The 72,089-nt window shown below is 40.9% G+C and overlaps 10 non-coding genes across 10 annotated transcripts; 2 read left to right on the plus strand and 8 right to left on the minus strand.

Moving 5' to 3' along the window:
* Positions 1-3,873: 3,873 nt before the first annotated feature.
* trnal-caa (transfer RNA leucine (anticodon CAA)) lies at positions 3,874-3,986 on the minus strand. The gene is made up of 2 exons: positions 3,949-3,986; positions 3,874-3,919 (listed from the first exon to the last, which is right to left on the minus strand). It is a non-coding gene; the product is annotated as a tRNA-Leu (tRNA).
* A 22,086-nt stretch (positions 3,987-26,072) lies between these two features.
* Positions 26,073-26,154, minus strand: trnas-gcu (transfer RNA serine (anticodon GCU)). Its single transcript has one exon. It is a non-coding gene; the product is annotated as a tRNA-Ser (tRNA).
* Positions 26,155-33,743: 7,589 nt separating this feature from the next.
* Positions 33,744-33,815, minus strand: trnaw-cca (transfer RNA tryptophan (anticodon CCA)). The gene has a single exon. It is a non-coding gene; the product is annotated as a tRNA-Trp (tRNA).
* Positions 33,816-36,277: 2,462 nt separating this feature from the next.
* trnal-uaa (transfer RNA leucine (anticodon UAA)) lies at positions 36,278-36,360 on the minus strand. The gene has a single exon. It is a non-coding gene; the product is annotated as a tRNA-Leu (tRNA).
* Positions 36,361-39,856: 3,496 nt separating this feature from the next.
* Positions 39,857-39,944, minus strand: trnay-gua (transfer RNA tyrosine (anticodon GUA)). The gene is given in 2 exon segments: positions 39,857-39,892; positions 39,908-39,944. It is a non-coding gene; the product is annotated as a tRNA-Tyr (tRNA).
* A 10,478-nt stretch (positions 39,945-50,422) lies between these two features.
* trnat-agu (transfer RNA threonine (anticodon AGU)) lies at positions 50,423-50,496 on the plus strand. The gene has a single exon. It is a non-coding gene; the product is annotated as a tRNA-Thr (tRNA).
* Positions 50,497-54,260: 3,764 nt separating this feature from the next.
* Positions 54,261-54,371, minus strand: trnal-caa (transfer RNA leucine (anticodon CAA)). The gene is made up of 2 exons: positions 54,334-54,371; positions 54,261-54,306 (listed from the first exon to the last, which is right to left on the minus strand). It is a non-coding gene; the product is annotated as a tRNA-Leu (tRNA).
* Positions 54,372-55,666: 1,295 nt separating this feature from the next.
* trnal-uaa (transfer RNA leucine (anticodon UAA)) lies at positions 55,667-55,749 on the plus strand. The gene has a single exon. It is a non-coding gene; the product is annotated as a tRNA-Leu (tRNA).
* A 5,765-nt stretch (positions 55,750-61,514) lies between these two features.
* trnan-guu (transfer RNA asparagine (anticodon GUU)) lies at positions 61,515-61,588 on the minus strand. Its single transcript has one exon. It is a non-coding gene; the product is annotated as a tRNA-Asn (tRNA).
* Positions 61,589-65,776: 4,188 nt separating this feature from the next.
* trnaa-cgc (transfer RNA alanine (anticodon CGC)) lies at positions 65,777-65,848 on the minus strand. The gene has a single exon. It is a non-coding gene; the product is annotated as a tRNA-Ala (tRNA).
* Positions 65,849-72,089: the final 6,241 nt, after the last annotated feature.

The following is a 72,089-nucleotide window of genomic DNA, read 5'->3' on the forward strand; positions in this document are numbered from 1 at the left end:
GAGAATAATGTTTCGTATGCGATCAATAACAGCACCAGAAAAAAATACCGGAAAGAAATTATCTGTCACTAAGGAAATTCATTAAATGAAGCCAAGACATAATCAGAAAATCGATATCAAGGAAATGTTAATCACTTTACATGTTCTTTAGCGTTTTTATATATACATACTGATAGACATTCAAGGCGTTCTAGTCGCTGTACTCTAAATGAAATCACAGTACAGTACAGGACATGCAGTGAGGAGCTCACGCAACGAATACTCTTGAACGCAACAAAAGTAATGGCACACGGCACACGGCACATCACGTCCTAGTTTAGTGACAACTACCTCAGAGATTGAAAGTTGGGTAGTTTCAGATCACTTTCGATCTTAGTATCGAAGTGCCGTCTCCCACATAACCGATCCACAGAAGAACTGTATCCAGAGGTGTTAAAGAAGTCGAGATCTCACCATGAGAGGGGAAGCATCTCAGAAAAAGCAGGTGCAGTCGGTTCCATAGTCATAACGCCACTGTCGGACAAGAGCAAAAGCCACCCGGCTTCCTCCGGGAAAGTAATGAGACAAAGAGACAGGGCATAGTGGGTAGTGTGGCTGAGTGGTCTAAGGTGCTGGATTAAGGCTCCAGTCTCATTGGAGGTGTGGGTTTGAATTCCACTGCTGCTAGGAGTTTCTGTGTTACAACCACCAAGTGGAGCAATGTGTTAAAAGCTACTTTATCAGCTTAACATCAAAGCAGGGAGAAAAAAGTGTTTCTTCTTCTCAACACAAATTCTTGTTTCCACCTTCAGCAGGGAAGTTTGTCTACCAAGATCACTTTTGAGTCAGTGCAAATCACAGTGCGCCCTCAATTTTAATGTCGGTTGTGCTCCTTTTATCTGTGAAACGTTAATGTTCTGCATTTTCAAGTCGAGTCATCCTCAGGGGTAGAGCTGATTAAGTCTTTCCGCATAGCGCTCCATCAGAAATAACTTGTCTAAGTTCCAAAGAGATTGTGGGTTTCACTTCAAGCAATCACAAAGCATACCTCACATGTCAGATCTAAATGGGGAATTTGTTGGTTACAAAGCTGAACGTTTTTCCATGTTCTGCTAGAGTATCCACTGGCTTGCCTTTATCAGCTGTCTTGGAAAGATAAGCTGTGCTTCGTCTCAGGAAAAATCATTAGTACTGTCATTTTATTCTGTGCATATGGCCGATATTTAAAGTATATAAAAATCACGAGTTCATAGATTTATCCAAATATCAACGGCACCTTGTAAACCTGTGATAAGAATTCCTTCAATCCAATGGTTTCACTCCAGGGAAAAGGCAGGGAAACATAGAGAATTCTTATTTAAAGACAACATCCGTATTGGATTGCATGTCAGCAGGCATCACTCAGAATTCCTAATATGATTTTGAATTCAGTTTTGCAGTTCTTTAGTGTTTAACTACTTTCAGAGAGTCCTTTATTGACCTTGCTGAAGCAGAGAAGCGACATAATCACAAATGTGACCAGTGTTTCTGCTGTTTCTGGTTAATAATGATTATTATTTTGTATTTTGATTAGTATTTTTCGTAGCGTTCTTCCTCAGCTTTTAAGTTATTTGGTGAGCAAGAACCACTGAGAACGAGTCTGAATCAATCAAGAACACATACGGTACTGCTGTCCTGTGTACAACTGCTTCTTCCTAATTGAGCTTTTCAGTGTTGAAGAAGACGTTTCCAATTTCGATTGCTGGTTTCAGAGGATGTGCTACAAGATCACAGATTCATTTGAAAAGATTTGGAGATACATTGGCTGGGATTCAAACCTGGCTCAATTGCATGAAGGCACCTATACTCAGCAACGAGAGGAAAGGAGAAGGGGCCAGAGGTAGTGTGGCTGAATGGTCTAATATGCTGGATTTTAGGCTCCACTCTCTCAGGGGCGTGGGTTTAAATCCCACTACTGCCCAATGTTTTAAGACCTTACTTCCTGTGATTTGTAATGTGGTCAGTAAAAGCACTTTATGTAAGTATCTCTTATGTCAGCGCTACAAGTCACTTACTGCTCCACAGGTCCGGGGTTCAATCCCTGGCATCTTCAGGTGTTTTATATTACTGTACTCACATCGCAATCTTCTGTTGAGTGAGAACTCTTTGCTCGTGTTCATAGAGAGCCAGGTTTACCTTTTGAATCTCACCCGGGATTTCCTGAGAGATCATTCAGCGAGCGAGTCCTCCCTCTGGACTCGGCACTGAGCTGAAAGCTGCACGAATTCCTCACTGTGTGTCCTGTACTGTTACAGGTGGTCCAGCATAAATGTGCAGCACAGTGACATGAACACCTTCAACTTTTTCTGTATGTGAAGGAAAATGCAAAAGAGTATGAAAAGTATTGATTGTATAAAATATCCATGGTATAACTCGAGAAAAAACTGAAGCCCAAAACAACGACTTTTGATGATTACAAGAAATTCAAGAAACACAACCGTCCGCAGATGGATTTGGACCCTGAACTCTTAAGTTAAAAGAACAAAAGCGAAGTAAACTCTCTTCATTGTCTTATAGTTTGTGAAACAAAACAATTTCTTACTTTCTTAATAATTTCTTACGATTTATATAATTTTAACAGAATCACAATTACAAACATTTGGGGTTAAACTGTTATTCACATACTCTAACGAAGAGAAACGTTATTGTCTTCCGGTGTGTGAGCCCATTTCTCAAAAAATAAAAAAATAAGTTATATAAATTTAATTTTTCTATTTTTTAGGCTTGCATAGTCTTATTCATATTTCAGTTAAACCTTTTCTTCTGTAGTAATTTCATTTAATATTAAAATTAGTCCTGATTTACAATTTTTGGACATGGTTCATCTTAAAGAATTTTGTAATAAGTTTCAGTTTAGGAAAATCGTGCCCAGAAGCTACCAAAACTGGTAATGTTCACATAATGTGTAATGCAATAGCAGCAGTTGGGGTGGGACAAAAAAGGCATTTCTTGGTATGAATCCTAAAATTTCATAGATGGCGTTCTAGGACTTCCAGCTTCAGATGAAGCTGTCAATACATCATAGATTTGTACTCAATCAATATCAGCAGTGTTATCACTACCGAATGCTAAATATAGATCCTGGCAATACTTCATGAGTTGTTCGTTAGAAAATTGTTTATATTTTTTTAACATATTTTCCATACCAGACAAAAAGTCGAAAGTTTCAATTTCATGCAACTGATGAAATCTCTCTTCGATGGAAGTTATAAGTACAGTACATCCAAAATACTGCGGAATCAATCAAATTTACATGTTTCTTGTGGATCCAGAAGATCATTATGAGACTCAAAACATGCCTGTCTTTTCTTTTTTCGAGGACGAAGGAGTAGCAGCAGGAGTAGCAGTAATGGCAAGAACGTGTTTAGAGTTCAGCACTTCTCATTTTTAAAGCAGAGCCTCGACTCAGAAAGCAACGCCCGCGATAACAGAAATTGCAGAATTGGTCTGTTCATGCTGCCTACACGCTTTGAATTGCTGGCATTTTCTGCAAGTTCCTTTTTGAGGGTTCATGAAATTCCTCACATTTGAGCCAACACTAAAATATTTCATTCGGGGTCGCCTAATTCATAGTGCAAACTGAATCTACAGGGGAATGCTGTGGCACATGAAGCCGTTTGTTATTCTGTTGTGAGGTGTGAGGGGCGGAATGCAAATCGAGTTGGTGAATAGAAAATGAAACAGGAGTCACTTCTTGAGCTACGAATTCCAAAAAGTATGAAAACCTGTGCATTTTAACAGTGCAGAATACTCACAAATTGCACTGAGTTGCTTGCTTTCTTCTGCTGCTTTTATATTTCAGTCATTCACTGTCAGCTAGCACTGGAACAATTCAAGAGAGGTAAAAACAGAAGCGGTCAGGAGTGGGATTTGAACCCACGCCTCCATTTGGAGACCAGAACACCCAAGCCAGCTGGAAAGACACACATCCTTGAGTCTGGCGCCTTAGACCACTCGGCCACCCTGACAAGCGAAAGCAAGTTGTGTGCTGAATGCACCAGTAGTTGACTAAACTGAGTTTCTTCCCTGAAATTATTTGCTTGCGAAGAGCCAAGTTGCCTTGAATGGATCTTGGAAATCAAATATACGGATGGATTGTTATTCGGTTGTGAGTTTTGAGGGGCGTATTATAAATTGAGTTGGTGAAAAGGCGCTTTTTGTTAGTCTGTCGGGAGGCTGCACAAGGTGTTTAGAGGGAGAACTTCTATAAGGCAGGCTCTCTATGTTTAACATCAAGGCAGATTTTTTTTTTCTCAATGGAAATGCTCTTTGGCGCTTTCAGCTTTACGTAGGGAACAACGTCTGCCGAGATCACTTTTGAGCCAGTGCAAATGGTAATGTGCCACCAAGTACATTTAATATTGGCTGTGGTAGCGAGCTGCTTTTGTTTGTGAAGCTTTTACTTCTTTAAGCTGAATCATCAGCAGGAGTAGCTTATTAAAACTTTGCTCATAGCGCTCCATCAGAAATACCTTATCCATGTTCAAAAGAGATCAGGGGATTTACTTCATGCTTTCACATAGCATACCTTACACGAAAGATTTAAATGGGGAATTGATTGTGCTTCTTGATGTTGTTCCTGTGGTTGCCTTGGTTACAATGGTGAACGTTCTTCCACGTTCTGCTAGAGTATCCTCTGGGTGGGCTTTATCAATTGGCTCGGATAGGTCATCAGTGCTCCGTCTCCAGAAAAATACTCAGCACTGTCTTTTTTCTGTGCACATGACCATCTTTTAAAACATATAAAATCAAGAGTTCATTGATTTCTCCAAATAAAAACAATACATTTTAACCCAGTGGTTAGTATTCCTCCAATCCAATAGTTTTACTCCAAGTAAAAAGCAGCGCAATATATAGAGAGATGATATTCAAACATTTCAACGTTCTTATTGGATTGCCTGTACAGATGCAGCCATTCAAAGTGCGCGTTACAGACACGTACCGCAGGTGACGTCGCTCAGTATGACGCAAGATGACGCGTGGCACCGCAGTACGTGATTGGTTGACCGACAGGGGCACTCGTGGTCCGTTGGTCTGTCGTAGAAAGACTTACAGTAAACGTCTTTGCTGTGCCCGTTGTAGGTATTGAATTTTACCACTGAAGGGAAATCTTAGTAGCTGAGCATAAAAAGAATAGGAGCATACTGTAACGCGTGTGAAGGCCATACACGATATTAATTTTGGAACATAAACATACAGTGTATAGCTGGTCTTGGTACTTTAAAGAAAAAAATACACACCAGTATTCCATTTCTCCCTAAACATTTTAAGCTTCGAAGTCTTTAACTAACGCGATACCGGAGTCAACAAGCATACTTTTAGAATTTGATTAAAAGGGAATATAATATGGAATCGCGTATCTAAAGAATTTAATAACGGTATTCGTGTGCTGCGACAGGGCTGTGTAGGGCTGTTTCGCCTGCCTGTTCATGTGAGCTGTCTTGTAGCCGACTGGTCTAGGTGCGTGACTACTAGCTGATAGGTTGTGTGTTCGAATCCAGCTGGTGCCGGGCTTCCCTTTTAACAAACATTTCTTCGAAAAAATAGAATAGCGATATTATGGACAATCAATTGACTTTTATATTTCAAAATATCGCAACATGATCGATATTTGCGATATTTTGAACATACCTTCCCTTTTGACAGCGGTGCCTGCTTCTATTGTGTGTGTGTGTGCAACAGAGTAAATTTTTAATAGCGTTTTAAGCGAATAGGTAATTAGATTGCTCATAAACCTAATCGCTTTTTCTACATAAACACAGCATGATTGCTCTCTGAAAATGCTTTTCCTTTATTTTTAAAGTAGGGTCAGATTTCAACTATAGATCGTATTATTATAAACTTTCTTGGAAAAATGTATTTTATGTAAACCATGTTTGCTATTAATTCATTTAGGGCTAAAATACGTTCATTGTCTTCCAATCGAGTCGAGTTGACATTGGAAGCCTGCCACACCCGGACTGTTAAACCAACGCATTAGCACGTCAAAGCCCATTGAGGGTATTGAGCCAGTATTGGCTTTAGTATTCCCCCCCTCTCCCCTCAATTCAATTCAATTCAAGGTGTTTTATTTGCATGACAGATGGGTACAAGCAGTGTTGGGTATGTATATTGTAACGCTTACGGCAGACAGGCACTGTGTAAGAGCCGGCGCACCAGAGCAGCGCACCGAGGGAGCGTCTGCATTTATAACTTGGTTTTTAAAATTAGTCAAGCAATATGAAGCATCTTCTTTTACTTTTAAGTCCCTTAAATACATTGAACACAGCTTTCTCACCACTTAAGATTGCTCTTGATACCATCCTTACACAAAGCAGAAGGGAGATCTTAGTGCCTGAGCATAAAAAGAATAGGAGCATACTGCAACGCGTGTGAAGTCCATAAACGATATTAATTTTGGAACTTAAACATACAGTATATGGCTGGTCTCGGTACTTTAAAGAAAACATACACACCAGTATTCCATTTCTCCCTAAACATTTTAAGCATCGAAGTCTTTAACTAACGCGATACCGGAGTCAACAAGCATACTTTTAGAATTTGATTAAAAGGGAATATAATATGGAATCGCGTATCTCAAGAAATTAATATGCAATAACTGAGTCAAGGGACTCAGAGGATCCAAGGCTAGACTGAGTATAATAGGCTTCGGGCTTCTATTGTGACATCTACTGTAAATTACAGAAATGTTTAAAGTAAACAAAATAAAGTAACTAAAATGTGGTCTGAAATCACCCCTTTAGACACCCCTTTTACTTCACTGGTGTCAGATATGAAAGGCAATAGTCTCCCGTTCTGTCTGCTGTGTGTTGCAGCAGAGGGACTCCCTGCAGCTGAAAGGGGCAGAGTAACTTGCATGCCCTCTTACTAGAGTGTACAGTTTACACATGCACGACTTTAAAAGCTAGCAAGACAGGTTTCGATTCACATTAGCTGGCGAGCCTTGTTAAAAAAACGAATGATAATGTAACATGCCACTGTTCATGAACAAAGTTATACTGAGATTTCCTAAGATACGCGATTAAAAAATAAATAAATAAAAATTTGAATCTCCTGCGGAACACATTCCATAAGAATCAGTGGTTTTACAGTATATATCGCCTTTAAAGGTGGCTTCTCAAAACGCTTTACGGGATAAAAACAACCAGAACAGCAGCAACAACAATATTGTATTTCGTTGCACTTTGAAAACCAAGTAATAACTTAACTATACAGTACGTGCAAACGTTTCGTATGTTGCTGTCGTGAATGCCTGCGTACCCATAAGTATCTTATTTGCCTTGAGTCTGTCTACAGTATCTCTGTCCCACTACCCCCATCTCTCCCTCAATTCAATTCAAGGTGTTTTATTTGCATGACAGATGGGTACAATTCTTGTTGGGAATGTATACTTTGATATTTACACCCGGCGCGGCACCGAGGGAGCGTCTGCATTTATAACTTGGTTTTTAAAATTAGTCAAGCAATATGAAGCATCTTCTTTTACTTTTGAGTCCCTTAAATACATTGAACACAGCTTTCTCACCATCCTTACACAAAGCAGAAACTGTCCGATGACTCACAGTACAAGTGGAAAGATTACAGATTTTAATCGTCTTTAATTTTGTCTTTAATTTTGCCTGTGGAGTGTATCTTATTAAGCTCTAAATTGCATTTTAAGCGCGGTTTTTTACTTTTTTTTCAATTGCAATTTGGGCGCGGACAGCACATACAAGGGTTAATGAACTGCGCCAAGAAATTTAAAATAGTATTCTTTAGGTGTGAGGGTAGGAGTGGACCGCAGCAGGCATAATCAGCAAACCAGGAAAACAAAGAACAGGACAGGTGAGATGTGTATCCAGAAAGCGAGTGATCAGAAAAAGGAAATGGAAAACGCAGAAAAAGGAAACGCTTTACAGGATAAAAACAACAGTAGTGGCTGGGCAAACGATTTTTTTGATCGAAATACAAATTGAGATACTGTACTGTATAATGATGTGCATGAACAAAGGTATACTGCAATTTTCCTTAGATACGCGATTAATGCTTCGTAGGAGGAGGCGGTCTAACAGTCTGTCCACAAACAAAACATTCCTGTTAGACAAGAGGAATTGAAAAAAAACAATTTTGTCAATGAAAACCGGTGTGTGTGTCTCTCCCTGCTGGATGTTCCTCTCACAAACTGCTGAATGAATAAAATAATTTTATTGAAAATGCCTTTGCGATTGTCTGGTATTTAATTTGGTCCCTTTTAACTGTTTTTCGATCTACTGTATTGCTTTGAGATGCCACTTTTAAAGGCGATATGTAAAATAAAGTTTTTTTTATTATTGTTATAGAGAAACATGATCAGATTTTCCCTGGTTCAGAAAAAAGATCTAAAGTGCTACACATAACTTTCTTAATTCGATGTATTTAAAGCAGTGAACTACTGTAGGTGTCACATAACATTCAGAAATACAATCACGTATTTGACAAATAAAAACGATTATAATCTAATCTTTCCACGTTTGATCCCAAAATCCCAAGAAATATAAATCTTGACGGGTAGAAAGCTATGCTGAAAGTTTATTAAGATACTTAGAAGACAAAGATACTGTATCAACTTATGTTGCATTAGCCTGATTATGATTAAAAAACACATATAATTAAACACGTGTTTGCGATTTAAATCAGAACACGATTTAAATCAATATAAATGTTTATATTGTAACGCATACTGTCCAGCCTCCATTTCTCTATAAAAATTTACTCTGTTGCACACACACACACAATAGAAGCAGGCACCGCTGTCAGAAGGGAAGATATGTTCAAAATATCGCAAATATCGATCATGTTGCGATATTTTGAAATATAAAAGTCAATTGATTGTCCATAATATTGCTATTCTATTTTTTCGAAGAAATGTTTGTTAAAAGAAAAGTCCAGCACCAGCTGGATTTGAACACACAACCTGCCAGCTGGTAGTCACGCATCTAGACCAGTCGGCTACAAGACAGCTCACGTGAACAGGCAGGCGAAACAGCCCTGTCGCAGCACACGAATACCGTTATTAAATTCTTTAGATACGCGATTCCATATTATATTAGCAGAAAAGCTTAAAACTACCACTTTTTCACACGCTATTTCACATGCTAGTTAAATACTTCGATGCTTAAAATCGTTAGGGAGAAATGGAATACCGGTGTGTATTTTTCCTTTAAAGTGCCGATTCCTGGAATCTGACTGGCTGACACCCCTCTGAAGTGGTTCCATAAAATCTGGTATACGGAAAAGAAAGCGTTGATAAATACAAGTGTCTTTTAATACACTCTTTGCTGTGCTCTTGAGGATCCTTGTGATACTTTAAGCTCTAGTTGAATGATAAGTGTCGCATTTTAAATCATTTTCGTAGTTAGAAATTATGAAACGCCCTGTTAAAAGCAAGGAAGTTTTTATGCCCGTTGAAGTAAAACAAAATGCCTGACAAAGTGTGGCTTGGACAGATTCCAAGTGCTTGTACAAATGTGCTAAAGAAATTATACTTTGAGTATACAGCTTGTCTAAAGTCATCCATTATTAATACTATTAGTAATATCTTCAGTAAAGGCTTTGATGCATAAATATTTCTGATAAAGGTAGGTTGTGTACTTTTGTCCAACTGAGCAATCTTGCTTTCATAAAATATACCAACATTTTAATGACTGATGATTAACATGCTGTAATACACAGTTCAAAATTAAAGGCTCAAATGCTGTACATGAGAGGTTAAGCTCCCCCTGGCGGTTTTACAAGGCGACGGCGGATAGTTAACCACGTGACACCACGTTAACTGCGTCATACCGCGTGATACTGTGACACGCCCACCGGGGTATGCCGCGAAATACCTCACGCATTTTGAATGGCTGCATCTGTATGCAGATATCGCTCAGAATTGCTAATATGATTTTAATTCGGTTTTTCTCTACTACTTTTAGAGTCTTTTATTGACCTTGCTGAAGCAGAGAAGTGACATAATCACAAATGCGACCAGTTGTGCAGCTGTTTCTGGTTAATAATGATTAATGCGAAAAAAAAAACAGCTCCTTGCATTCAGAGCAAGAGCAACCAATGCGCTTGCTTGTTGAGTTGGGTATTTTCCGAGCTACTCTTCCTTAGCTGTAAAGTTATTTGGTAAGCAAGGACTTCTGAGAAGGAGTCTGAATCCATCAAGAAGACAGGAATTCTAATATTCTAATATTGAGATGCATTGACAAGGCATCTCAAAAGGACGTATTAAATAAGAAAATGATCCTTTCTGTTACCATTCCTGTGGTTGGAGCGTTGTTTCACCCTTTTACGTTCTACAATATTTACAGACAAGGTTTTATCACTGGAGTTGTACAGAACAAGTGTGCATCAGTCCATGAAAATCATCAGTACTGCTGTTTTTCTATGCATAGTTTAATCAAGAGCACTTAAAAGATGCAAAAGATGGATTGTGTTCTGTGAGCATCTGCACATCTCTAAGTCACTTCCACAACCTTCTATGTTGGGGATGTAGCTCAGTGGTAGAGTGCATGCTTTGCATGTATGAGGTACTCTTTGCTCGTGTTCATAGAGAGCCAGGTTTACACAATTAAACTTGAAGTGCTACAGTGCTCTCTGCAGTTTTAAATGTACCTCCAAAGCATTTAGTTCTGTTAACTACCAAAGAATGTGAACTAATTTAAAGTCACTTTCTGGAAATTTAGAGAACGTCTTCACACTTGTCGTGGCTGTTGCAGAAAAACCTCACCCGGGATGTTGAATCTCACCCGGGATTTCCTGAGAGATCATTCACCGAGCGAGTCCTCCCCCTGGATTCCGCACTGAGCTGAAAGCTGCACGAATTCCTCACTGCGTGTCCTGTACTGTGTAGCACAGTGACAAGAACGCCTTGAGTTTTTTTCCGTATGTGAAGGAAAATGCAAAAGAGCATGAAAAGTATTGATGGTATAAAATATCCATGGTACAACTCGAGAAAGAACTGACGGACAAAACAATGCCATTTGATGATTACAAGAGAAACACAACCGTCCGAACATGGGCTTGGATCCTGAACGCTTGCGTTAAAAGACAAAGCAAAGGATAGTCTTACAGTTTATGAAATAACACAATTTCTTCCTTTCTTAATAATTTCTTACTATTGATAGATGCTTTTTTGAATTTTAACAGAACCACAATTACAGACATTTGGGGTTAAACTGTTATTCACATACTCTAACGAAGAGAAACGTTAGTGTCTTCCGGTGTGTGAGCCCATTTCTCAAAAAATAAAAAAAATAAGTTATAAATATTGAATTGCTCTATTTTGTAGGCTTGCATAGTCTTATTCATATTTCAGTTAAACATTTTCTTCTGTAGTAATTTCATTTGGTATTATATTAATCCTGATTTACAATTTTTGGACATGGTTCATCTTAAATAATTTGTAATTAGTTTCAGTTTTGGAAAATCACGCCCAGAAGCTACTAAAACTGGTAATGTTTGCATAATGTGTAATGTAATAGTAGCATTTTGGGTGGGAAAACAAAAGGCATTTCTTGGTATGAATCCCAACACTTCATAAGCGGCGTTCGAGGATTTCTTGCTTCAGATAAAGCTGTCAATACATCATAGATTTTTACTCAATCAATATCAGCAGTGTTATCGCTACCGAACGCTAAATATAGATCCTGGCAATACTTCGTTAGATCTTCGTAAGAAAATCCAAAAAAGTACAGAAGTAATCAACGTTTCTTTTGGATCGAGAAGAGGATAATTATGAGACTCAAAATATGCCTGTCTTTTCTTTTTTCGAGGACAAATGGATTATTGAAGTGTAAAGATGGGTTCGAAACCAAAATCATCTGCTATTGCTGCTGTTTCTTTGATAGTTTCTTCAAATCCTTCAATTGATCATTCATATCGAGGAATAATATTATACAAATTGTGGTTTTCTGTTAATTGCCAATTTTATTGTAATTACATCTTCGTTTACAGATGTCTTGCATGTATCACAAGGTATAATAGTCGCCGTGTGTCCTCAGCTAAAATGTTTTAAAAAGTACGACAAAAGTTCAATATGCTTAACATCATTTATGGTCATATCTATATTAAAATGAAGGTAAATATACCAAGATATTAAAAAACAATTTTACAGTCCTAACCTAATAATTCTTGTGAAGTTTTCCAATAAATCCGAACTGTAATTTTGAAATATTATTGCTCATTACTTGCCCGGAGGAAGCCGGGTGGGTTTTGCTCTTGTCGCCCGACTTAGTGGCGTTATGACCGTGGAACCGACTGCACCTGCTTTTCTGAGATGCTTCCCCTCTCATGGCGAGATCTCGACTTCTTTAACACCTCTGGATACAGTTCTTCTGTAGAGCAGGTTTCAGACCTCTGCGTACAGCACCCTTGATGTCATTTTATTTTTACAGCAGCCGCATCCGGAAAGTTGTGTTTTTTACTTTTTATTTGAACAACAAAAATACATACAATACAAAAGAGCACATAAAACGTATCAAGAAAATCGTCAGGGGTTCATGCTATAATACTGTACTGTTTTCAGGTTCCCTCAGGAAAGGACAAGTGGCGACGTGATAGTAAACCAAGCGACAGCTTTATTCTTTTATCGAAGCCACACAAAACCAAACACAGGACATACACACACATGAGGAGACTGATGGAACACATTCACATCTCGGTGGTAATTACTTAACAACAGGCTATACACTTATAAGGCTACACAGGACACTAAAACTACTATAACACTATTTACATATGCAGGGTCAGTTGCTGGTCATCGAGCTGACCCTCAGACTCTCCCCGGCTACAACTCCCAGCCTGCTCCGCGGTACCATGAGTGCCTAGGTGCGCTTCCTCCTCACCACCGGGCCAGGGGGGTTACACTGTCCCCACCTGAAGCGTCTGGCGTCCCGCCGACATCGAACACCCCCTCAGGCTCTACTCATACTAGGCTAAAGGCTGTGGAACTCTGCGTGAGCAGCTGTTACGAAGCGGTGGTGGCCGGCGGCCCACGTTCACCCCACTGTAGGCCGGCTCTGGCCCTGGCTGCTCCTTCGGAGCCTCCCCGCGGGGCTCCTTCTCCCGGTCCCAATAGGGGGCCAGGCAGTCTCGGTGCAGAACCACCACTCTCCCCCGGTGGCAGACCTTGCCTACCACCCCGAGGACCTCAGCGGCCCCCTCCCACAAAGGCGCCAGCTTAGGGCTGAGGCCTTTGCGGCGGTGCGGGCTGTACACCCAGACCAAGTCCCAGGGCAGGAAGGCAGGCCCCCTGCAGCGCAGGTCGTAGTACCGCTTCTGCCAGACTCCCGCCTGAGTCAGATGGGTCCGGGTAAAGCTGTGCACCCGCCACATCCACTGCTACAGGTCCTATTCGTAGTCCGGTCCAGCTGGTGGTGCCGACTCGTCTCCGGGCGGCAGGCCGAAGACCAGGTCCACCAGGGTTTGCATTTCCCGGCCCAGCATGAGTGAGGCCAGGGTACACCCGGTAGATTCCTGGACTGCGGTCCGATAAGCCCAGAGCTCGAGGGGGAGGTGGCGGTCCCAGTCCCGTTGGTGACAGGACACCAGGGAGGCCAGCTGGGTGGGGAGCATCCGATTAAACCGCTCCACAGTCCCGTCGCTCTGGGGATGCAGCGGGGTGGTCTGAGTCATAGAGATCCCCAGGCGCTGGCACACTCTGGCGAAGACCTGGGACTTGAAGTTATGCCCCTGGTCACTGTGTAACTCCTCCGGCACCCCCAGCCTGGCAAACATCCCCTCCAGTAGTGCATTGGCCACCGTGGGGGCACTCTGGTCCGGGAGGGCATAGGCCTCCGGCCACTTCGTGAAATAGTCCATTGCTACCAGGATATAGTGGTTTCTGGCCTCGGTGCGCGGAAACGGGTCCAAAACATCTACCCCCACCCGCTCCATAGGAGCCCCCACCTGGTGTTGTTGGAGGGGGGCCCGAGAGCACTCGAGGGGACCTTTCTGCGCCACGCACACTGCACATGTTCGGCAATACCGCTCCACGTCCCGGTGGCAAAGACCCCAATAAAAATGGCCTCGGAGACGCTGCAGGGTTTTTTTACAGCCGAAATGCCCCACGCCCGGCTGGCCATGCACCACTCTGAGCACAGCCGCGCGGAGCGACTGTGGCACCACCTGCTGCCACCGTATCTTGCCACTGGAGGGTACCTGCCACCCCCGGCGCAGCACCCCGTCCTTTACCTCCAAGGCCTCCTACAGGACGCAGAGGGCCTTGACGGACTTTGGGTGCTGGGGGTGCTCCTCTCGCGCAGGCCGCGCTCCTGCTGCCTTCCAGCGGAGCACCGGCCCCACGTCAGGATCAGCTGCCTGTTGCTGTGCCAGGTCTGACATGCCCACCCCCAGCGGCCCCTCCAGGGCTGTGGCCGAGGTGCTCGCCTCCGTCACTGTGCAGACGGCTCCCTCACACTGCTCCCACCGGGCGCAGTAGTGGCAGTCCACAACCTCACAGGGGTGCCGCGAGAGAATGCCGGCATTGAGATGGCTAGATCCAGCACGGTGCACAACAGTGAAGTCATACTCCTGCAGGACCTCTATCCATCGCACCATCTGCCCCTCCGGCTCCTTAAAGTGGAGCAGCCAGGTGAGGGACGCATGGTCGGTCCTCAACAGGAATCGGGTCCCGAATAGGTATGGCCTGAAGCTCGCGACGGGTCACGCAGTAGTTCCGTTCAGCCTTATTCAAAGCCCGACTGTAGTAGGCAACTACCCGCTCCCATCTGGCCCCTCCTGTGCCAGCACCACGCCCACCCCCAAGTCACTTGCGTCGGTATCCAGGATATACGGTAACCACGGATCGGGATAGGCTAGCACGGAGGCCCCCACCAGAGCTTCACGTAACCGACCGAAAGCCGTCTCGCAGCCCATGTCCAAGTCAAAACGGCGGCCCTTGTCGGTGAGGCAGTGCAGTGGGGGAGAGATGCTGGCAAAGTCCCGGACGAACCTCAGATAATACAAAGCCAACCCCAGAAAGCTGCACAGCTCTGCGAAGGTGCGGGGAGTCGGCCATCCCCTCACTGCAGCAACCTTACCTGGGTCTGTAGCCACCCCTCGCGGTCCAACAACATGTCCGAGGAAGGTCCCCTCCCGCCGCAGGAGCTCTCAATTGTTGTGGTTGAGCCTCAGGCCAGCACAGCGGATGCAGGCCAGCACTGCCTGGAGGTTCGTCAAGGCCTGGTCGAAACCCTGGGCATGAACCAGCAGATCGTCCAGATACAGCACACACTGGTTCCGCGGGACCGATGCCAGCACCCTCTCCATCAGCCTCTCGAACGTCGCCGGGGCATTGCACAGGCCAAAGGGAATGACAGTAAAGTGCCAGAGGCCCTGGCCGATGGAAAAGGCCGTCTTCGAGCGAGCATCGGGAGCGAGCGGTACCTGCCATTACCTGCTTAGTGAGCCCAAGATCTCATCAAGAATTGTATCCAGCAACAGCGTTCGGCGCATTGTTCCATACTCCGACCACTCTCGGTGTAAACAGGTCCCTCCTTGAAATGCACTGGTCTCTGCTTGAAATGCACTTTCCTGCATTTGCTTTGGTGTAACTGGCTTCCCCTGCATGGGCGAATGTGAAGAAGATCCTTAGTAAGTCATTGAAGAAAACCGAGAAGAGGTCGGAGTGGCCTCTGTCGTTCATCAACGATCCAGTCAGGCAGTACTCCTCTGTAAAGCTTCGTTAGTTCACATCGATTGGCTTTTTTATTGCCTTCTGCATGCAAGTAGTAAAAGCAGACACCCCTATTCTGCCGTGACCTGGATTCAAACCGGGGTTGTTGAGGCCACAACGCAAAGTACTGACCACTATACAATCACGGCGAGATACCGAGACACACGCGGTGGGGCAGAAAAGTCTGTGCCCTCTTCGTGTGACAGGAGTCGGAAAAGTCCTGATGTTGCATTTCAACTGAGCCCCAGTATACATCGACCCTTCGACACTCTAAGTGCAAACAGCAATTACAGTTTGCTTGCATGACACACGGAAGAAGGCTGCGTGCTCCCATATGGGCTAGTGGTTAGGATTCCTGGTTTTCACCCAGGTGGGCCAGGTTCATTTCCCGGTATGGGAACGTGTCAGTTTTGCCTCCTGCTTTCCAAAAGATCAGCACCGTGTACGAAGGAGCCACACTAAAACCACTCGATCATGTGCAAAACGTACAAGAAGAAGGGGCGCCTGTTTCCAACCGAGGACCTCTCGCTTGTGAGCCGAAGTGATCATCACTGCAGCTCGGAAACCTGCAGGAGGTGGGTGGGGTGACTCTGGTAGATAGTGTTGACCTTCGGCAATAGAATTTATACTCTCCAAGATGATATTTGCACTTTCTGGAGAGGAGATTTTCTCCACTTCAGTAGCCCGATTGCGTCGATTGCGTGGAGAGGGCTGTAGAATGTGGCGCCGCCTTTCCTGCTCCGTCCATGACAGGCGTGCTGGTCTCTGGTGAGCACGGTCAATCAGCGCACTCCAACGAAGGCACTGGAAGCAGCTGAATAGCATTGGCGAAGTTCAGCACTGGGTCACTGTGCATGGTTTCCCATCGTTTCCGTTGTGTAGTGGTTCTCACGTTTGCCTCACACGCGAAAGGTCCCTGGTTCAAAACCGGGTGGAAACACAGTGGCCACGCTCACTGTTTGGGGATTCCTAGTGTGGGGATCTACGGGATCTGCACAGTGCATGTCGCAAAGCTTCCTGCTGTCACTTCAATGCGCATCCTGATGTCGAGTCGTGTGCTGTGCACAGGCTCTGAAAGTGAGAGCAATGAAAAGGTGCATGACGCTGTGAAAGAAAATGCAGAGAAGTGAAAGGCAGTCCTTTCTCTAAGGAGGTAGAAGGAGAGCAACTCGCTGTCGGGGAATCAAACCACGGTCTCTAACGAGGAAGACATCGCTCTCTCTGTCTCCCGGTATTTCACGTCTGAACGGAAAACACAAACGACCAACTCGGAATGACATGCTTTTGATGCTTTTCAAAGCCTTCTTTGTGCACGACGACTGCGCCGCCCAGCAGATACAGCTTCGGCTGTGGAGACTTGTTCGGGTGGCGTTCTGGGAGTCGCGTTTTTCAGAATTGTATTGAGATCGTTTTCCACAGAGCTCAGATGTCAAAGCACAGCAGCAGCTCTCCACAGCGATCCTCTATAGCGCCCTTTCTCCCGCAGCTCCGTCCTTATTGGAAGGAAGCAAGAGTGAAATAGTGCAGGGAAATAGACTGTGTGTAGTGTCTATGTGAGTATTAATGATCATGGCATTACTGATAGTTTCAGTATTAATGCTAGTATTCATGTTAATATTAGTGAGAGTATATCTGGTAGTTTTACTAATAATACAAGTATACATGTGACTTTGTGATGATAGATACTTTTAAATTTAGTTTTAATGCTAGTTTTCATGTTAAATTTAGTGATAATTATACTGTTAGTGTCAGAGTATTAACACTCATCATCATGTTAGGTTTCATGACAGTATTACTGTTATTATACATATTATTAGTCTAGTAGTTGTTTTTGTCAGTGTTAGTAACAATGATAGGGTTTGATGATTGTGTTAGTGTTGTAATATTGGCAGTATCTGCATTAGTGTTAGTTATAGTGTATCTGTACCTAAGAGTGGATGCGGTGTCTATGTGTGTATATAGTGTCTATTTGTGTGTCTGTGAATGTGTGTGAGTAAGTGTGTGGGTGTGTATCTGTGAGTGTCTGATTTTGTGTATATTGTGTGTTGTGTCTGTGGGTGTAAATGTATGTGAGAGTGTAGGTGTATATCTATCAGTGTGTGTGAATGTGTGTGTAAGTGGGCTTGGGCTCCACTGGTGTGTCTGACAGAAGTGACCCATCAACAGGTGTTGGGGTCCAGAGTCGCCTATGAATTTAAACACTTTCTAGAGTCCAGACCAACATCCAGAGATCTGTGAATGCTCTTTTTTTATCACTATTAGTAGTAATGACAGTAGTAATTCCAACGCGAATCATTATTACCGGAACAGCCATCAGAAAATATCGCCTTTGCAATGATGTCACTTAACATCATTAACACTGAAGTATTTAAAAGGCAAGAAATACTATCACTATGCAATTAATTGATGCAATTAAGCTCCTTTAAATGTAGGCTGATAAAATGTATAGAATTAGGTGACAATATCAGAATTAATTCAAATGCACAAGATCAATTTTCAGCAACAAAAATGCACTCAAGATGCACAAATATTTTACAAGAAAGAAACCTTACATTTGCCTAGAACACTGCGACACAGAGGCCAATCTCTTCTCCCTCATTATGCCGGATTACACGCTCATGATGAACAGTCCTTCAGCGATAGTCAGCTGCCATCACCCACTCAGACATGACATTCATGTACATATTATACCTTAATATGGCACCACGTTACAATAATTTGATCAAAACAACTGGTGAAAAATTAATAATCAAATATTTCTTTCCTTCTTTTAGTAGATAAAGACTTTGTCCAAAAAAGAAGCATTTATTACTTTCCTCTCCTACCAGCCCTTACAAGTCACCCAGTTTTTAGTTTAAAGCTGGATTAAAGCTCCAGTCTCTTTGGGGGTGTGAGTTGGAATCCCACTGCTGCCAACTATCTCCAACTATCTCAGTGTTAAGAAGCAAAAAAAACACACATTTGCTGCAGAAGGAACAGGAGAATTTGTGCCATTCAGCCTTATAGCGTGATGTCATTTTCTCATGCTCATTTTTAGATGCTTGTGATCGAATCTATGATTCTTATGAGTGTGCTCACCCTCCATAAAGGTAGCACAGATATAACGTGCCACATTTTCAGAGAATCGCATTAAATACAGGTCAGAAGAAGGCAACAAAATGTCCGCTAGGCAGTCCAGCGATTTCAACAGTGTTCTCTGTTGTTTAGGTCAAGAGTGACAGCCGTTACAACACACAGTGTCAGGCATCAAAAAGACTTCCCAAAACCCTGATCCTCTCCTTGATCCAGTGATGGCATCCAGACATTTCCTGCAACAAAGCCAGGATACGGTCTTTAACAAAACGAGTGAAAAGCTAATTCCCAACTTTTGCAATCCTTTGCAAAGAAGGACTGCATGTGCTCAGTGTTAAATGCACTGTTCATTATTAATAATAATAATAATCTTTACATTATATAGTGCCTTTAAAGGTGGCTTTTCAAAGTGCTTTACAGAATGACAACAATAAAGTTAACAAAAAGCACAAGATAAACAGGATGAGAATACACAGTTAGAGGAGACAATAGATGGTGGTATTAAATACAGTAGGAACAGAGGGGTAAATAATAGTTCATTAAAGGCTCTTCTAAAGAAGAGGGTTTTGAGTCTGGATTTGAAGGAGTTTAGAAAAGACTCCAGCACAGGAGTAATGTGATCACAGTCCAGTGCTAATTTCTTTCTTGTGGCTGCTGGTTCATTTCCAACTGTGGACTCTTAAGAAGTCCTTTATTTGACTTGATCAACACCAATCCCTAGAGGATTTCGAAAGGTTGAATCAAAATGGTATGTGACTCTGGTGGGACTCAAACCCACAACCTTTGAATGACTTAATTCTACCAAGGAATAAAAGTCCAACATGCTCGCCATTGCGTCACAGAGCCAACAGATACAAAGTTACATAAAACAGCTGCAGAAAGCTGTAACTCATGCTTCTCCCGTTGTCTCTAAATTGAGCTCCATAAATATTGACAATGAGTGGCCTGTTGTCTACAAATAGATACCGCTGGGATTCATACCCAGGGTCTTCTGGTTTTTAGTGAGGCGTCTTAACCAGCTAAGCCAGGGCACCAAACCTGCTAAAAGTTATCCACAACTTCAAACACCTGTGAGAAACGGGCAACTGCAGTGTTATGCCTGCTGGCTCAACAGATAATCCTTTTCGAAGTTTAAGGAGAGGATTTCTTTGTCAATTCAATTAAACATTTCAGAAATGCTGAACGATTGATGTGTTTCACGCGCAGCGCGGGCTCTCCTTTGCTTACAAATATTTTTTTTACACCAATTTACTCAACTACGATTTTTTCTGAGCATTTTGTTTGATTGCTTCCTATTTTATACTGCGCTGATTTCTGTATTGTTCAATTTCCCTGTTGATATAAATTTCTTGTTTTGTAAGACAAGAAGACCGGCTGTTCTGACCTTACCTTGCACTGGAGCCGCTCTTTTCTTTCCAAAGGCGCAGAGAAAGATACTACCGCAGGTAACACCCCGTGAGAAACATCATGAGCATCTGTAAAAGCTCTCTACCTGCCCGCTCCCCACACCGACGTGTGTGAGCAGGGATTTATAGGGACATTCTGAAGTGTAGAAACATTTTATCGTTACGTACTTTTCTGTGCAGTTAGTTCTCCTTCAACTCCGACCGACAACGGAGGTCGTTTTTAATACAGGAGTAAAGGCACACTGCACATCTGCAAAACATCACGTACAGGTATAGGGAGAGCGACATCAGTGATTGGAAGGTAGGAAGTTTCAGGTAACTTTTTTATTATAGATTCAAGCAACCCTAAATACCTTTTCAAGAAACATTTCAGAATCCGTGTCACATCCAGTACGATTGCTACAGAGGTCTACAGAATACAAACAGAACACTGTTTGTGTGTTATATAAAACACACCGCCCAAAACATTTCTAAAACAGGAATTACACGTTTAGGAATGCGCCCCATTTATACATTAAATAAAAGGTCTGAAGCCTGCTCCAAAAAAGAGCTATATTCAGAGCTGACAAAGAAGTGATAGGAAACATCTCGGAAAATGAAGGTGCAGTCGTTTTCACGCGTCGCACACCAAGAGCTGAACCCGGCGTTCTCTGAAAAAAGTAAGGTGTTGGGAGTGTGGCTGGGTGGTCTAAGTTGCTGGGTTTGTACAAAAATTTCTTCGCAGGGGTAGGTTTGAATTTCGCTGCTGCTAAGTGTTTGTGGGTTAAGACCGTCCTTCTATTGCGAGTTCAATGGGTAAAAACTTTGCTTGACAGTCTGTCGAGAAACTGAACTAGGTGTTTCAAGATAGTATTTGTCAGCTTAACATCAAGGCAGAAAAAAGCCTCATTTTGTCTTCCCAACAGCAATGCTCTTTGGTCCCTTCAGCGTTATGCAGGGAACAACATCTGCCGTGATCACTTTTGAGTCGGTGCGAATCGTAGTGTGCCGTAGTTGTTTTTAAAATTGGTTTTGTCGGCATGCTGCATTTGTCTGTGAAACTTTAATGCTGTGCTTTTTCACGCCGAATCGTTGGCAGGAGCAAAGCTTATTCAACCTTTGCACTCAGCGCTCAATCAGAAATACAGTATGTATTACTATTAGTGGCACTGAGGTCACTATGGTGCAATTGAGCGATGTAAGACCAATGGCATAATGCATAACGCGTCTGACTTCAGATCAGGAAATTGTATGTTTGACTCCTGCCTGGCTTTTGTTGCGTTAAAACGATTTACCTTCCTTTATATAAATTAACTGCACCTGAAAGCTATAGAAAACACTTTGGGTAAATTGTCGAAATTCGCATGAGGCTGCAGACAACTTAACACTACTGTCTGGAGATCAGCTCCTTCTCTGAGCTCCATTGCAACGAAAACCCGTGGGTAGCAAAGTTGGAGAGCAGCTCAACTTGTGCTCAGTACGGTGCTGAGGGTTCAGTACTGGTGTTGTTCTAATTAGCACGAACTGCACAGGCTCTGAATAAGACCATTTCAATTAGTTTGGTCAGTGTAGGACACTTAATGTAGAATTATTACTTTGCCTGTCTCTTGTTTGTATATAATTTAATGTCTCTGATAACTTAATGTTAGTTTTTAATTTAGTTTTAGTTTTACGATGTAGGTCATGCATTGACATATGCACGAACACGCGAAATGTCTCACTCCTGATTCAGCTCATGCTCCATAGGAGAGAAGCGATTCCTCTTGCTTCTCGTACAACCATATCAGAACAGAAGCCTGTGTCACCCAGCTCTGATTCAAGAGCGACTCGCATCTTCAGCCCTTTTTTTTGTTCGTGATCATTAATTTCTTTAGTTATGATCAATATTGAACTTTTTTTAAATAAAAATAATCAAACACACAGACAGGTTTTTGAAAAGTAGGGTAGGGTTACCGATGAACCGGTGTCGAGCAGGGCCAGGCAGGGTTGGTCCTCGATTTGGCAGTGGAGGTACAGGCCCCGGCTACAGCCGACTCGCCCCACGGTGGCGTGAGGGGCGCCGGTCTTAACAGCGCTCTCCGGAGTGGGGGTTGAGGTGTTCAAGGGCGGGCAGCCATTCCCGCGCTGTGCCGCCCTGTTCCCGTTTCCCGATGCCGATCGAGGAGTGCGAGGTTCGGGTGCCCGGCAGTACCGGGCTCGGTGTCCCCTCTTCCCGCAGCGGTCGCAAAACAGCGTGCGGGGCTGTTCCGCGGTGGTTGCTGCATGGGCTGGCTCCTCTTCCCCCTCGCTGGACTCCTCCGTCGCCGCCTCCGTCAGCCGGCAGGGCGCACTGCATCTGCTGGCACTTCCAGCCACCCCGAACACGGCCTCAGCCCGTGTAGCAAGGGCCAAGGCCTGCTCCAGCGATGCCAGCGCTGCCAGCTGTACATGGCGCTGCAGCTCCTCGGGTGAGAGGGCCTTGAGAAAGGCCTGGAGAGCCATCTCCCGCTGCGCCTCCCGGGGAAAAGCTGGGTATCCTCGGCGGGCGAGGAACATGACATCAGCGGCAACCGGGCCCAGTCGCTCTCCTGGTCGGCGCCGCCGCAGGGCCAGCCTCTCCCGCATCAGGTCCGGCACCTCCTCCACGCCTAAGCGCAGCCGAAGAGCTGCTGCCAGTGCCGCATATTCTCCTCAGTCCTCCTCCGGGAAATCCAGGAGCACCAGGCAGGCTGCTCCTTCCAGCGCCACAGCCAGGTGGCTGGCCATCTCTGCCCGGTTCCAGCCATTCGTTCGGGCCGTGAGCTGGAACTGCGCCTCATAGGTTTCCCAAGGCGCTTCCCAGTCGTAGAGGTCGCACCCGCGCCGATGAGTGTGGGAATCGCTGGTCGGCTCCGGAAGGGAGGGTATCTTCTCTCTGGGGTATCTGCTGGCCAGGAGTAGCAGCCAGTTGCCCCAATTCTACCGGCAGAACCACTACTAAGTAGCCCTGGTACTGTGGGCTGTGGCCACCTGTCGCACCCAGGAGTTGCTCAGGCTCCATATGTGCACTGCCGGTGGGTTCTGTCTCTTTTAGAGTCAGCCAGCGCTTGACAGAATCGGTTAATGTCTGCCACGGTTTGTCCATCCTGCCCGCTTCTGACACCAATGTAGCATTTACAGGTTCTTCTCAGGACAAAGGACCAATGGAGATGAGATAAATGAACCAAACGATAGCTTTATTCTTTATCAACCACACAAAACCAAACACAGAATATACACACACATGAGGAGACTGACAGAGCATGTAAACATCTTTAGGGTGGTAATTACTTAACAACAAGCTATACACTTATAAGACTACACAGGACACTAGAACTACTATGACATTATTTACACAGGTAGGGTCAGCTGCTGGTCATCGTGCTGACCCTCAGACTCTCCCCGGCTACAACTCCCAGCCTGCCCAGCGGTACTATGAGCGCCTAGGGGCACTTCCTCTTCACAACCGGGAGAGGGCGTTACAATACGTATATTTGACGAATCACTGCCCACTGGCGTTGCTTTCCAGACACCACAACTATTCACGATGAATCTTATGAATACACATCTTTATGAATAATAGTATTATTTATTAATAATTAACTTTAATGTATATCTTTATTAGTAGCTGTATTAGAGGTAATGCATGTACAGCCTTTATTATGTGATAGTGAATTTGCAGGTATACTGGGGAGGGAAGAGAACTGAAATGAAGGAAATACATATTTAAAGGGGGTGTAAGTCTTACATCCGTTCTGTCACATCTGGGTGTTAACTGAATAGATTTGTGGTATTATTTATTGTGTTTGAACTCTATACTTGTGTTTCTCAGGAGACAGCAGAAATATTGGCGATCTGTGGCTACAGAAAATAGTGTGAACTTTATAGGCAAATGTAAGGTTACGTTAAAGAAAAAAAACGTATTGTCACCTTTATCAACGTGATTATTTAAGACAGTTGTTCGGAACAGTATCTCTTCTCATATCTGTGGCTGTTGTCCTACAATAACGGTGGTGAAACAGGCAGAATGTGTGGAAAGAACTGGAGATGGAACAGGAGACTCATCCAGTCAATAGTAAGGTTGTGTAGGACCGCACACACTAGGAGACAGTGTTGAGTAGCGTGGTTTAAAAGCTTCACGAGCCAGACAGGAATCGAACCTGCAATCTTCCGATCCGAAGTCAGATGCGTTATCCATTGCGCCACTAATCCTACTGTCGCTTTAGTCAACTGCACTACAGTGAGCTCAGAGCCGCTACTAGTAATGCATTGCCCCTGTCCACATTTTCTCAATTAGATTCACGTGTTTTTTACGTGTGTCTAATTACTACGTCTTTCGTTTTGTCTGGTTTTAAAAAAAATGTCTCTTTAAAACAGACAAAGGGTTTATGTGTCTCCCTGAAATTCACACACGAGGGAAGTCACACGAGGAAGGAAAGATATCGCGTTTAAAAAGAATCGGGAGTGGAGACGCCAGCGATTAAAAACGAAGCTTCATAGAGTACGTGCGCGCTACCACTGAACTAAACTCCCGATACCGAGTTTTTTCCGCAGGTCTTTAATTGTGTTAGGAAGAGTGAACCGTCAACAGTGCACATTTTAAAGGTCAAAGCAAGACAATCAGACGTGAGGATAGATCAGAACAGGAGCCTCTGCTTCTCTGTTTGCTGAGCGTTTGGTGAACGTAAAAGTGAAAGACAAATTCGCTGTTTTCACTCTTTAATTAAGGAGCAAGAAAACACCATCCTTCGAGCCGGATTCAAAACAGCGACATAATCGCCCGCTGCTTTTTTTAAACAGTTTTACGCTCTAGCAACTGAGCTATGGAAAGGTCAACTTAAAACGCCCACGTTTTGTCATACGCGTAGCCCAATGTAGTGTACTGTTTCTGTTTATTTAATTTATTTAATTTATTTATCCCAGTTCGACATCAAAATACTCAGTCCCATAGTCTCTTTTAGTAGAAGAAATAGACCAGGATTCTACTGTATATTCTACCAGAGATCTTACAAATCGTTTGAAGGGATATCAATGCAGGCAGAAATTGACTCTTTTTCTAGTGGAATCAGGATCATACAAAACCTTTCTTTTGAAATGAGAAGAGGATCATGGTGACACTCAAAACATCCCTGCCTTTGTTTCTTTCGAGGACTAATGGATTATTGAGGTGCAAACATCGGTTCAAATCAAAACTCCGCTACTGCAGTTGCTTCTTGGAGAGTTTCTTCAAATCTTTCAACTGAACGTCGATATCTTGGGATATTAACGATGATATACAGAGTGGTTTTCTTTTGATCGAAAATTTTATTAAAATATGAGCCTCTTTTACCTTTGTCTTGGATGTTTCGCAAGGTATAATACTTTCCCTTGCATCCTCAGATAAACATTCTAAATACCACAAAGTTACAATATATGGAATAGCATTTACTTTTACATATATTTTAAAATTTACTCTTATTTAAAGCTACATTTAGTGCTAGGTAAAGATAACGTTGCTAATACTGATGTAGTAGAAATGTAAGATGAATTGATAGCTTTATTTGAGGTAAAAAAAAAGTCCTAAAACGCCTCCTGTAACAGGTAAGGACTCATATCTAGATTCAACTCCAAACGTTGCTATTGCATATTATTTAAACACGACCTGTTTCAGCTTCTGGTGAGTGCAGTTTTTCCTAATTGAAATTAACAAGAACATTTTTCAAGATGTACCATGTCCCAAAACCGTTCATCAGGACTACTATTAATATCAGGTGAAAGCAGTACAAAACATAAGTGTAACCTAAATATTAAGAGACTATTGTCTGTCAGCTACTGTTGTAAGCCATGTTCAGCCAACGCTAGAAATATTACTGCTCTACTACAGTAGCAAAAGTGCACAAACCCGACTTAGAAATGGATCACAAGTCAGAAGCTCAAGACGACGAGGATGGGATTCGAACCCACGCGTGCAGAGCACAATGGATTAGCAGTCCATCGCCTTAACCACTCGGCCACCTCGTCGAGAAAGTCAGCCCCTTCGGACATGAGTTGGCGCGCTCAAGATCATCTTTCTTCATTCTTGAGGGTCATTTTCCTCTTCCACCTGCCATTTCACTATTTTGCTGTGATGTCAATCCACCAGGCGTGTCCTGTGCTTCAGTGGCGAGTATAGAGGACACCCTGTTGTACACGGAAAGCACATCGATCTCCTTGGATATGAAAAGTGCCAGATAAAAGCCATTTCTCATCCTGTCTCTTAGTATCGGGGCTGCTAGTGCATGAAAAGGAGGCAACTTGCTCGGCGAGCAGGCTCAGCGCACACCGAACGCAGATGTCTCAGAGCGGTATGTCCACGTGGCTGTAAGCATAGTGCTCTGCCGGCGCCGTGGTTTAGCTGGTTAAAGCACCTGTTTAATAAAGAGGAAATTCTGTGTTCAAATTCTAGCGAAGCCTTTCTTCCTGTCTTGTTTTACAGAACAGATCATTTGGGACACTCACAGAGGGCTTGATTTGGTTTAATGCATGTATTCATTTCCTTTGTGGAACTTTTTTAAATCATATATCTTACGAAAGATGAAATGTGAGCGAATTTTGTGTTCACCAAAAGTATGTAAATGCCAAAAAGCGGCGGGTAAGCGTTTCTGTGGTGCATTTGGTTGGCGTGTTCGGATCTTAACCCAACGTTGGGTGTTTTGAGCCCACCCAGGGACGCACTTCCTCCCATAGTAAACATCATCACCACAGATATTTAATTTGTCCGCAAAACCTTAACTATTTTGATATTTGCAGTAGTAAACAATTGAGGGTTGGTCAGAGGTAAAGACTGCGATAGAGTCAACATTACCGGGAATTTCCAATAATTACCGACAAGGGCAACTTCCAAGCAGATAGTATTCACCCATGGAAATTTATGTTCCAATGTGTGGCGGGAGAATTCACTTATACTCCTGTTGCATCCTCAGCTAAAATAATTAAAAATACAGTGCAAAATTATCTGAGAACTTGACAAGCAAAAACGACAGATCGCCGGAGTTATATTTTAATATTTTCGTATATTTACCTTAATTTGAATTCTAAATGTTAACCTAGTGCTGTTCAATATAATGTAATTTTGTTGTACTTTTAAAATATTTTAGCTGAGGATGCGAGGGAGGATATTACACCTTGCCAAACATCTAAAATAACTGTAAAAGAGGCTGGCATTTTAATAAAACAGGCGATCAAAAGAAAGCTACAAATAGTATGGTATTATGCTCAATATCCCTCGATATTAAAAGTCAGATGAGGAATTTGAAGAAACTATCAAAGAAGCAACATAGCAGAGGATGTTGATTTTGAACCAATGTTTGCACGTCAATAATCCAGCAGTCTTCGCTTGCCAGACTTCCTCAAGATATTCGGTGTTCTATACAGAAAATCGAAAATAAAGCGCAAATGTGGCAAGAGGGGTGGTCCGAAGCAAAGACTGCGGTAGTGGAGGAAAAAACTCCGCACGATGACTCGTGTCTAATATTCGGCCCCTGAAAGGCATCATATTCGTTGAATTGCTTGTCAGCGTGTGATTTCGCAATGCCTGTGTACGGGCTTATAATTCCGGAATATCAATGGTCAGACGCTTACGATGAGTGATTGTGTTTTGTATTATTTAGATAATTGAAAATAAAACATTTTCAAATTTACAGCTCGAATGAAATAAAAAAGTTCATTTATCTCTTTTTTTTAACAACATTGCCATAACTATTCAGATACATCAGAATAGTAACTGAACGTGACAGGACTTTATTGGATTTTAGGAAATTTATTTTTGCGCATCTTCGCCTACGATCAGGAATACCTTCCTGTTTTCAGCGTGTTTATTGTTTCTGCCTGTGATCTCGGAAAGAAAGACCCAGTAAATGTTCACCGCGTTTGCTGTGGTTTGAGAGGAGTGTATGAAGGTAATAAAGCAGGGAGGACGCGTGCATTCCGCATGGGGAGCGCAGAGTAATGAGCCGCACCTGCAGCTCGCTGAGTCTTTTCTCATATAACCGCTCAGCCTGGACACACAGCGCCTCCAGCCTGTGTTGGAGATTTGCAGTTCAGAAAACAGCTGTGTCGAGCAGAAACTGATCTTCCTGCTTTAGTTAAGGTTATTGGACGGTTACTGTGGGGGTATAGCGCTTGTATCTCTCTTCTCTGGCTAAACACTATCTACTGTAAAGTATAGAAATAGACAGAAGCTGAAATACAGCTACAAATACTTCAGTAAGGCCAGGCACATAGGAAAGTTTAATACACATGTTCTATGAATCACTTTGCCTAGATTTTCGAACTCTGTTCGAGCTCTGATATACTGTAATCGTCTCGGCTCCTGCCGCTGTCACTGGGAGAGTGACTGCATTCCGTAGGGCTACAGGTTGATTTCACAATGCCACATTTAGTGAAATACAGGAGAAACCGCAAGGAAAACAATGTTTTAATAAATCTTCTTCTGTTTTTTTTTATTGCGGTCTTTCACATTTGAATGCATACCTTGCAGTAAATCTTTCCAGATTACAGGCAGCACAAAGTTCTTAAGGCAGAATTCGAAGCCTATTTGACTTTCTGCTGATCACATTGAAGAGTTCACGAAGCATTTCCCTGCCTATCATGTGCCCGCAAACTGGTTTCTCCATTTTTCCGTGTTAGCGAGCACAACAGTCGGGAAACATGTAAGATAGTAGCTGTAAGGAGTGGGATATGAACCCACCCGTCTATTCAGAGGACCGGGACACCCAAGCAAGGAAAGACAAGAGTTCTTGAGTTTGGCGCCTTAGACCACTCGGCCATCCTGACGAGCTAGATAAAACGGTCTGTTAAAAGCACCAGTAAAGTAAATGCTTTGCAGGAGACGCGCCAAGTTCCCTGTTGGAGCCTAAACGGTTCGCGGAAATCAAATTTTCGGATCGATTCAGAGTGTGCTTTACAGCCTTTGTGTAATATTTTGATCTGCTAGGGTGCAGTTGTCTTCACAATCTGGATTATCTCATAAAGAGCGACGTCAGTGTAAAACAGCTATCATTTTTAAGAACAGACGTTGTTTTGCATAATTCTAATTGGTTTATTTTCCTAATTGCAATGTATTGTGAAGCATAAAAGCCAGCTGCATAAATCTCTAATTCGCGTCTTTGATGAAGGCGTTTCAAATAGCAGCCAGTGCAGGATTTTTGCTTTTGGAGCATGTATTACATTGTAAATAGTCTTAAATAAGCTTAAATTCGGACACTGTTATTTAGACAGCGCCAACCAGTCTGACCTCCTACAACTTTCGGTGCCGGCTGACTAGGTCTTACAGCAGCTGCAGCCAGAGTAGCCGTAATGGCAACACAGTGCTTGGAGTTCGGCTATTCTTCTGCAGAACCAGCGGTATCGGAATATATTGATCCGCATAAGAAGCGCGTTCGGTTTCTGATCGTTTTTATTGAGCGCTGCTCTAAACTTTACATTTGCTCGTACTAGTTTTCCCTATGAACAAAAGACATTTCCCTAATTACATGATTTCACTTTTTTCTTATCAACAAGTAGAAAGAAATAAAATATAATTCCATATAAAAGCCCCAGGCAGGATGGTTGGTGGTCTAAGGCGTTGCATTCAGGTTGCAGTTTCTCCTTGAGGCGTTTGTTGAAATTCCACTTCTGACAAAGAAGTTAGAGTAGAAACGATAAAATCCCTAGGTAGAAAACATCTCTCATTTCACGTGTTTAATGTTAATTGTCTCAGTGGTTGCCTCGGTGATTGATGGATCTTCTCTCTTGCAGGGTGACGGCAAACGTCTTCAGAGAGGGAGTCTCACACGCACGGCTTTTCTTCATCAAGAGCGGAGACAACAGAAACAGGCTTCAAACTGAAATGAATTACTTCTTGAGCGTTTATGACCGTCTATAAAAAGCTGAGAGCAGGTGAAAACGTCTTTTGAAATGAGGAAATGTCTGCTGACAGTAAACAGAGCTCACGCTGAGCTCCGGACAAGTGCTCCTCGTTAGTACAGTGCTGAGTACACCCGCTTGTTGCGCGGGAGACCGGGGTACGTTTCTGTGACAGGGCGCTGGTTTAATTTTTTAACAACCTGACTTCACTTAAAAAGTGTGTACTGTGTTCTAAGTTTCGGACTAGTTAGTGTGGTAGAATATGGAGATCATCCCCAGCTCTGAGCTCAAATGCAACAACATGTCATGCTGAACAAAGTCAGAGCCCAGCTGAACTCAGTGTAGTGCTCAGGACTCGGGAGCATTGTTGAGTTCTAATTAGTACGAACTGCAGGGGTTCTGAATCAGAACATTTCAATTTATCTGATCAGTAAATTAAAATGCAGGACACTGTAAAATAGGATTATTACTGTGTCTCTGTCTCGTTTGTCCCTCACAGTTTAAAAGATACCAGAAAGGACACACAACTACTAATGTGATACTTATTGGAAATAGTCCCAAAACAAGCACGTCTGGCAGCTGGTAGACTCCTGTAATTTTGCAGTGACAGAACACTTAGAAGATTTGCAATCTATTTAAATATGAATTTACTAAATTTCAGTTCTCTTCACTCCCCGGCATAACTGAACTCTCACTATCGCATACTAAAGGCTTATATGCATTAGCTGTGATAAAGCTTCTAATAAACACATAATGAAACTTAGTTTTGTTCCTCATGATCCTCTTCTCGATCCAAATGAAATGTTTAATATGATCCCCCGAGAAAAAAAAATGAGTCCATTTCTGCCTGGAATGATTGATGCCTCATCAAACATTTTGTAATATCCCCGGAAGTTTATACAGTAGAATCCTGGTTCGTCGGTTAAATTCAAGGTAAAAAAGACTAAGGAAACGAGTGGGAAACGATGTCGATCTGTGATTTAAATCATCCGGAACATTGCACAACATTGGGCAGTATGTGACAGAGAGCAGCACCTGACATCCCTTCGATAGCTCAGCTGGTAGAGTGAAGGACAGTAGTGGGAACAGCTGGGAATCCTTAAATTGCTAGTTTGACTCCGGCTCGAAGGAAGGTACTTTAATCAAATAATTAAAATAGCGAATTTGTTTCATTCAGACATTGATCAAAAGCTCAATAAATGAAGCAGAGGCTCCTGTTCTGAATTCAGCTCACGTCTGATTGTCTTGTTTTGGCCAAGATCTGATCTTTCAATTAAGGGACTACTCTGTCTGCTTTGTAATTCAAAAATACATACAAATGTCAAGTTTTTTTTAGATATAAAGGTTTTCTCTGTTTTCAAAGGATAGCTACTTAATTGGCTTTATGATTTGGTATTGATTTTGTATCGTTGTATTATTAAGTTTGTGCTTTCTGTGTTTTTATCGTATTGTGAACTTATTTTTTAAACAAATGCTTACAAAGCCAGACAAGGCACACATCTGTTTATACCAGCGGTGAATTGTACATTTTTATTAAGTACAATCTACTGTGCACTTTTGGGAGTATAACAGGTTCGATATAAAGTGGCAAAAATATAAAAGGGAAAAATACCCCAGACTGCGTGTAAAGGCCTCGTTGTGACTGTTTTATTTTTAGATAAAGATGGCGTACTGTGCACAAAATGTTGCAGAAACACAATCTGATATTTTAATAACTATTATTTTAATAATTTGATAAGTATGAGGCCCCGGATCCAAATCTTCAGTCCTGATATTTTTAAAAATGATATCTTCCCTTCCTCTCGTGGAAGTCACACGATGTGAACAATTGTTTTTTTTTTCACGTTGCGAAAAAAGAGCCTCAGACGCACAGTCAACAGTAACCAAACCAGGATGGATTCAGCTGGGAGCCGGACTGAGCTCATTCTCACTCCCTGTGCTGAAAACAGAATTATCTCTTCCCCGAACATCGTCTACAGCTGCTAGATATTGCTCTGCGTCCTACTGCTCCAGCAATTCCTTTGACCAAAGACAGATCACTTGTGCGCTTTTAACCTTCTTGCAGCTACAGGCGAGACTGAAGCTGGAGATGTGAAGGCACCCGCTGGTGCATGTTCTCTAAATTTCACAATCGCGACAGACTTCTCTTTTTTTAAAAAAAGTAGATATAGCCCTGAAAAAAGCATTAGCTTTATCAGTTTTTACATTAATCAAACATGATATTTTTATTACATTTGTTTAAACATATATAGCGCTTTTCTGGACACTCCACTCAAAGCGCTTTAGAGGTAATGGGGACTCCCCTAGTGCGCCAGAACACTCACCACACATCAGCTATTAGTGGGGAGGAGAGCAGAGTGATGAAGCCAGTTCAGAGATGGGGATTATTAGGAGGCCATGACTGGTAAGGGTCAATGGGAAATTTGGCCAGGATGCCGGGGTTACACCCCTACTCTTTCGAGAGACGACCTGGGATTTTTAATGACCACAGAGTCAGGACCTCGGTTTTACGTCTCAGCCAAAGGACGGCACCTGTTTACAGTCCAGTGTCCCCGTCATAATACTGGGGCATTAGAACCCACACAGACCCGCCCAGCGACAGAAACCAGACGGTACCGTGTGTCGGGCTCGGCTGCGAGCAGGACAATGACGTTACGGGGACAAAGTAGAGAAAATCAAAACGGTTCTATAAAAGACCTGTGTCAGCTGTCAGTTCACAGTCTGGACTCTAAATCCACTGATCCAATTTCAAATATCTCTAACACCTGAGCTGCGGCTTCTTTCGAGTAGTTATTCAGGAGAACATTATGTTAATCATATAGATGAAACGTTTAATATATTCAGGTGGGTAGCTACGTCAGCATTCGAATCTGCAAAGGAACAAGTAATACTGTAGGTTTATTCCATGCTGAAAATAGAAGAGAGAAAACAAACCTGAAGAAGGTTTCACAGCTGAAACGTTATGTTTTCTCTCTTCTCTTTTCAGCATGGAATAAACCTATTCCCAGTGGGCGGTGATTCGTCGAATATACGTATATTCACAGCGAAAATACGGCTATACGTATATAAACGTCGTTGCGACGTATAATCAAAGTCGAATTGCAACCGTAAAATTGACGACATTAATAAACGCATATATAACGTCGAAAACACATCTAACACAGTGCCTGAGGCTTTTTACTGTATATATCGTGTGTGCCGCAACTAGGAGTATACGGCACTCTGCATAGTGTACGAAGTAAATTTATTTTATTATTTTATTAATAAATATAATAAATTAATTAATTACTGCGAAAATAATTTACTTCGTACACTGTGCAGAGTGCCGTATACTCCTAGTTTTAAAACTGACAAAAATGTAGAAAACACGTTTCTCACTTAGAATTTAAGATGGGGGTGGGGTATTACTAGTAGCGGCGCAGAACTCACCATGGTGTAATTCATTTACGTGACGGGCTAGTGGTTTAATGGATAACGCGTCTGATTTCGTTTTATAAGATTGTCGATTCGACTTCTACCGGGGTTTTGTGATTTAAATCAGGCTTTTTGGGCAGTGTACCTTTTCTCTTGTCGTGTTCAAGATGATTCGCTGCATAAGCTCCTGACTGGGTGTTCTGTACTGCTCTGTTATTTCATTCAGATTACTTAAGTGGTGTACAGATAAAACCCGACTGCGTGGTGTAATTTCCGGGTTCGGCACCAGCAGCACCTGCAAACATATCAGCTGACCTCGACGTGAGTTGAACACACAACTTTCTAATCTGGAGTCAGACACGCTACCGTTGCGCCACGAGGTCACTCGCCACAAGTGCTTTTAATTCCCCCAAAGAGAAAAATCAGCGTCCCTGGAAAAGATTTTTTTCATTCTCTCCTGTGAGGAGCGCCGCTCTTCCAACGAGGGTCTCTTCTTCCCAGACCACAGATTATTCTTCCCGCCAGGCTCTCTCACAGAGAGCACACACACCGTCTCCACTAATGTGTTTACTACATCTATAGATCTGACCCCCTACAGCCCCGATATACAGCCCGGATATTCGATATTCCCCGATAAAGAACAAAAAATATTCCTGGATAGGATATTTACCACCAGCCTCGTGAACATCTCATCTTGACCTCTTCCAGGAGGAGCACAATTAACACAGAATCCTCTCTCCATTTAGCAAATAACACAAAACACTGTTTACCTGTCAAGACAGAAAACCAGGCTGCTCCAGGTGAGGCTTAAGCTCACAACCTCGGCATGACTCCACTGATGATGTCATTTTACATGGCCTGAACCAGGAAAGAGTTTGGAAGTTATGGTGTTGTTTTAATACTTGCCTACTCTTTTAATTTTTCGGTCAAATCTTTTATTTGGGAGTACTTTCAATTGATGTTAATCCTTGTCCCGATGCACGATTCTGGGCCATGGTGCATCTTGAATAATGTTCTTATACAGTAGGCTTCAGTTTGGAAAAGTGCGCTCTTCAGAAGCTACCGAAACCGCTAATGGTTACATAACACTTAATGCAAAAGCAACGGTCGGGTTTGAAAAAGAATATTACTTGCTATGAATACAAACACTGCTACAGGAGGGGTGTTAGGGCTATTTTAGCTTAGATCATCCATTCATCTTACATTTCTTCTCCATCTATATCAACAGCGAAATCGCTACTGAGCGCTAAAGGCAGGTCCTGGCAATACAATCTTCTTTAGAAAACATTATTCAAACTATTTCTACTACCATACGTCAAGTAAAAGATACCGATTGCACGCAACTAATACAATCTCTTTTCCAGGGACGTTGTAGCTAGATGCAAATTACAATCGAAAATGTATGAGTTTTAAAATTTTCTTTTGGATCCACAATGATCAGCATGAACCATCAAAGAGCCTGTAGCTGCAAGAAGGTTAAAAGCGCACAAGTGATCTGTCTTTGGTCAAAGGAATTGCTGGAGCAGTAGGACGCAGAGCAATATCTAGCAGCTGTAGACGATGTTCGGGGAAGAGATAATTCTGTTTTCAGCACAGGGAGTGAGAATGAGCTCAGTCCGGCTCCCAGCAGAATCCATTCTGGTTTGGTTACTGTCAGACTGTGCGTCTGAGGCTCTTTGGATCGCAACGTGAAAAAAAAAGAACAAAAAACATTTGCTCACATCTTGTGATTTCCACGAGAGGAAGAGAAGATATCACAAAAAAAAATCAGCACTGAAGATTTGGATCCGGGACCTCATACTTGTCAAATGATTAAAATAATAATTATGAAAATATCAGGTTGTGTTTCTGCAACATATCGTGCACAGTACGCCATTTTTTCTAAAAATACAGTAGATTGTACTTAATAAAAATGTACAATTCATCGCTGGTATAAACAGATGTGTGCTGTGTTTGCCTTTGTAAGCATTTGTTTAAAAAAGAAGTTCACAATATGATAAAAACACAGAAAGCACAAACCTAATAATATAACGATACAAAATCAATACCAAATTATAAAGCCAATTAAGTACCTATCCTTTGAAAACAGTGACATTTGTATATACTTTTGAATTACAAATCAGACAGAGTAGTCCCTTAATTCAAAGATCAGATCTTGGCCAAAACAAGACAATTAGATGTTAGCTGAATTCGGAACAAGAGCCTCTGCTTCATCGTTTATTGAGCTTTTGATCAACGTCTGAGTGAAAAAGATTTGCTATTTTAACTCTTTGATTAAAGTTCACAAAAGCACCTTCCTTCGAGCTGGAGTGAAAACAGCGACTTGAGGATTCCTAACTGTTTTTAATACAGTCCGCCACGCTACCAACTGAGCTATCGAAGGGATCTAAAGTGCTCCTCTCTGGCACATATTGCCCAATGTAGTGAAATATTCCGGGTGATTAAATTCCAGTTCGACATCAAGTTTCCAACTCGTTTCCTTAGTCTTGTTTACCTTGAATTTAAGCCACAAACCAGGATTCTACTGTATAAACTTCCGGGGATGTTACAAAATGTTTGAGGGGGCATCAATCATTACAGGCGGAAATTCACTCCTTTTTTTTCTCGAGGCATCATATTAAACATTTCATTTGGATCGAGAAGAGGATCACCATGCGAGACAGAACAAACTGTTTGATTCTGTCTTTATTGGGAGCTGTATCACAGCTAATGGATGTAAAGCCTTCAGTATGCGATAGTGAGAGTTCAGTTATGTGAAGAGAACTGAACTGAAATTTAGTGAATTCATATTTAAATAGAGTGTAAATCATCAAAGTGTTCTGTCACTTCAAACTTAGTACGACACTACCAGGAGTGGGGATCGAACCCACGTGGACTTTCGTCTATTGGATCTTAAGTCCAACGCCTTAACCATTCGGCCATCCTGGTCTATAGCAATATGCTGCTCAGTTGTTTAACATTTGAATATGATTCATCTATTAAAAAAAAAAACAGCGCCCTGTCACAGAAACGTACCCCGGTCTCCCGCGCAACAAGCAGGGGTACTCAGCACTGTACTAACGAGGAGCGCTTGTCCGCAGCTCACCGTGAGCTCTGTTTACTGTCAGCAGACATTTCCTCATTTCAAAAGACGTTTTCGCCTGCTCTCAGTAATTAATGTCGGTTTGAAGTCTGTTCCTGTTGTCTCCACTCTTGACGAAGAGCAGCCTTACGTAGGAGACTCCCTCTCTCAAGAATTTTGCCATCACCCTGCAAGAGAGAAGAGCCATCAACCACCAAGACACTTAACATTAAACACATGAAATGTGAAATGTTTTTTACTTAAGGATGTTACCGTTTCCACTCTAACTTCTTTGTCAGAAGTGGGAAATGAACAAACATCTCTAGGGGAAGCTACAACCTGAACGCAACGCCTTGGACCACCAGCCATCCTGCCTGTGGCTCTTAAATGGAATGATATGTTTTATTTCTACTTGATGATAAGGGAAAAAAAAGTTAAATGTAATTAGGGAAATGTCTTTTTTTCATGGGGAAAACAAGTCTAAGCAAATGTAAAGTTTAGAGCAGCACTCAATAAAAACTATCTGAAACCGGTAGCGCTTCTTATGCGGATCAGTATATTCCGATACCAGTGGTTCCGCAGAAGAAATAAGAAAAGCTGAACTCCAAGCACTGTGTTGCCATTACTGCTACTCTGGCTGTAGCTGCTTTAAGATCTACTCAGCGGGCACAGAATGTTGTATGAGGTCAGACTGGTTTGCGATGTCTAAATAACAGCATGCGAATTTAAGCTTATTTAAGTAAGAGTATTTAGAATATAATACATGCTCCAAAAACGTTAATCCTTCACTGGCTGCTATTTGAAACGCCTTCATAAATGACACGTAATAGAGATTTATGCAGCTAGATTTTATGCTTCACCATACATTGCAGTCAGGAAAATAAATCAATTTTCTTTAACACCTCTGGATAAAGTTCTTGGATAAAGTGGAGCAGGTTTCAGACCTCTGCGTACAGCGCCCTTGATGTCATTTTATTTTTACAGCAGCAAGCATCCTGAAAGTTTTTTTTATATTTTTTTATTTGAACAACAAAAATACATATAATACAAAAAAGAGCACATATGATGTATCAACAACATCGTCAGGGGCACGTGCTATAATCCAATTACACTTTCTGAAAAATCTACTGTCCATGCAAATGTACATGCTGATCTACAGGGTTCTTTTCTGCACTGAGCTGCTCATTTGAAATCCAGAAGGCAACACAGACGCGCTCCTATACCAAGAGTCTTATCTGGACCACCTGGGTAAAAAAAACAGGAAACCTAAGCACTATTCTATACTGACAGCTTTTGAAAAGGAGCTCTGTAATATGCACAAATACAAAGACAAGGTATAAATACTCCATAGGTTTAAAATTCAGGAATATGAATGGTCAATTGTTTACAATTGGAGTTTTTATGTTTCGTATGATTTAGCGACTTTTTTTCAACATGTAAAAAAAAAAACAGCACACCTAAATGACAAAGCCTTAGAGCTACAGAGAAAAAACAAATTGCGTTTAAAGTAATTTTAAAGGCTCGAGAAAACATTGCACTATGAACGCAAATGTTTGTCTTCTTTGTCGCACTTACGTTTTGTTGCTTTAGCAAATTTCATGCAGTTTATTTCTGACACAAGACATAACAAGCTTGTGTATTTATGACAAAAAACCAGGGCAACAATTTTCATTGACCTTGAAACTAAAATTGTTAAAAAGTAAGTTAAATGCACATATAGTAAATATATTTTCTCATATAATGGTGTGTTTTTCTGTCTAAGAATCCTTCATGAATGGTTTAACAGACACTTTGCATGATTAAAACAAATATTTACGAATTTTAACGTTTTATACAATAAAGTTTTATTGTGAACATGAGCCCTGTTTATCGATATCACCAATACAGTTCTGGATTTTATTCTGCCTTCCTACGCACATATGAATTTTCTTTCACACAACAGCTCGCATGTGTGGTAGGGTATTAGCGCCAGGGATAAAAAGAATGATGTTGGCTTTTAAATGATAAACCATTTGCGTTTATACAAAATCACAATGCGTTGTCGCAGACATTGGGACATACTCTGTTTAAACACCTGTCGTTTTCTCTTATATTGGCTCCTGTGCTTCGGTCCATTCGGTCCATTCGGTCCAAAAAGTGGATTTTGCACCTGCGCCAGTGCTGTAGTGGTATCATACAGACGCCCATACAAATCCATCACACGCTGAAAGCTCCGGAAGGCAACATAAAATATTGCTCTGTCTGTTGGTGGATTAGGTATGCACGCTTTTTTCAATGTAAAATACAATGTAAAAAGATCAAATTTGATTCAAAATCGATTAATGTAAAAACCAAAAAAGCTCATGTTTTTTATCTAGTTTTATCTTTATCTATATCTATATCTAGTTTTTCAAAGGTCTTTTAAAAAGAAAGTTTATCGCGATTGTGAAAGTTAGAGAAGGTGTACCAGCACGTGCCTTCATATCTCGCCTGTAGCTGCGAGAAGGTTAAAAGCGCACAAGTAATCTGTCTTTCGTCAAAATAATTGCTGGAGCAGCAGGACGCAGAGTACCATCCAGCAGCTGTAGATGGTACTCTCAGTCCGGCTCCCAGCAGAATCCATTCTGGTTTGGTTACTGTCAGACTGGGCGTCTGAGGCTCTTCGGATCACAACGTGAAAAAAAAAAGAACAAAAAACAATTGCTCACATCGTGTGATTTCCACGAGAGGAAGGGAAGATATCACTTAAAAAAAACAGAACTGAATATTTGGATCCGGGGCCTCATACTTATCAAATTATTAAAATAATGATTATTAAAATATCAGATTGTGTTTCTGCAACATTTCGTGCACAGTACGCCGAATTTAACAATAAAACAACAGTCACAGTGAGGGCTTTACACGCAGACTGGGGTATTTTCCCTTTTTATATTTTTGCCACTTTATATCGAACCTGTTATACTCCCAAAAGTGCACAGTAGCTTGTAAATAAAAACGTACAATTCACCGCTGGTATAAACAGATGTGTGCCTTGTTTGCCTTTGTACGTTAAAAACACAAAAAACACAAACTTAATAATATAACGATACAAAATCAATACCAAATCATAAAGCCAATTAAGTACATATCCTTTCCTTTGAAAACAGAGAACACCTTTATATCTACAAAAAAAAAACGTGACATTTGTATATACTTTTGAATTACAAAGCAGACAGAGTACTCCCTTAATTCAAAGATCAGATTTTGGCCAAAACAAGACATTCAGACGGGAGTTTAATTCGGAACAAGAGCCTCTGCTTCGTGGTTTATTGACCTTTTGATCAACGTCTGAGTGAAAAAGATTTGCTATTTTAACTGTTTGATTAAAGTTCACAAGAAGCACCTTTCTTCGAGCTGGAGTCAAACCAGCAACCTAAGGATGCCTCACCATTTCCACTACAGTCCTCCGCTCTACCAACTGAGCTATCGAAGGGAAGTGGGGAATACTGTTTACCTTGAATTTAAGCCACGAATCAGGTTTCTAAAGTATGAACTTCCGGGGATATTACAAAATGTTTGATGGGGCATCAATCGTTGATCAATCGTAGCAGGGGTGGCGCACCGTCACTGTACCCAGACGGAAGGCAAGCACCTGTTTCCCCTGGACTGCAGCAAGCTGTCCCATCACGGTCTTCAGCTGCAGGCCGGAGGCCTCCCATCCTGGGGGGTTGGTGCCCTCGGTGTCGGGGAGGACGCCAGGCCGGAGTAGGGTTACCGATGAACCGGTGTCGAGCAGGGCCAGGCAGGGTTGGTCCTCGATTCGGCAGTGGAGGTACAGGCCCTGGCTACAGCTGACTCGCCCCACAGTGGCGTGCAGGGCGCCGGTCTTCACAGCGCTCTCCGGAGCTGGGGTTGAGGTGTTCCAATGGCGGCCGTCCCCGCGCTGAGCCGCCCCGTTCCCGTTTTCCGATGCCGATGTAATTGTGCGAGGCTTTGGGGCCCGGCAGTCCCGGGCTCGGTGTCCCCTCTTCCCACAGCCTTGGTAAAACCAAAACCGTTGGTCAGCTGGCAGGGCGCACTGCATCTGCTGGTGCTTCCAGCCACCCCAAATACGGCCTCAGCCCATGTAGCAAGGGCCAAGGCCTGCCCCAGCGAGGCTGGCGCGGCCAGCTGTACGTGGCGCCGCTGCTCCTCAGGTGAGAGGGCCTTGAGAAAGGCCTGGAGAGCCATCTCCTGCTGCGCCTCCTGGGGGAAAGCTGGGTATCCTTGGCGGGCGAGGAACATGACATCAGCGGAGACCGAGCCCAGTCGCTCTCCTGGTCGGCGCCGCCGTAGGGCCGGCCTCTCCCGCATCAGGTCAGGCGCCTCCTCCACCTCCAGCCGGAGAGCTGCTGCCAGTGCTGCATATTCTCCTCTGTCCTCCTCCGGGACATCCAGGAGCAGCTGGCAGGCTGCTCCTTCCAGCGCCACAGCCAGGTGGCTGGCCATCTCTGCCCGGTTCCAGCCATTCGTTCGGGCCGCGAGCTGGAACTGCCTTAGGTTTCCCAAGGTGCTTCCCAGTCGTAGAGACCGGGTCGCACCTGCGCTGATGAGTGTGGGAATCGCTGGTCGGCTCCGGCAGGGAGGGTATCTTCTCTCTGGGGTATCCGCTGGCCAGGAGTAGCAGCCAGTTGCCCCAATTCTACCGGCAGAACCACTACTGAGTAGCCCTGGTAAGGGCTGTGGCCACCTGTCGCACCCAGGAGCTGCTCAGGCTCCATATGTGCGCTGCCGGTGGGTTCTGTCTCTTTTAGAGTCAGCCAGCGCTTGACAGAATCGGTTAATGTCTGCCACGGTTTGTTCATCCTGCCCGCTTCTGACACCAATGTAGCGTTTACAGGTTCTTCTCAGGACAAAGGACCAATGGAGATGAGATAAATGAACCAAGCGATAGCTTTATTCTTTATCAACCACACAAAACCAAACACAGAATATACACACACATGAGGAGACTGACGGAGCACGTAAATATCTTCAGGGTGGTAATTACTTAACAACAAGCTACAGATGCAGCCATTCAAAATGCGCGGGCGATACCGCATTATTTTCCGGTACGCTGTACGCAGTCTACCTCAAGTTACCGGTAAATACCGCGAGTTACCGGTAAATACCACTAGTTACCGTAAATTCTCCTATAATACGACAAGCAAAATAATAGTATCCGGAATTTCCGCAAGGTGGAGCTAATAAAGCTCAACCTCTCATGTTTGAGCTGTGGCCATCAAAGTCTTTAACGGAGATATTACTAATAGTATTAATAATGAATGACCTTGGACAAGCTGTAAGTGTAAACTCAAAGTATTGCCCTGGTCAACATTCTTTCTTTCATTGACCGTCTTTGTAAAAATAACACCACAGCATTTCACAATCACGCATTTGTTTCCAATCATGCAAAGTACAGTAATTTTTGAGAATCGATTCACCATGCCTTTCACATGCTCATAAAAGAGATTGATTTAGGAACATTAACATATTACCGTATAAAAACTGTACTGTATACTGTACAGTATGTATATGTATATTTAATGTCTTAACTGTGCCCGTTTAAGTATTGAATATTCATATCTAATTTTACCACTGAAGGGAAATCTTAGTAGCTGAGCATAAAAAGAATAGGAGCATACTGCAACTCGTGTGAAGGCCATAAACGATATTAATTTTGGAACATAAACATACAGTATATGGCTGGTCTCGGTACTTTAAAGAAAACATACACGAAACATGGTTTCATTATGACCAGAATCGGTCTTGAGATATTTTTAACTTGATTTACAGTATTTGAGAGGTATGTCTTAACACCGATACTACAGTACGTAAATACTGCTCACGTATATGTTTCTAGGTTTATATTATGCATTTCATACGGTCAAATTACTTTTGAGAAACTAATAAGAAGCGCGAAACGATATGCCCAGGGCGTTTTAGTTTCGTTTTGTGCTGGGACTCTGCTTTAACAATGTCGCCGTGGATTGATTAGAGATATCAAGTACATACAAGTCATTTTTTAAATGTTGTAGTTCGTCTTGTAAAAATGTTACGAGTACATCATCTATCAACAATTACACAGGTTCTGTTTCCATATTGCGGATTTTGGTTACATAATATTATTTTCTAAATTTCACGATGAGAATATATGATTTGGGCAAACAGAGCCGCAAAGAAGTACATTATGGGTTGTTGTTTTTTTTTTTGCAGTTTTATCTAGAACAAGCGATGCTTAAACCTTTGTCTGATTCTTGTGAAACTATCCACACGACAGTTACAGTACCTAGGAGTTGACTTCAGTGATGTCACTGATGGGATGTTTCTAAAAATCCATCCTCTGTAAAACATCTTCTCTAGTTCTGCATATGTATTCGCTAATGAAGCTGTGTGTTCTGAGCCTGGATCTCTACGTTTCTGTATGAACCAGCTTAGAGGGCTAAAGACAGCTTGTGTTTAAATTGAGTGTAAGGTAATTTATGCTTCTAAAGTCATGGTCAGCATTTATTATTGTACTGTGCTGTAAACTTGTTCTGTGCCTAGTCACATTATTTTATAGCGTTTTTATAGCGTTATCAAATCTGGTGGCGCTGTGTATTAGTTTCTTGACTCCCATGTCACAAGGTCTGTGATTGAATCCCATGGAACTATGACTTTATTTTTTAACAAACATTTCTTTGAAAAAATGAAACGTTTCTCTTGGTCAGAGATTAAATAAAACCTCACTCGCACCAAACAAATTTATATTTCTACATATCACAACATGATCGGATTGAAGTCTTTTTAATAACAATGACTAGTCACCTATGCGTTACAAAATAAACATTTATATTGATTTGAATCGCGTTTTGATTTAAATCGTAAACGCGTGTTTAAATATATGTGTTTAAAGGCGATATACTGTATAAAAGCGCTGATTCTTATGGAGTGTGTTCCGCCGGGGATTCAAAAAATTTATTTTTTTAATCGCGTATCTAAGGAAAATTGCAGTATAACTTTGTTAATGCACAAACAGTGGTATGTTACATTATAATTTGGGTGTCTCCTCTTGCCAGAAAGCTCTAAATTGCATTTTGAGTGCGGTTTTTGACTTTTTCTAAATTGCAACCCATAAATAAAGCTGATAAAGCTTAGACTAACTGTATTCTAAACTGTATTACAACGTAAATTGCAAAAATGCACTTGGAATCTGTCCAAGCCCTCCTACGAAAATTATTTAAACTGCGACACTGATCATTCATCTCTAAATAAACTTTATTTTATATAGCGTTTTAGGCGAATAGGTAATTAGATTGCTCATAAACCTAATCGCTTTTTCTACATAAACACAGCGTGATTGCTCTCTGAAAATGCTTTTCCTTTATATTTAGGCTCAGATTTCAACTTTAGATCGCATTATTATAAACTTTCTTGGAAAACTGTATTTTATGTAAACCATGTTTGCTATTAATTCATTTAGGGCTAAAATACGTTCATTGTCTTCCAATCGAGTCGAGTTGACATTAGAAGCTTGCCACTCCCGGACTGTTACACCAACACATTAGCATGTTAAAGCGATTTCATTGAGGAGCCCAGCTACCAGTTAACACTGTACTTCCTACTTTGAAAATACCTGTGAAACCGGTTTAATTCGTCACAGCCAGCACTCCTGCAGAGAGGGGGTTGTAGTCGTAAAGTAGAAGCAGGCGAGATTTCCAGCGAAAGACACCTCCCCCCCCCCCACTCAAAAACCCAGTAAGCAGTAATGCTTTATGTTGAAAATTGAGGTGGATTTTGTTTATGATAAAGAGGAGAAACTGGGATGGGAGGAGGGTTTGGTTTTGCATAAGGGGCGGGACTATGATAATTGGAGGAATTTGCGAGAGTATAATGGTTTGATATATTTGATTTTGTATTGTGGTTGTTATCTATGTTTTTGGTTGGTATTATGTTTATATGGTTGTTTTTGTTGGTTGGTTGTTATTATGGTTATTAATAATACGATCTATAGTTGAAATCTGAGCCTAAATAAAAAGAGAAAGCAAGTGATTAGGTTTATGAGCAATCTAACTACTTATTCGTTTAAAAAGCTATATAAAATAAAGTTTATTATTAATTTGCTGGACAGAGCGGTGAACATTATTATGCAAGACAAAGATAACGATCCTGATCAGTTTAGAAATCTGTGTCAGGTTTTTACTTCTTAAACTTTTAAAATACACGTTTCGAATAGAAAGAAATCCTCTTCCTGGTACAGTCGCATGAAGAGAGAGGCAAAACAGCCCTACACAGCCCTGTCGCAGTACACGAATATAATCATATCGTTATTAAATTCTTTAGATACGCGATTCCATATTATATTAGCAGAAAAGCTTAAACTACCACTTTTTCACATGCTATTTCAAATGTTAGTTAAATTTAATTTATTTATATATTATATATTTATATCTCTGACAAAGGGAAACGTCTCATTTTTCCAAAGAAATGTTTGTTCACAACGGCGACTGTCAGAAGATAGGACACAGCGGCTCAGGCACCCGCTGAATGGAAAAGGGGCACTTTAATGTTCTGTATGGCTAATACTAAAGCCAATACTAATATTCAATACTTTAATATCCTTTTCTGTATGTTTAACAATAGTGGGTACTGGCCTAATTCGTCCCTGCTCCCGTTGTTAGGTGTTAATGTGTTGTTAAGTGTGAATTTGTAGCTGTTTCCCTGGGGTCTGGCTTTTTTTCTGGAAAACCATAACTGGTCTTGTCCAGATTGACTGTCGGCGCCCAGGTCTGATCTTTGTCTTCTAAGATCTCTGTGTACAGTGGAACCTCCTGTCCAGCCAGCACATGTCCACAGACATTCACAACAGCGACATATCATAAAACGTTTGCACATATAGTGTGCAAAAATGCACTTTATTTACTAAAAATAAGACAGAGATACTGTATCAATTTATGTTGCATTAGCCTGATTATGATTAAAAAAACACATATAATTAAACACGCGTTTGCGATTTAAATCAAAACACGATTTAAATCAATATAAATGTTTATATTGTATCGCATACTGTCCAGCCTCCATTTCTCTATACAAATTTACTCTATTACACACACACACACAATAGAAGCAGGAAGCAGAAGCAGGGACCGTTTCCCGCAGAAGGGAAGAAGGTGACTATTCATTGTTATCAAAAATGACTTAGAATTGATCATGTTGCGATATTTTGAAATATAAAAGTCAATTGATTGTCCATAATATCGCTATTCTATTTTTTCGAAGAAATGTTTGTTAAAAGAAAAGTCCAGCACCAGCTGGAATTGAACACACAATCTGAAAATTGCTAATCAGGCACGTAGACCAGTAGGCTACAACACAACTCGCATGATAGGGAGGCGAAACAGCCCTACATAGCCCTGTCGCAGTACACGAATATAATCATATCGTTATTAAATTCTTTAGATACGCGATTCCATATTATATTAGCAGAAAAGCTTAAAACTACCACTTTTTCACACGCTATTTCACATGCTAGTTAAATACTTCGATGCTTGAAATGTTTAAGGAGAAATGGAATACCGGTGTGTATTTTTCTTTTAAGTACCGATTCCTGGAATCTGACTGGCTGACACCCTTCTGAAGTGGTTCCATAAAATCTGGTATACGGAAAAGAAAGCGTTGATAAAAAAAGCCTGGATTCTCATGTATCTCATACAAGTATCTTTTAATACAGTCTTTGCTGTGCTCTTGAGGATCCTTGTGATATTTTGAGCTCTAGTTGAATGATAAGTGTCACATTTTAAATCATTTTCGTAGTTAGAAATTATGAAATGCCCTGTTAAAAGCAAGGGAGTTTTTATGCCCGTTGAAGTAAAACAAAATGCCTGACAAAATATGGCTTGGACAGATTTCAAGTGCTTGTACAAATGTGCTAAAGAAATTATACTTTGAGTATACAGCTTGTCCAAAGTCATTCATTATCAATACTATTAGTAATATCTTCAGTAAAGGCTTTGATGCATAAATATTTCTGATAAAGGTAGGTTGTGTACTTTTGTCCAGCTGAGCAATCTTGCTTTCATAAAATATATACGCGATTCAAAATTATATTCCCTTTTAATCAAATTCTAAAAGTATGCCTGTTGACTCCAGTATCTCTTTAGTTAAAGACTTCGATGCTTAAAATGTTTAGGGAGAAATGAAATACTGGTGTGTATTTTTTCTTTAAAGTACCAAGACCAGCCATATACTGTATGTTTATGTTCCAAAATTAATATCGTTTATGGCCTTCACACGCGTTACAGTATGCTCCTATTCTTTTTATGCTCAGCTACTAAGATTTCCTTTCAGTGGTAAAATTCAATATCTACAACGGGCACAGCAAAGACGTTTACTGTAAGTCTTTCTACGACATACCAACGGACCACGAGTGCCCCTGTCGGTCAACCAATCACGTACTGCGGTGCCTCGCGTCATCTTGCGTCACAATGCGCGACGCCACCTGCAGTACGTGTCTATAACACGCACTTTGAATGGCTGCGTCTGTATGTGATCAGCTGATATTAAATAGGACTAATACGAATCAATACAATTGATGTCTGGCAAAGGCAAATAACCTTTGTACATGATCTGGAATGTGACTGGTTAAATTTCAGCACAGTTGCTACCCCCTTTATAAAGGGTGTGCACACGTATACAACCAAGACATTGAAGGTTTTTTTTTTATTATTGTTCCAAAAAATGTTCCATTTGTTTTCTTTCTTAAATGTTGTTGATTAAAGGATCTTATTAAATGTGAAAAAATCTGATTGTGAAAAGGTCAAATTCTTTGTGAAAAAATCAGTAATGTGAGGAAAGATGAATTGTGGGAGTCCCTTGACTCCTCGTGTCGTACTGTATTTCTCTCTCATTCTACTGGGAGTGGCGCCGTCACTTCTGGATAAAGTCCGTCAGCGGTCATTCCAGACGGGTCAGGTACGACTGCGCTTCGGAACAAGAAGAGACGTGACTTGCAAGAATCCCGACAGTATTGCTTTTCTTGTGGGGCCTGGATAGCTCAGTTGGTAGAGCATCAGACTTTTAATCTGAGGGTCCAGGGTTCAAGTCCCTGTTTGAGCGGTTGTGCTTTTCTTCAATCTATTGTGAATGTCATTCTAAATCATCTTTTATCTTTCCCTCTGCTAGCTGTACTGTGGTTATTTTAAATGTTCATCACTTGTATTTTCTTTAGTGTTTCCTTTCACAAACCAAAAATGTTCAAGGTGATCTTCTCACCACACTCCACGTAGATAAATTAAAAGAAATCACAGTAGAGTAAAGGACACGCAGTGAGGAGCTCCCGCAGTGAGTACTCTTGAATACGACAAGAGGAAAGGCACACTGCACATCTGCGGAACATCGCAAAGTATTTTTTTTTTTATTAAAGGTTCAAGGAAACCTGAATATGTTTGCTAGAAGTATTTCAGAATCACAGTCAAATCGAGTACGATTGCTGCACAGATCTGCCGTGTTGAAATTAGAATACTGTTTGTGCGCTGTTCAAAGCTTTTCTAAAACTACAGAGATACGTTTCGGAATGCGTCTTCCTGTAAAAATAAAATCTCTACACGGGCGCTATAAGCAGAGTCTGAAGCTTGCTTAACAGAAGAACTATATTCAGAGGGCCAAAGAAGTGAATATTTCACCAAGTGAGAGAAAGCATCTCGAAAAAAGGAGGTGCAGTCTCTTCCATGGAGCATAACACCACAAAGTCAGACTACAAGTGCTGAAAAGCTGCTATCAAGCGTAACCCTGGTCGAGCGCTCTAAGGAGCTGGATTAAAGCTCCATCTCTTCGAGGGCGTGAGCTGGAATCCCACTGCTGCCCAGTATCTCCTTGTTAAGAATCATGGTTTTGTTGTTGTAGATTCTGCGCGATTAAATCAGTTTCAATAGAATTCATTTGAACAGTCATATTTGTTTTATTCCTCCTACCATGGCAATTTGTGCTCAAAGATGGAACTTTTTTGTATTTTAAAAAACATGCTAGCCTTGATGGGAAAGTAAGTGGAACTGCAGGCGTGGTGGCCAAGTGGTAAGACATCGGTATCAATTAGGTCAATAATCTGTTAAATATTTTATGCCATTTTTTCCATAGATGTTCACATTGGAACAGTGAGAAAGGTGTGCCTGGATGCACTTGAACCATCACCTTACTATAATTTTAGTCCCAACCTGGCCGCACTAAGCAATTGTACCACAGAGACTCCAAAGAGTCTGTTTTCTCCATTTGCAGTTTTGCGTAAAAAATAATCTGCACTTTTAAGCAAGTATTGTATTTCAAATTTTGCAAATTTCTTGAAAAACGTTGTTTCAGAGAGAAACTGAGTAGACAGGAATAGCCCAGTCAGTAGAATATCGAACTTTTTATCTCTAGGTCACTAGTCAGGCGACTGGTTTTCTTGCAACTACTGTGAACCTGCAAAATAGATGGTCTTTTGTCCCTCAGTTTTCAAGTTGTTCTATGAATGTTTAAAATGTTCAATATTTTTTATGCTCTTAAGCACTTTCCGTCACAAAGTTTATGGTGTTCTTGGTGCTGTGCTGCACATCGATAATGCAGACGAGAGCACAGGTAACAATACAGGACAAGCAGTGAGGAGCTACTGTAGCTTTCAACTCAGTGCAGAGTCCAGAGGGAGGCCTAGGTCGCTAAACGATCAACAGATATCTAATAATGACGTTCACAAAGGTGACAATACATTTTTTTCAACATATCCTTACATTTACCTGTACAGCACAACATATTTTCTATACCCTCAAACCCCCAATGTAACGACTTTCTCCTGAGAAACACAAGTATAGAGTGAAATCACAATAACTTATACAACAAATCTATTCAAACGCCCAGATATGACAGAACACACCCCTTTAAATATGTATTTCCTTCATTTCAGTTTTCTTCCCTCCCCAGGATACCTGAAAATTCACTATCACATATTAAAGGCTGTACATGTAATACATCTACTAATAAAGATGGACATTAAAGTTAATTATTAAAAAATTACACTTTTCATTAAGACATGTATTGATAAAATTATTGTGAATAGTTGTGGTGTCTGGAAAGCAATTTTTGTTAAATATAACAATTTTCAAGCGAGTGGTGCATAAGCTTGTTATTTAGTGACTAAATTATTTCCACTGCATTCACAACAGTTCGAAATGTGTTCACTTGTTCTGCATAGCCTGCTACTGAGTTGTTTTCGGAACTGAAATCTATAAGAACATTATTTAAGATGCACCATGGCCCAGAATCGTTCATTGGGACTAGGATTAATATCAATTGAAAGTACTCCCAAATAAAAGATTAAACCTGAATATTAAAAGAGCAGGAAAGTATTAAAACAACACCATAACGTCTTGACTTCCAATCTTCTTCCTGGTTCAGGCCATGTACAGTAAAATGACAATCAGTGGAGTTATGCCGAGGTTGAAAGTTTAAGCCTCACCTGGAGCAGCCTGGTTTTCTGTCTTGACAAAAAAAGCGTTTTGTTCCACAACGGTGTGAAATGATCACGTCTTTACTCTACTTCTCTCTTGTAGCAAAGCAGCTCTTGCTAGGTGAGCATTTGCTCCGGTAAATTAGGTCACTTTTCATGTTAACTCACTTCTTCTAAACACAACATTTCCTGGTGCACGTTTTCTCTATGAAAAAATACATTGTCCCTTACATGATTGCTCGTTTTTTTTCATCAAAGAGTACAGAAAGAATAAAGAAAGGAAAAGTGTCGTAAATGAACTCTGCCGCCCGTGGGAGATGTCAAGCGCATTGGACATGAAAAGTGCCCGATAAAAGCCATTTCTGTACCTTTCTCTTAGTGTCGGGGCTCCTATTGAATGTAAAGGAGGCAACGTGCTCAGCCAGCCGACTCAGCGCTTACTGAACGCAGGTGTCTCAGAGCGGTGTGTCCAAGTGGAAGTAAAAGAGGCGAATGCTGCCGGCGTCGTGGCTTAGTTGGTTAAAGCGCCTGTCTAGTAAACAGGAGATCCTGGGTTCAAATCCCAGCGGTGCCTGTCATCCTGTCTTCGCGCACCGTTTATTGTTACAGACAATATTCTTCAGCATTATGTTTAAATGAAATGTTCATTTCGTTTTTGGCACGACTTGTTTTTCAAGAAATCCACACATTGCGAAAGATAAATTGCTCATCTTTCTTATCAGTGCAAAAGAATTACTGCCAGCAGGCAAGAAAATGACAACGATTTTTTTTTTTACTTTAGCCAAAAATCTGTGAATGTAGAAAAAATACGACGTGTGTCAGTTTCTATGGCACACTCAGTCAGGGTGTCCTTCAGTTAAACACAACGTTAGTAGATCAAACGCACCCAGAGACACACTTCGAATTAATCCGATCTAAACATTACCTTCTCTAAATGTGATTGAGTTTCTTTCCACGTCCTTAGCCATCTTGATGTTTGCAGAGATTTTCAACTTTTGACACGAGTCAAACTACAAGTAAATAGTTGAGTACCTAAGTCAATATCACCGGGAATGTGAATATAAATGTAAACATCAATATTTCTGCTGTCTCCTGAGAAACACAAGTATAGAGTCAAAACACAATAAATAATGCTAAAAAAACTGTTCAGTTAACACCCAGATGTGACAAAACACATTTAAGACTTGCATCCCCTTTAAATATGTATTTCCTTAATATCAGTTCTCTTCCCTCCCCAGGATACCTGCAAATTCACTATCGCACATTAAAGGCTGTGTGTAAGTCTTACATGTGTTCTGTCACATCTGGGTGTTAAATTAATAGATGTGTTGTGTTATTTAATATGATTTGACTTCACGCTTGTGTTTCTCGGGAGACAGCAGAAATATTGGGGATTTGCGGCTACAGAAAAAAATGTGAACTTTACAGGCAAAAGTAAGGTTACGTTAAAGAAACAAAAAAAAAACGTATTGTCACCCTTTTCAACGTGATTTTTCAAGACATTTGTTCGGAATAGTGTATCTTCTCGTGTCTGTGGCTGTTATCCTACAATAACGGTGGTGAAATAGCAGGAATGTGCGGAAAGAATCGGGATGGAACAGAAGACATATCTAGTTGATAGTAAGGTTGTGTAGGACCGCACACACTACGATGTCAGTGTTGAGTAGCGTGGTTTAAAAGCTTCTTCACGAACCGGGAAGGAGTAGAAACCTAAAGTCTTCTTATCCGTAATCAGACACGTTATCCATTGTGCCACTGGCGTTTGCATCGCATTCCCATACAGCACCACATTGAGTTCAGAGCAGCTAGTAATACTGTACATCGCCACGGTCAACATTTTCTCAATTAGATTCATGTGTTTTGTACGTGTGTCTAATTACTCCGTCTTTCATTATGTCTGGTTTAAAATAATGTATCTTTAAAACAGACAAAGGGTTTATGAGTCTCCCTGAAATTCACACACGAAGAATAAAAGATATCGCGTTTAAAAAGAATACAAAGATGCCGGCGATAGAAAACAGAGAGTCTTAAGTGCGCGCTATCACTGAACTAAACTCCCGATCGGTAACTTGTCGGCGGGTTTTTAATTGTGTTAGGAAGCGCAAACAGTCAACAGTGTACATTTTAAAGGTCTAAGCAAAACAATCAGACTTGAGGATTAATCAGAACAGGAGCCTCTACTTCTTTGTATACTGAGGTTTCGGGTGAACATCAAAGTGAAAGACAAATTCGAAATTTTCACTTTTTGATTAAGGAACAAGAAAACACCATCATTTGAACTGGATTCAAACCAGGGACATAAGAAACGCCTGCTGTTGTTGTCTACAGTCTTAAGAGCTAGCAACTGAGCTATCGGAAAGTAAATGTTTTGTCACACGCGTAGCCCAATGCAGTGTAGTGTTCCTCTTTATTTAAATCCCAGTTCGATATCAAAATACTCACTCCCATAGTCTCGTTTAGTAGAAGAAATGGACCAGGCTTCTACTCTATAAACGTCCATAGTTCTTATAAAACATTTGAAGGGACATCGGTGCAGGCAGAAATCGACTCTTTTTCTAGTGGGAACAGGATCACATAAAAACTTTCTTTTGAATTGAGAAGAGGATCATGGTGACACTCAAAACATACTTGCCTTTGCTTCTTTCGAGGACGAATGGATTATTGAACTGCAAACATCGGAACATCGGATCAAATCTCTCCACTACTGCAGTTGCTTCTTTGAGAGTTTCTTCAAATATTTCAACTGAAGGTCAAATTCAATCTTACGGATTTTGGTTTTCTTTTGATCGAAATTGTATTAAAATCCGAGCCTCTTTCACAGTTGTATAATACTTTCCCCTGCATCCTCAGATAAAAATTCTAAATACCACAAAGTTACAATATATGGAATAGCATTTATTTTTAAATGTATTTTAAAATTTGCATTTATTTAGAGCTACATTTAGTGCTAGGTAAAGATAACATTGCTAATATTGATGGAGTACAAATGGAAGATGGATTTATGAGCTAAAAGTGCTAAAACGCCTCTTGTAACAACTAAGGACTCGTAGCAAGATTTATTTTCAAATCCAATCTTTGCTATTGCATTGCGTATTATGTAAACACGACCAGTTCCGGTTTCTGGTGCGTGCATTTTTTTCAAACTGAAATTCACAAGAACATTTTTCAAGATGCGCCATGTCCCAAAACCGTTTATCAGGACTACTATTAATATCAGGTGAAAGCAGTACAAAACATAAATTTAGCCGAAATATTAAGAGACTATTGTCTGTCAGCTACTAAGCCATGTTCAGCCAACGCTAGAAATATTGCTGCTCTCCTAAAGTAGCAAAAGACCGCCAACCCAATTTAGAAACAGAACACAAAGGCTCAAACCGACGGGAGTGGGATTCGAGCCCACGCGTGCAGAGCCCAATAGATTAGCATTGCAAATTCGTGCCAAAACTATTGAGATACATCAGAATCGTACCTGTATTTCTTTGGATTTTAGGAAATTTATTTCAGCGTGTTTATTTTTTCTGCCTGTGATCTCGGAAAGAAAGACCCACTACCTGTTCACCGAAATATTCCGGGAGTTTGCTGTGGTTTAAGAGGAGTGTATGAAGGTAATAAAGGAGGGAGGACACGTGAATTGTATAGCTGCTGAACCCGGACACACACCGTCTCCAGCTACTGTTGGAGATTTACAGTTCAGAAAACTGCTGTCTCGAGCAGAAACTGATCTTCCTGCTTTAGTCAAGGTTATTGGAATCGGAGGTTACCGTGGGGTATAGCGCTTATATCTCTCTTCTCTGGCTAAACGGACAAGTTTAAGTTTACAACTGTAAAGTATAGAAATAGACAAAAAAAAAGCTAAAATACTTCAGTAAGGCCGAGCAGATAGGAAAGTTTAATAAAATGTTCTGTAAATCAATTTCCCTCGATTTCCGAACTCTCTGTTCGAGCTCTGATATAATCTCTCTGCTCCTGCCGCTGTCACTGGGAGAGTGACTAAATTCGGTAGGGCTACAGGTTGATTTCACAATGCCACATTTAATTAAATAAAGGATAAACCACAAGGAAAACAGATATGTTTTAATAAATCTTCTTCTGGCTTTATATTTCGGTCTTTCACATTGGAATACATACTTTGCAGTAAATCTTTACTCGATTACAGGCAGCCCGAACGTAAGGGAGAATCGAAGCCTATTTGACTTTCTGCTAATCACATTGAAGTGTTCACGAAGCATTTCCCTGCCCATCATGTGCCCGCAAACCGGTTTATCCGTTTTCCTCTTCCTGTCATTGTCAGCGAGCGCAACAAGAAGGGAAAATGCAGGACAGAGAAAAGGTATTATTTGTCAGGAGTGGGATTTGAACCCACGCCTCTATTCAGAGACTAGAACACCCAAGCAATGGAAAGACAGGAGCCCTTGAGTCTGGCGCCTTAGACCGCTCGGCCATCCTGACGAACTACGTTCAGATCTCTTAAAAGCACCAGTAGTTCACTAAACTGAGAAATGCTTTGCTGGATAAACGTAAAATTGCCTGTTGTAGCCTAAACGGACCGGGAAATTAAATATTCGGATCGATTCAGAGTGTGCTTTACAGCCTTCTTGTAATATTTTGATCTGCTAGGGCGCAGTCGTTTTTACAATCTGGATTATTTCAAAAAGACCGACATCAGTGTAATACAGCTTTCACGTTTGGGAACAGACCTTGTATTGTACATTTCTTATAGGTTTATTTTCCTGATTGCAACATACTGTGAAGCATAGAAGCCAGCTGCATAAATCTCTATTACACGTCATTTATGAAGGCGTTTCAAATAGCAGCCACTGCAGGATTAACGCTTTTGGAGCATGTATTATATTGTAAATAATCTTATTTAAATAAGCTTAAATTCGCATACTGTTTTTCAGACAGCGCAAACCAGTCTGACCTCCTACAACTTTCTGTGCCGCTGAGTAGATCTTAAAACAGCTGCAGCCAGAGTAGCCGTAATGGCAACCCACTGCTTTGAGATCGGCTTTTCTTATTCTGCAGAACCACCGGCATCGGAATATACTGATCCGCATAAGAAGCGCTTTCGGTTTCTGATCGTTTTTATTGAGCGCTGCTCTAACTTTACATTTGCTCGTACTAGTTTTTCCCATGAAAAAAGACATTTCCCTCATTACATGATTTCACTTTTTTATTTTCAACAAGTAGAAAGAAATAAAATATAATTCCATATAAGAGACACAGGTTGGATGGTTGGTGGTCTAAGGTGTTGCGTTTAGGTTGCAGCTTTTCCTGGAGACCTTTGTTTAAGTCCTACTTCTGACAAAGTAGAAACGAAAAAATCCCTAAGTAGAAAGCATCTCGCATTTCACGTGTTTAATGTTAATTGTCTCAGCGGTTGCCTCGGTGAATGATGGATCTTCTCTCTTGCAGGGTGACGGCAAACTTCTTCAGAGAGGGGATCTCCCACGCACGGCTTTTCTTCATCAAAAGCGGAGACAAAAGAAACAGACTTCAAACTGAAATTAATTACTTCTTGATCGTTTATGACCGTCTTTAAAAAGCTGAGAGAAGGCGAAAACGTCTTTCGAAATGAGGAAATGTCTGCTGACAGTAAACACAGCTCCTCTTTAGTACTGTGCTAAGTACCCGTTTGTTGCGCGGCAGAACGGGGTACGTTTCTGTGACAGGGCCCTGGTTTATTTTTTTTAAATAGTTGAATCATATTGAAATGTTAAACAACGGAGATAAAGTCGCTGTTGACCAGGATGGCCAAGTGGTTAAGGCGTTGGATTTAAGACTTAATGGACAAATGTCCATGTGGGTTCAAACCCCACTCCTGGTAGAGTCTTGTAAATATTTTGAAGTGAGAGGTAACTTTTAAGACTTACACTCTATTTAAATGTCATTTTACTTAATTTCAGTTCTCTTCACTCCCTGGGATAACTGAACTCACAATCGCATACTGAAGGCTTTATATGCATTATCTGTGATACAGCTTCTAATAAAGACGGAATGAAACTGTATTAATAATAAATGACATTGTTTTAAATAAACGTGTATTGATAAACTTCATAATTAATAAAAGTGGTGTGACAGGAAAGCAAATTAAATATTACAATGATATTCCAAGCAACTGATGCGTAAATTCATTATGTCGTGACAGTTTTATTCCCACTATAAAGGGTAATATTCTAATGTGATCCAGTGTTCCGCTTAGTCTGCTTCTGAATTTCTTCATTTCAATCAGTCCTCTATTTCAGTAACCTCTAGAGGGCTCAGGATTGAGTTCCTTGAAGTTAAGAACAGGTTAATTAAGGAGCTGCAGGCTGAGTTCGTTGTAGTCTTAAATTCAAGAATTCTTCGATTTTAAGAAAAAAGACAGGTATGTTTTGTGTCTCATGGTGATCCTCTTCTCGATCCAAATGAAAGGTTTAATATGATCCCTCTAGAAAAAAAATAAGTCAATTTCCGCCTGGAGTGATTGATGCCCCATCAAACATTGTGTAATATTCCTGGATGTTTATACAGTAGAATCCTGGTTCGTGTCTTAAATTCAAGGTAAACAAGACTAAGGAAACGAGTTGGAAACTTGATGTTAAACTGGGATTTAAATCACCCGGAACATGACACTACATTGGGCAGTATGTGTAAAGAAACAACTCCTGTCATCCCTTCGATAGCTCAGTTGATAAAGCGGAGGACTGTTGTGGAAACAGCGTTGAATCCTTAGGTCGCTGGTTTGACTCCGGCTCGTAGGAAGGTCCCTTTTGTGTACTTTAATCAAAGACAATAAATAATTTTCACTCAGACGTTGATCAGAAGCTCAATAAACGACGAAGCAGAGGCTCCTGTTCCGAATTCCCCTCACGTCTGATGGTCTTGTTCTAACCGAGATCAATCTAAAGTGGTACAAGGGATTTTAACAAATCTGTTCTTTGAATTCAGGGACTGCTCTGTCTGCTTTGTGCTGACCACATTTATATGTCTAAGGTATGTGTTTAATAGAAGTATATTCTACATCTTTTGCCCACTGGGCCAATTGCTGTTCACGAGCTCCTAGCCCCACTTGTTCCCAGTGGAACCAGCCTGAAGCAGCAGAACAGAGGTTTTGTTTCATTATATTGTCTGCTGTTGTAAAACAAGTCATCCCTTAGGGATAAAAACTCTCCCTCGAGTAACGCGTCTCCCGTATTTGCCCCATACGCCCAGGGCTCATCTCTCAGCTGAGTGATCAAAAGCTGAGCTCCAAGATTCTGAATTTCATGTTGGGGTACAACAGACCCTGCTGTGAGATTGGGCAGGGGAGAGCTGGTTGTGCTCCTGAACTAGTCCCTCCTCTCTTAGTTATTCCTGTATTTGCATCACAGTCTATAAACTCCATCAGTGCCCTATTGCTTTTCTTCCAGTTCCCATATTTTGTTATAAAAACAGCTCTGGTGAGTTAGGTATCTAACTCAAATTTCACAAACCTATCCAAAACGAGTTCTGGTACAATTCCTTTTTTACTTGAAGGTCTTTAGCTTAGTTGGCAAGACCTGGGTTCGAGCCTATACAGTGAGGCATGAACTAGGGCGGGAGCGACAAGGACAGAAACCCTAGAACCCGTTACAATAACAAAAGGACAGAAATATATGGGGATAATTTCGAAATCGCAAATATGAGATACCATAGCGCGGTTTTTTCTCACTCCCTGGCGGAAATGGGCTTCATTATTATGTGTATTCTTGATACATCACAAGGAGGTACTGTTCTCTTTATCGTAGCCCCGAACACCTCGTATGGAGTTTGCGTGAGTGAGGTCAGTAACGAGCTCGACCCAATCTACTGCTTTCATCCAAAACAGCCCTTTATTTGGCTTTAAACTCCACCTGTTACCCCTCACACTCAATGTTTCAGAAAAAGGTTTTAATTTAAGCTTTGCCCAGCAGAGTATTTGAGCAGAGAAAATGAATAGAAGCGCTATTCGCGCCAGTCTAGCACAGTAACCACTAACTCCAATAATAAAATAATAATAATAATAATAATAGCAGCGAAAAAATCCCGGCTCCTGCTTAAAAAAACAACTATTGAAATTGTACATCTCCAACACTGGCTGGAGACTTTGGGTACCCGGGCTCAGCGGTTATATAGGACAGGACTCGGCGAGTTGCAGGTGAAACTCATTGCTCTGCGCTCTCCATGCGGAATGTGCGTCTCCTCCCTCCAGACTCGTCACACCGCCTTCATACTCTACAGCGGGGGAAAAAAAACTCCCCTTTACTGTCTTCATACATCCCTCTTAAATCCCAGAAACACCGAAACTCCGGGGCGTTTCTGTGAGTCAGTACTGGGTTTTTCTGTTCGAGGTTACAAGCAGAAACAATAAAAGCGCTGAAAGCAGGAAGTTATTTCTGCTCTTAGGCATAAACGTGTAAAAATACATTTTCTGATTCCTAAAACCTAATAAAATCCATGTAAGTTTCCCTTTTGTTCCCAATGCACATAACTGAATATAAACCAGTCACTAGTTATGGCGCAGTTCTTACAACAAAGATACTTACATTACGAACTTTTTTTTCATACGAGCTCTTGCCGTTTTTAAATTGAATATTTTGTTTCAATTCGCTAAATCACACGAAACACCAGCAACACTCATCGTAAGCATCTGACCAATCACATTCCTGAATTTTAAAAGTATTAAGTATTTATTTTAAACTTTTTTTAATTTTATACACTTGTTTTACATATTCTTGCCATTTTTGGCATATTGTAAGTGGATTGTAACTTCAAAGTGATCATTCCTGAGCTTTATAACTGTGTATCATTTCTTTTAACCTTATTTTAATATTTTTTAATTATTTTTGCATTTTACAGAACGTTTTAAATATATTGTGAGCATTTAAGCATAATTTTAAAATAGGACTATCAATGCTCCTGACTTTTAAACCTGTATTTCTTCTGACATTAATCTCTCCACCTGCAGATGAGGAGGGAGGTATTTGATTTTAAATTTGTTGATTTGGGGGGGGAATGTACATGAATTTCCTTGTGTGTATCACCAGTGGGAAACTTGGCATTTTTGGATGAATTGCAATCTATACTGCAAGGCCTTAAGACTGATATAGTAATGACTGGAGATTTAAATAACACATTTGATACATCACACAGGAACAGCATAACATCTAAAATGGCAGAACCCTCTAAATCACTGAAAAAATTCAGGCACATTCATAATCTATAAGATGTTTGGTGGTTACTGTGTCCTGCTTCCCTTTCATATTTTTTAGTGTGCACGAATCTGTCCCTCTTCTTTTACTAGTTTTTAAGGAATATTCTGATATCTCTGATTACAAGATCAAGCCAGAAAAAAAATGATGACAATTAGTAGGAAGAATGATTCAGTACAATGTATTGAAAATGTATCAGGATGGTCAGGAGGCGCGCTGCGAGAATGTCCTGCCCTTGGGAGCCTTTCTGCTCCTGGGCCGTCCTTCCCTGGAATTCTTTAGAATAGTCTCGCACCCCTGGAATTCTCCTTAGAAATTCTCCTTCTGGGAGCTCTGTGTTGCCTGTTTTTACCTGGAGGAACTTCAGCTCATTCATTGGCTGAAAGTTCCATGGGCATCAGAATTCCACGTAGGTTACTCGGCCCTACCAGTCCCTGATTGGTTGATCAAGGTGAGATGTGAGTCACTTACTCCTGACACTTAGGAATGCAGTCCAGATGTCCATCTGGCACTCCCTAGACAGATAGGCGCCAATGGATGACCATTGATCATGATAGCCAGGCTTAGCTAAATGCATCCCCATTTGGGAGCTGTCCCTTATCAAAAGAAAACATCTTTAAATCAGCCTGCATGAATAGCTTCTCTGTGGCTGCACCACAGAGATGAAGAGAGAGATGGGGCCTTATTTGGGAAAGCACAGCAACACTTAATTCTGTCTTATTAACAAGCATTGCCGCTACAATTAGTAGGAAGAAAGATACAATGTATTGAAAATGTAATATGTTTTAAAGGATTAAAGGGAAAAGAAATACTTTATCTACGCAAACTAATTCAACTGAGCTCCTCTAAACAATATAGCCTGAAGAATTGCCAAAGCACAATGTATCAATTTGGGTGACACTGGGGGAAAAGGATCACAACATTGAGAACCACAAGGCTTATTTTCAACAGCAAACTTTGTGCTTGAAAATATTTGACAAAAAAAGGAATATTACACGCACGGAAACCAATATTTACCACTAGGGTAGAATGCAGCATAGAACAGTTGAGGTTGACTTGTTCACAGTGAACTGTCCTCCAGCGATAGTCAGCTGTAATCACCGACGCAGACATGATGTTAATACTCTGACAGCACCTTGGCTGATTTGGTTAAAGTGTTTTCCCCCTGGTTATAAAAACGTCTCAAAATTCTGACACTGAGGTGTGAGACACAATGTAACAGGCTCTCATAATCCCGAAGTACAATAAATTTTACTGTATTGTTTTTTAAATTTGATCCTGTGAACATTGCATGTCCCTCCTTCCTCATTACCAAAAAATCTCAATGTCACCAACAGTATGTACATTTGTTATTACAACACAAATGAGTTGTGACGTTGTGAACATGGCATGTTAAAGTATATAGAATATCTAGATCAGAACAGGCTAAATGCAATTCATAGTGATTTATCATTTTCTTATTTTCTAAATGAAAAAAAAAAAAATTTTCAGTGATTATGACACTTCGGTATGATATAAAATATGCTTCAATGACAGAATAAATAATCATGGAAAAAATACCCACAGTGGTATTCATATTTGTGATTATAGGAATGTTAAATATCAGGTGAGTAGCTGTGTCAGCAAGCGTAGGCTGCAAAGGAACAAGTAAAGGACTATTCCTGCTGAAAAGAGAAGAAAAGAATCACAACGTTTCGGCTGTGGAGCCTTCTTCAGGTGTGAGAAAGACAGGGCAGTAAGCAAAGATAATTTTCTTTTTATCTTTGCTGACTACAGTTTATCTTTGATGACAACATCAAAGACATTAAGTAATTTTTACTGCTAACAGCTCCACATCAACTTCCTTTTATATCTAACCTCATCAGATCTCTCAACTCCCAACTCTTCCAGTTTCTCACTTCAGAGAAGGATAAAACATTCAATCATCCTCTACAGAGAGAAACCATCAACACCCCTACCACCTCCACAAATCCTAACCTTGTTGTTACTATACCCTCTGACCTTTCCCTTTCAACCCTTTGCATCCTCAGCTGACATATTTTAAAATTACAATAGACTGTATAGTATTTATGTTTAAATTTAAGGTAAATATGTCAAAATATCAAAATCCAACTGCACAGTGCTATCGTAACAATGCTTGTCAAGTTCTCAAACAAACCTGCATTGTATTTTTAATATATTTCAGCAGAGGATTCAACTGGAGTATAAATGACGATTCGACGATCATTTTTCTTGGGTGAATATGGTTTTCTGGGGAGTTACGATGGTGGGCATTATTGGACATTTCCTGGTGATCCTGACACGTGTTAAACACTCGCATTTGTTGCAAATATTAAAATGGCTATGGTTTCGCTGAGAAATCCAATCGACCGAAGACAATATTTACATCGCCAAAGAAACTCGTCCCTGGGTGGAATCGAACCACCAACCTTTCGGTTAACAGCCGAACGCGCTAACCGATTGCGCCACAGAGACTGACATGTATGTTTTTCTCTCGAATCACAAATTCCCGGTTAAAAAAAAAAATCTCTAACCGTTTATTTTGCCAGCCGGTAATATTTCTTCTGCACTGATAACCAAGAATTGGATTTCATTTTCCGCAAGCTGTGTGAATTTCATCAAAAATAAGTTTTCCAGAAAGGAAATGAACACATGCATTTAACGAAAACAAGCCCTTTGTGAGTGCCCAAAATGGTACGTTCTGTACTACAAGAAAGGAAGAAAGACACGGCTGGGATTTGAATTTCGTTTTTTTTGTTTCATAAAGAGGCGCTTTAACCAACTAAGCTACGGTGACAGGACAACCATCACCTTTTACAGCCACTTGGACACACCGCTCTGAGACATCTGCGTTTAGTAAGCGCTGAACCTGCTCTCAGAGCAAATTGCCTCTTTTACATAGCAGCCCCGACACTGAGAAACGAAGAGAACTGGCTTTAATCTGGCATTTTTCATGTCCAATGCGTTTGACATCTCCCAAGGGCGACAGAGTTCTTTTGCGACACTATTTCTTCTTCTTTTTTCTTTCTGTACGCTTTGATAAAAACGAAAAATCGTGCAAGGGAAAAATGTACTTTTTTTCATAGAGAAAACGTGCACCAGGAAATGTGTTGAGAAGAAATGATTTAACATGATACGTGACCTAATTTATCGGAGCAATTGCTCACCCAGCAAGGTCTGGAGAGGTTGGAGAGTCTGGTGGATGTGATAATTATATGGTGTTGTGGAAGAAAACAGTCTTTCTCTGAATTCTCAATCAATCGGAATTTCAGTGCGAAACATAAAACCCTTGTCATATTTAAAGAGATTATATTTTAAAACTCATAAAAATCAGAAAACACATGTTTTTCACTTTGAAATTTTAGACGGAGCGGTGCATTACTAGTAGCGGCGCTGAGCACACTATGGGGGAATTCAGGTTATGTGAAATGTCAGCGGTTTAATAAATAACGCGTCTGATTTCGGATCATAAGATTGTAGGTTCGACTTCTACCTGGCTCGTGTAAATTATATTCAAGCTCCTCAGTAATAGATGTCTATTATGTAATGAACCGCACCTGAAAGCAAACGTTGGGTCTGTTTCCTTTGTTTTCCAGCATGAAATAGCAAATCGTTACAAAAAGCACCTGCAAATGTACAATAGCGTTTTTTTTTTCAAATTACATTTTCAGGCTTCAGACACTTTTTTAATAAAACAAAAGTGTCCGGAAACTCATTAACTTTCAGGTTTGATTGAACCTGAATTAAAAGAAGTTATCTGAAACTTCCGGGATTCCATTCTCTGATGCAGCTGTCTCTAAAGTTGGACGTGATGTTTAGCAGATGTGAACGGTGCCTTTTCTCTTGTGTTCAAGGCTATTCGCTGTGTGAGCTCCACACTGCGTGTCCTGTACTGCTCTATTTTGTTTAGATTATCTATGTGGTGTACAGATAGAACTCAACTGCATGGTCTGAATTCCGTGTTCAGGACCAGCAGAACCTGAAAAACCAATAGCTGACACGCAGCTTTCTGATCTGGAATCAGACGCGCTACCGTTGCGCCACGAGTTCACATCTCTCAGCCCCTTTGAATTCCCCAAAGGAGACAAAAAAAAATCCGTTAAGAGCGCCGCTCTTCCGAAGAGAGTCTCTTCTTCCCAGACCACATTTTATTCTTCCTGCGCAGCTCTTGTGCAGGTGTTGTTCTCAATTACAGATCCAGGAACACTGATTTTTTTTCCTATTTTTTTCAATTAAGTACCCCATGGTGCAACGGTAGCACGTCTGACTCTAAATCCCCAAGTTCATTTTCAAAGTATATCGGAGTCAACTGATACTGATCAGGTTCTGCTGCTACTGAACCCGCAGTCTTCACCTTAAAGTTCAATTCCCCAAGCCTTTTGACCTTATATGTCCATCCCTTCTCGTCAAAACTCGTATTTCCACAGGGTACCCTCCAGAAATCGCAGTATAGAATGAAAAAACTCCAGTAGATCTCGGCCGCTGTTGGTGATTTTCATTTAAAAATAAATGAATCTCTGGAAATTTTACGGAGTGTATCACTTTCACCGAGACCGAGAAGTGTTAGCTGTACATGAGTCTTTGTGGTTCGGTTGTTAACCAAAAGGGTGGTGGGTTGAGCCCTCCCAGGGACGCTATGAGCCTTTTAATGTACACACCCGTCTCACTTTAACTCAACGGCCGGTCTTGTACCGCAATCAAATACAGAGCCCGTAGGAGGCAGTAAGCCCGCGTATATAGCTCACTGTGTGTATAATGAAGAAGCAGAGGTTAGTTTCTCATCTGCGCGTAACAGAGCCTTACGCAACTCGTACTGTACGAACAGCTAGAGTTTGATCCCCGCACGGGCTATTAGTTGAAAGGCCATTGTAAATGACGTGTAAGAGATTTATAGATAGATACTTTATTGATCCCGTGAGGGAAATTAATAAAGCTTATCCAGCTGGCGTTTATGTTTCACACTAAATTGCGATCTTGAAACCAAAATAATTAGAAATATGGAACACAACCGTTGTTCCCCAAGAAGGAAAGCTGTTTAACACTGTCGTCACTCCTTTTTATTTAACCCAGATTGTGAAAACAACTCTGCCCTATCAAAGGAAAATGTTGCACAAAAGTTGGAAAGCACACTCTGAATCCATCTGTACTGTATACTTGATTTCCGCGATCCGTTCAAGGCTGCTTGGTGCTTCGCTAGCGAGTCATTTCAGGGAAGAAACTCAGTTTAGAGAACTACTGGTGCATTTTCACTCATTGAATTTGATCTTTGTACTCTCTTTTCATTCTCAGCTATAATATTTCAAAATTACAGTTCGGATTTGTTGGAAAACTTCACAGGCATTATTAAGTTAGAACTGTATAATTGTATTTTAATATCTTGGTATATTTACCTTCATTTTAATATGGATGTAACCATAAATGTTGTACTTTTGTCGTACTTTTTAAAACATTTTAACTGAGGACGCACGACGACTATTATACCATGTGATACATGCAAGACATCTGTAAACGAAGATGTAATTACAGTCAAATTGGCAATTAACAGAAAACCACAAGTTGTATAATATTATTTCTCTATGTCGATGATTAGTTGAAGGATTTGAAGAAACTATATATTATTCCTCGATATCGATGATCAGTTGAAGGATTTGGAGAAACAGCAGCGATAGCAGGTGATTTTGGTTTTGAACCCATCTTTACACCTCAATAATCCATTTGTCCTCGAAAAAAGAAAAGACAGGCATGTTTTGAGTCTCATAATGATCATATTCTCGATCCAAAGAAACGTATAAATTTGATTCCTTCCGTAGTATTTTGGATTTTCTTACAATGATTTCACGAAGTATTGCCAGGATCTACAGTATATTACCGCTCGGTAGCGATAACACTGCTGATATTGATTGAGTAGACATCGATGATGTATTGACAACTTTATCTGAAGCGAGAAGTCCTAGAACACTGTCTATGATGTGTTAGGATTCATACCAAGATATACTTTTTGTTTTCAACCCAAAATGCTGCTATTGCATTACACATTATATGAACATTACCAGTTTTGGTAGCTTCTCTGCGCGATTTTTCAAAACTGAAACTAATTACAAAATTACTTAAGATCAACCATGACAAAAACATATAAATCAGGACTAATATTAATATCAACTGATGTTACTACAGAAAAAAACTACAGTTAAAATTTAACTGAAATATTAATAAGACTATGCAAGCCTAAAAAGTAGAACAATTAAATTTATATAACTTTTTTTTGAGAAATGGGCTCACACACCGGAAGACACTAACGTTTCTCTTCGTTAGAATATGTGAATAACAGTTTAACTAAAAATGTTTGGAGTCCAGAGGGAGGACTCGCTCGCTGAATGATCTCTCAAGAAATCCCTGGTGAGATTCAACAGGTGTTTTCTTCAACAGCCACTAAAAGTCTGATGACCTTCTCTGGATTTTCTGAATATGACGTTAAATTAGTTCAAATCATTTGGTAGTTAACAGAACGAAATGCTTTGGAGGTACATTTAAAACAGCAGAGCAACACTGTAGCACTTCGTGTGTGACTGAAATTAATTGTGTAAACCTGGCTCTCTATGAACACGAGCAAAGAGTTCTCACTCACCAGAAGATTGCGATGTGAGCACAGTAATATAAGACACCTGGAAATGCCGGGGATTGAACCCGGGACCTCATACATGCGAAGCATGCGCTCTACCACTGAGCTACATCCCCTAGCCTACCGATGGTGGAACTGACGTAAAGATGTTCATATGTTTACTGAACACAATCCACCCTTCACGAAGAATGCCTGCAGTTTCCCACTTTCGCGTTTCTTCTACTACAAAGTAAATTAATGGGAATGAAGAAATAAGGAAGGGAAAATAATCGCATCGAAGCTTCCAGAGACTGGGCAAAATGAATAATTTATTTTTATATCCAGTCACATGGGCGACGGTGGTTGATTCTTCAACGGGGGGGGGGGGGGGGTGCGTTTTTCTACCTCCTTACTCGATTGTCTTTCAATTATGTTTTCCTTGAAACCTTTTTGCATCTTTTAAGTGCTTGCGATTAAATTACGCATAGAAAAACAGCAGTACAATTGATGTTCATGGACCGATGCACACAACTCCAGTGATAAAGCCCTGTCTGTAAATATTGTAGAAGAACGTTAAAGGGCGAAACAACGCTCCAACCACGTGAATGGTAACAAGAAGGATCGTGTTCTTATTTAATATGTGCTTTTGAATTGCCTTGTCAATACACGCAGGCTTTAGAGATGGACAAATAATTTACAGTGGTGTTTGTAAACAAAGATGGAACATGTTATTTCTATACCAGGAAGAAAGGAGCAGACTCTTAAACTTTAAGAGGCAGAAACAACACCTCATCACAGCTAACACTAATTAAAACGACATCACAACAGAAGAGTGAAGCCTTGAGTGAATCAAATCAGTTTTTGTTGGTCGTCTGTGTCTTCATAACTTTGTAGGTGAGAGAGAGGATTGCGAAAATGTGCAGGTGCTTCTCAGAAGTGCGTTGGTGGTATAGGTTCCTTCAAATAACTGAGCCAGTGCATCCCCCATTCTTTTTAAGATGATCTGTGATCCGGTAACACATCTCCTGAAACTAACATTCGAGGTAGGAAGCATGCTCTTAAACACCAAAACACTCAAAAAGGAAGAAGCAGGTCTCTGTACACAAGACGGTAGTGCGATATTAGAATTTCTGAGTTTTTGACGGATTCAGGCTCCTTCTCAGAGGTCCTTGCTCGCCAAATAACTTTGCATCTGAGGAAGAGCACCACGGAAAAAACCCAACTCAACAAGCGAGCGCGTTGGTTGCTCTTGCTCTTAATGCAAGGAGCTGTTTTTTTTTTCCTCGCAATAATCATTATTAACCAGAAACAGGTAGCAGCACAGGTAGGTTGCATTTGTGATTATGTCACTTCTCTCTGCTTCAGCAAGGTCAATAAAAGACTCTGAAAGTAGTAAAGCAAAACTGAACTCAAAATCATATTAGGAATTCTGAGCGATATCTCCATACAGGTAATCCAATAAGAACGTTGAAATATTTGAATATCATCTCTTTGTATATTGCGCTGCTTTTTACCCAGAGTAAAACTATTGGATTGAAGGAATGCTAAGCGCTGGGTTAAAATGTATAGTTGTTATTTGGAGAAATCTGTAAACTCGTGATCTTATATGTTTTAAAAGACAGCACAGGAAAAAACGACAGTGCTGATTATTTTCCAGAGACGGAGCACTGATGACCTATCCGAGCTGATTGATAAAGCCCACCCAGTGGATACTCTAGCAGAACGTCAAAGAACATTCACCTTTGTATCCAAAGAAACCACAGGAACAACATCAGGAAGCAAAATCAATTCCCCTTTTAAATCTTTCCTGTAAGTTATGCTATGTGAATTCATGAAGTTAATCCTCTGAAATCTTTTGACCATGAACAAAGTATTTCCGATGGAGCGCTATGTTCAAAGATTTAATAAGCTTTACCCCTGCCAATGATTTGGCGTGAAGAATTAAAAGTTTCACAGACAAAAGCAGCTCACCACCACAGCCAATATTAAATGTACTTGCCGGTACACTATCATGTGCACTGCCTCAAAAGTGATCTCGGCAGATGTTGTTCCCTACATAAAGCTGAACATGCCAAAGAGAATTTATGTTAAGAAAACAAAATATTTTTTCTGCCTTGATGTTAAGCCTGTATTTTAGAAAGTCTATCTCTAAACACCTCCCGCAGCCTAACAAAAGGTGCTTTTACTGATCGTATTGCAGGTCTTAAAACATTAACATTTTGCAGCCGTGGGATTCAAACCCACACCCCCAGAGAAACTGAAGCCTAAAATCCAGCAACTTAGACTGCTCGGCCACACTACCTTCCTCCACACCCATCTTCCTCACATTGCTGGCTTGGAAAATGCCGGGGGCTTCAGCTCTTGTCGTCGGATCTAATGATATCATGATATATGGAAGTGACTGCACCTTCATCTTCCGAGATACTTTCAATAGCACAAACGCTACTTTCACCGGCACAAACAGCAATAACGAAGGAGGTGGGATTCATCCTTTGTGCTGTTTGTAGGGGCGCAACTCTATGGTGATCTACTGACTTGAAAAGCAAAATTCAAAATCCTCTGCTACTACTATTGCTTTTTTCATAGTTTCTTCAAATCCTTCATTTGAACGTAGATTTTGAAGGATATTGATGATAATACCACATAAATTGTGGTTTTCTTGTGATCGCCAATTTTATTCAAATACCAGCCATTTTTACAGTTCCTTGAATGTTTCACAAGGTATAATACCCCCCCTCGCATCCTCAGCTAACATATTTTAAAATGACAATAGATTATACAGCATGTATGTTAACATTTATATTAAAATATATAAATAAAATAAAGTAAAGACACCAAATAACATACAGTGCTAACCCAATAATTCTTGTCAGGTTCTCCAACAAATCTGCATTGTTATTTTAACATGTTTCAGCTGAGGGTGCAACAGGAGTATAAATGAATTTTCTCGCCAGCCATTCAAAGACCAAATTCCATGAGTGAATATTATTTTCTCAGACGTTGCCGGCATTGGACTTTGCCGGTGGTATTGAATTATGTCCACAACTATTGTAGTAGTTCCTTCTTGAAGTTCGACACGTGCAAAGCACTCGTAATATCATAGGCGTTAAAGTTCGCTGAGTCTATTCGAGTCATGGTGTGTATCCCTGCCTATCATTGGGAGACGGGTAGCTTTTTTACACTCAGATTCCAATCTTCAATGCTTTGTGTGAGAGCTTACATAACTTTCATTTTCTCACATTTTCTGACGACTGTTCCAAAGGGGCACCCTGACAATTCTGAATACTTTTCAAAAATCTGCCTGCATATTTGATTATTGTCACTTCATTTAAAAAAAGTTCAATATTGATCATAACTAAAGAAAATAATGATCACGAACAAAAAAGGGATAAAGATGCGAGTCAATCTTGAATCTTAGCTCGGTGACACGGGCTTTTGTTCTGATATGGTTGTACAAGAAACAGGAGGAATCGCCAGTCTCCTATAGAACGTGAGATGAATCAGGAGTGAGCCATTTCGTATACTCGTGCATATGTCAACGCCTGAACTACATCGTAAAACTAACATTAAGTTGTCAGAGACATTCATTTATATACAAACAAGAGACAGACCAAGTAATAATTCTACATTAGTTCAGGTGGGTACACCTGAACTAACTAACAAACCTATTAATAATTCTACATTAACGTGTCCTACACTGATCAGACTAATTGACATGGTCTGATTCAGAGCCTGTGCAGTTCGTGCTAATTACAACAACGACAGTTCTTAATCCTCATCACCGAACTGAGCACAAGTTCAGCTGTTCTCCAGTTTTGTTACACATGGTTTTTCATTGCAAATGAGTTCAGAGCTGGAGCTGATCTCCAGACAATACAGTGTTTTGGGTAATTTGTCGAAATTCGCATGAGGCTGCAGACAACTTACCCAAGGTGTTTTCTATAGCTTTCAGGTGCAGTTCATTTATATTAAAGAATGTAAGTGGTATAAACGCAAGGAGTCAGACGGCAGTCGAACCTATAATTTTCTGATGCGAGGCCTGAAGCGTTATTCATTACGCCGCTGACCCTGCTATTGTAGTGCTAAAAAAACACGTTTTCTACATTTATGTCTGTTTAAAAATCACTCTCTAAAAAAGACAAAGGGTTTGTGTGTCGCGCTAAAATTCCGCTTCATTTTGAATGCAAATAAAAACCGTTTTATTCCAAGAAATCATAAATTTGTCACATCCTACATACTATACTTTTTAGAGTCCAGACTGCAAACCAACAGCTGACACTGGTCTTTTACAGAACCGTTTTGAATTCCTCTACTTTGTCCCCGTGACGTCATTGTCCTGCTCGCAGCCGAGCCCAACACACGTCTGGTTCCTGTCGCTGGGGGTACACCCTGTGGTCCATGCGGGTCCTAATACCCCAGTACAAGAACGGGGACACTAAACTGTAAACAGGTGCCGTCCTTCGGCTGAGACGTAAAACCGAGGTCTTGACTCTCTGTGATCATTCAAGAGAATGGTGGTGGTGGAGGGGAGTCCCCATTACCTGTAAAGCGCATTGAGTGGAGTATCCAGAACAGCGCTATATAAGTGTTGATGATGATGATTAATATTATTATTATGATGTAAAATGCAATAAAAAATGAAAAAAAATATCAAACTTTGATTCAAAATAGATTAATGTAAAAACTGATAAAGCTTATGTTTTTTTCAGGGCTATATCTACTTTTTTTTTTTAAAAAAGCGAAGTCTGTCGCGATTGTGAAAGTTAGAGAAGGTGTACCAGCGGGTGCCTTCATATCGCGAGCGTCAGTCTCGCCCGTAGCTGCGAGAAGGTTAAAAGTGCACAATTGAGCTGTCTTTCGTCAAAGTAATTGCCGGAGCAGTAAGACGCAAAGCACCATCCAGCAGCTGTAGACGATGTTCGGGGAAGAGCTAATTCTGTTTTTAGCACAGGGAGTGAGAATGAGCTCAGTCCGGCTCCCAGCACAATCCATCCTGGTTTGGTTACAGTGCGTCTGAGGCTCTTTGGATCGTAACGTAAAAAAAAAACAATTGCTCACATCATGTGACTTCCACGAAAGGAAGGAAAAATATCACTCAAAAAAATCAGAACTGAAGATTTGGATCCTGGGCCTCAATTTGATCAAATTATTAAAATAATAATTATCAAAATATCAGACTGTGTTTCTGCAACATTTCGTGCACAGTACGCCATTTTAATCTAAAACAGTCTCAACAAGGGCTTTACACGCAGTGTGGGGTATTTTCCCCTTTTATATTTTTGCCACTTTATATCGAACCTGTTATACTCCCAGAAGGGCACAGTAGCTTGTACTTAATAAAAATGTACAATTCACCACTGGTATAAACAGATGTGTGCCGTGTTTGCCTTTGTTAGCATTTGTTTAAAAAATAAGTTCACAATACGATAAAAACACAGAAAGCACAAACTTTATAATACAACGATACAAAATCAATACCAAATCATTATGCCAATTAAGTACCTATCCTTTGAAAACAGAGAACACCTTTATATCTACAAAAAAACTTGACATTGGTATGTATTTTTGGATTACAAAGCAGACAGTGTAGTCCCTTAATTCAAAGATCAGATCTTGGCCAAAACAAGACAATAAGACGTGGGCTGAATTCGGAACAGGAACCTCTACTTCGTCGTTTATTGAGCTATTGATCAATGTCTGATTGAAACAGATTCGCTTTTTTAACTCTTTGATTAAAGTACACAAAAAGCACCTTCCTTCGAGCCCGAATCGAACCAGCGACCTAAGGATACCCCGCTGATTTTTCTACAGTCCCTCGCGCTACCAACTGAGCTATCGAAGGAATGTCATCTACTACTTTCTGGCACATACTGCCCAATGTAGTGAAATGTTCCGGGTGATTTAAATCCCACTTCAACATCAAGTTTCCAACTCGTTTCCTTAGTCTTGTTTACCTTGAATTTAAGCCACGAACCAGGATTCTACTGTATAAACTTCCAGGGATATTACAAAATGTTTGATGGGGCATCAATCATTCCAGTCGGAAATTGACTCCTTTTTTATTCTCGAGGGATCATATTAAACATTTCATTAGTATCGAGAGGAGGATCACCATGAGACACAAAACAAACAGTTTCTTTCTGTCTTTATTATAAAGTAGCGTTTGTGCTACATTAATAATATTTTCGTGGAAATAAAGAAGTTGTAAATTTTAAAATTTATATTTGAATCGAAATGTGGTTTTGAGTTAAATATTAGCGCGTTCATGTAATTAGTTTGTGTTTGTCATTACTATATATATATTGCCATGTTACTAGAATTTGTAACTGAAGTTTACTAGTTGTGTTTTTTATGATGATTAGACATTTGTTGATTACA

This window comes from Atractosteus spatula (genome assembly GCF_055471065.1).
Source record: "Atractosteus spatula isolate fAtrSpa1 chromosome 10 unlocalized genomic scaffold, fAtrSpa1.hap1 SUPER_10_unloc_14, whole genome shotgun sequence".
NCBI classification, from domain to species: domain Eukaryota; kingdom Metazoa; phylum Chordata; class Actinopteri; order Semionotiformes; family Lepisosteidae; genus Atractosteus; species Atractosteus spatula.